We start from the raw sequence: 68,222 nt of genomic DNA, 5'->3' as shown, positions 1-68,222 counted from the left end.
TGTGTGTGAAAAAGCTTAACCTTGGATCAAACTTGACAAGCATTAGTTTTCTCTCAAGTATTGCATTACAACTCATTTCATATGCATGCTTGTTAGTTGACCGTTTCTTTTCGGTTACTTGTTGAGCATCCGCTGTGTTCGTCCATAGATAGGGGGAGCATTCAAAGCTCATATTGATTCAAACCCCTAGCTTTATGGCCATATGATGCTCCTTGGTGATTTTCTCGAACTATTTTCATAAAAATCTACTAAGCCTATGGCTAATTATTTGTGAAAACTTGAGGGTTTGAGAGATGTCACTCATACCAGTTCCATTTGGTATTTATTTGTGTGCTTTTGAAGATGGAACTTGGTTGGGTCAAAGACGGACGTAGTACTTAGTTGAAAAAAAAAGTGCTCAGAGGAGCACCGGACGATGCACCGGACGCTGCCTCTGAGCGTCCGGTGCGGTGAGTGTGCCAGACTGCACTCACCGGACGCTGAAACAGTGTTCCTTCAGCGTCCGGTGCTGTGCGTCCGGTGCTCACCTGGTGTGACCTGAAGCACCGGACGCTAAAGCCAGCGTCCGGTGCCCATCGTCCGGTGCAATGCCAAATTGTAAACCTCTCTGCGCATGAGTCCGGTGGTCACCGGACGCGTCCGGTGCCACATAAAGAGCGTCCGGTGACCCCGTGGCGGGCGCATAAAGCCCGCGCCCAGGGGCATCTCGCGGGCGTTTCTTTTTCTCTCCCGTCATCTGCTCGAGCCTGCGCCTTGCCCTAGATCACCAAGCCGCCGCCGCCGTCGCCGAAGTCCAAGAAATCGGTGCCCTTGGAATCATCCCGGCGTCCAGATCTGCGTGGGCGACCTCCTCTTCCCTCTCCTCGTGCTAAGCCCTCTCTCCTGTTAAGAGTTAGGGTTTGGGTGAGTTTCAAATCCCCTGCTCTCAAGGTGTTTGATCTTATGTGACAAAGGCAATTGGTTGAGGGTTTGTTTCCAATCTCGATTGTTTTCTCGCTGCAGCACCCTGAGGAGAAGTTTTGCGTACTCCGGTGGTTGTCGATCGAGAGATTTCATCCGGAACGCGTCTCGTCCGTGGATCGTAAGCCGTTCGCGTTCGTATCTTATCTATTCTTGCGATCCATAGGTTTACCTCATCTCTAGTCGATATAATTGCTTATAGAGACCCTATCTTGTCAATTCTCTGCAGTGCGTTGTTCTCCTTTGCCAGTCAGTTGTTTGTCGGACGTTTGATTTGCTATGGCTCGTTGCAAGAATGTTAGCGGTTCGACAGCCGGCACAGGAGGTGCCTCAGGTGGTGATGGTGGAGGTGATCCTCCCCGTCGCTTCTCAGCGGCAGAGAAAGGCAAAGGGAAGAAGCTGGCCACCAAGAAGCGGAAGGCCAGTGACAGAGATGCAGAGGTCGCAGAGGCAGTTGCAGCAGCGGCTGAGGCAGCCGAGAGGGGTGGTCGTTCTGGTTCTCTGAGGATCAGTGATGATCTTACGCCGCGTCAGAGGCGTGGAGTGCTTGAGGCAGAAGCATTCCATGGATCCCCTCCAGGCACCGTGACGATTGGAGGACAGAGAGTCAGGCTCGTGGTTAGGGATCCAGTTCAGGAGGACCCGGACACTGAGACAGAGACCCAGGCAGAGGGTCCAGCAGAGGGACAGGAGCAGGAGCAGCCACTGAGGAGGTCGACTCGTGCTCGTACTCAGGCCACTCCCCGGACTGGTACGCAGGGTCAGTCCACCGCTCGTGCCACTCCGGCTAGAGGCACTCCAGCTTCCCGCCAGAGGCCAGTCAGGATCCACCGGGATTTTACTCTTGTGTCAGCCAGAGAGATCCAGCCGCTGAGGTTCGTTCCGTTTCCGACTTGGTTTCCAGCTGCCAGGGATCTCAGAGCCGGTGCCCGTTTCTACACCGTCGTCCAGGAGGACATTCACGAGGCATTGGTTCGCTCTCAGTCTCAGTTCAGGGAGCACAGGGTGATTGATCTAGAGATTCTCGGGAACGTGGTTGGGGCAGATATTTGACAGTACTTCACTTATCTCCACGGACTCCCAGAGCTGCTAGCACTCCCTGGTACTTATTGTGAGCAGTGGGTCAGAGAGTTCTATGCGTCAGTGTGGATTTCTCCAGATCACAGCTATATCCACTACGCACTGGCGGGGACCGACTACAGAGTGACTGCACAGTTGGCCAGACAGGTGCTTGGACTACGAGCCTCTCCCACTAGGATTCACCAGTTGTGCTACGGGAACGTGGATCCCCCTCGTCGTCCTCACGGTGGTGAGATACCACCAGTCGACTTTGTGGCTCCATGCTTCTGTGCACCGTTTGGGGAGGGCTCTAGCAGGACAGTGGCAGATTTGACACGCCCAGCCAGGATCCTCGACTTTGTGTTGAGGAAGACTCTTCTCCCCAGGACAGGCTACAGAGACGGATTCACTCGTATGCAGCAGTGGCTCGTCGCTCACCTTATCTCCCAGACAGAGTTCGACTTGTGGGATCTGATTGTCTCAGAGATAGAGGACACCATCTCAGAGAGCTTCAGGGGCCGGCGTCAGTTGCCCTACGCACATTGGATTACCCTGCTTATACTTCGTGCTAGGCCACTGCCCCTGCCAGCTCACTTGTAGAGGGAGTTGACAGAGTCAGACACCGTCTTTCCCCACTACGACCCCCGACAGATGTTGAGAGCACACCATGACCTCAGAGGTGCTCCTCCTCCTCGTGCTCCACGTGGACCGGTGCCCCCACCTTCTCCTAGGGGCACCCGCAGTACAGCAGCAGTTGCAGAGACAGAGGAGCAGCAGGATATAGCTATTGGCGTGTTTGCAGATGCAGAGGCAGAGGGTGAGTTTGACTTCGCCTCCGACAGTTCAGACGACGACTATCAGCCGCCAGTGACTGACCTTCCTCCCAGAGCTCACGACCACGATGCAGGCGGTGCTTCGAGTGCTTCAGACCCCGCCCTGCTTGCTATCCTAGAGGGGATGAGGGCAGATCAGTGCCGTGCAGCTGAGGAGCAGGCGAGGCGCGACAGGGATCAGGCTGCCATCAATGCAGCCATGCAGGCCAGGCAGGATGAGCTCCAGCGTCAGCTACTCACCTTTCAGGAGCAGCAGCTTGCTTTCCAGGCCCAGCAGACAGCGATGATGGCCGCCCTCATGGCCGCCTCCGGGATTCAACAACCGCAGATACAGCTCCCAGGCACGTCATCAGTCAGGCCCCTACTCCTGCGCCCCAGACTCAGAGCCCGACACAGCAGCCGCTCCAGCTACCAGCTCAGAGTCAGCCGTTTTCGACGCCTCAGCACCAGGTCTCTCACGGTGCTATCTCTTCAGGCTTTGAGCAGGTACCGCAGTTTACCCCTCTCCGCTCAGGCTTCACCCCTCAGTCAGCTTCAGCGTCACAGCTTGTGTGGGACTCGCAGACAGATCCGCACCTCAGCTTCACCTACAGTGCTCTGACTGGTGACCCTATGCCTCCTCCTCTGCAGGCTCCTGCAGTCTTTACGGCGCCAGTTACCACCACAGAGCTTCTGTCGTCGTCCGTAGCGTCGTCCGAGCAGCTTGCCCCGTCTACTACCGTACCAGAGACGACAGCTACAGCGACCGAGTCCGTGCCAGCCTCGTCAGCCGGACTCGAGCAGCCAGCACAGCCTGTGACAGCGCCAGAGCAGACCCGGACCGCTTCTCCAGCACCTGCAGCTTCAGAAGGTCACTCCACCTCCTCCGCCTCGACGGCCGATACTTTAGATGATGCAGCTCGCTTCGTGGCCGCGCCGAGGGACTCTATTGCTTCGCCTCCTCCACCGTCTTCTTAGGTTTTTGGCGCTTGATGCCAAAGGGGGAGAGAGTGCGTTTGAGAGAGTTAGGGAGAGCTAGAGTTAGGGGGAGCTAGAGAGGGAGTTTATTCTTTTGAGATACCTTTATGTGTGCTACTCCATCATGCATCATGTTTACTTTCATGCATTGCACTTGTGTGAGATACTATGGTTATCAGACATGATCTGTGCTTAATGTGATATCTTAATGTCATGTGTTTTTGGCTCATACTACCTTTGCTTCCGCGTTGTACTCCGATATTCCTATGAGCCTTTTGTTTATATCCTGTTGTATACCACTCACATATTTGGATGCAGGGTATTGGACTTGGTTGATATAAGCATTACTAACCCCTTTATTCTTGGTGTATCATGCTTATTGAAACCAAGTCTCTTTAAAAACCTCAACTCTTTTCATACTCGAGGTTGTCATCAATCACCAAAAAGGGGGAGATTGAAAGAGCATCTAGGCCCTTAGTGATTTCGGTGATTAATGACATTGTTGATTACTATGACTAACGTGTGTTTTGCAGAGGCAAAGTCATAGGTAAGGTCATGGTAAATAGGTACTCGATGGACAGGGACGTACATGCCAACTTAATAGTGGAAATCGTTTCGGTTTTCAAAGGGTGGATGGACATCGTCGAGACTAGACTAGGTCTAAGTGCCATATGGTGAAGAAGGGCACTTAGAGTAGTTTAGGACTTTGTTTTCCTTTGACCGTACTATTAAGAGGGGCTTTGATCTAGTAGCTTGACTTAGGCAAGGCTTTAGGTTTAGGTGTGGTGCACACTTGGTAAACCTAGCACTAGGCAGCTCAGAGATAGTCCTTAGATCGAGAGAAACCAACTTCGTCTTGGAGCAATCGCGTTTCGACGGAGTTTGGATGCCCATAGGGGCACCGGACGCTGCACCGGACGCTCTGTGAGTGCGTCCGGTGAGGTCCTTAGCCGTTTAGAACAGTGCCGTGCTTAGGGTTAGGCACCGGACGCTAGCACCGGACGCACCGGGTAGCGTCCGGTCCCTTACCCAGGGAGCTTGCAATGTTCCCTTGAGCACCGGACGCACCGGGTAGCGTCCGGTCCCATGCGCAGGGAGCATGTAAAGTTTCCCCGAGCACCGGACGGTGCACCGGACGCTGAGTGTTAGCGTCCGGTGACCTGTCAGAGACTTGTGCAGGTAGCCGTTATGTCACACCGGACGCTCGGTGCAGTGTGTCCGGTGCAACATAATGTGCGTCCGGTGACCCCGTTTTCAGTGGAAAACGGTTGGCCGACCTTTGGACTTTGTGGATAGTATTTATACTCCTCCACCTCGTCCATGAGAGTTCTCTTGCCCATTTGAACATCAGAGAAACTTGTTGTGGAGCAAGAGAGTAGCAAAGAGCTTAGAGAGGATTGAGTTTTTGAGTGAATTCTTGAGAGAATCCTCCTCTAGTGAATTCCAAGAGTCAAGTGTGCATCCACCACTCTCTAGTGCCTTGTTTGGGTCAAGTGAGAGTTCTTTGCTTGTTACTCTTGGTGATCGCCATCACCTAGACGGTTCGGTGGTGATTGGAGGCACGAAGACCACCCGGAGTTCTTGTGGGTGGCTCGTGTCAAGTTTGTGAGCGGTTTTGGGCGATTCATCGCGACGGAGTGTCGAAGAATCAGCCCGTAGAGAGCACTTGGTCCTTGCGCGGACCAAGGGGGAGCAAGACCCTTGCGCGGGTGCTCCAACGAGGACTAGTGGAGAGTGGCGACTCTCCGATACCTCGGCAAAACATCGCCGAGCACTTTCTTCACTACTCCTTTACTTTCTAGCATTTACTTTGTGCTTTTACATTCTTAGAATTGCCATGCTAGAATAGGATTGGAACTAGGTTGCAAAACTTTTATCCGGTAGCTCTCTAAGTCACACTAGGCACAAAGGGTTGAATTGGAGCTTATAGGTTGCTTAAATTTTTAGAGAAGCCCAATTCACCCCCCCCTCTTGGGCATCTTGATCCTTTCAAGGATGTTGAGGCCACTGCCTCCATCCATTAGCACCTTAGTGAGACGGGTCTCGGCAATGATGGGGTCGACGATCAAAGGATAGCTCCCGGGATTGGGGATCCGATCCGGGTGATCCTGTCGGTCAAACGTGATCGCGCTCTCGGACCATTTGAGGTACGAGGGCGTGGCTGTGCTGACTGCGCAAACTTCTCGGAGTTCGCGCTTCCTCTGACTCGCAGTGAGGCGAGCCGCACGTCCCCCAAAGATCAGAAGGCAGTTCTTGACCTTGGGGAAAACATCCCCCTGGGGGTCGTCGTCCTTGGGAGTCTCTTCGGCACTCTCCTTGGTGATGATGTCGGCATAGTACCGACGGAGGACGGTGCACTCCTCAAGGGTGTGTTTGGTTGGCCCCCTGTGATAGGGGCACGGCTTCTTCAACATTTCGTCGAAGAGACCGGGGCCGGCAGGAGCCCGCTTGGGGTTCTTGCGATCAGCTGCGGCGACTAGGTTGTCGTCCGACTGACCCTGCTTCCCCTTGCGACCCTTCTTCTTCTTTTTTGGGTCGCGTGAGCCCGAGGCTTCGGTGGCTTCGGCCTTCTGTTTCCCCTTGACTGCGCCGTTGGAGAAAATGGCGCCAACCGCCTCTTCGCCTGAGGCGAAGTTGGTGGCGATGTCGAGCAGCTGGCTAGTGCTCGTGGGGGTCTTGTGTCCGAGCTCGTGTACCAACTCCTTGCAGGTGGTACCGGAAATGAATGCTCCGATCACGTCGGAGTCCGTGATGTTGGGGAGCTCGGTGCATTGTTTGGAGAATCGCCTGATGAAGTCTCGGAGGGACTCATCGGGCTTCTGCCGGCAGCTCCTGAGGTCCCAGGAGTTCCCAGGGCGCACGTATGTGCCCTGGAAGTTCCCAACAAAGATCCTAACCAGGTCAGCCCAGTCGTGGATCATGCGCTCAGGGAGGTGCTCGAGCCACGCCCTGGCCGTATCGGCCAGATGGAGTAGGAGGTTGCGGATGATGAGCAAGTCGTCGTCCGCGCCGCCTAGCTGGCACGCTAGGCGATAATCCGCCAGCCAGAGCTCAGGGTTGGTTTCTCCTGAGTACTTGGTGAGGTTGGCGGGCTGTCAGAATCGCGCCGGGAACTTGGCCCTCCGTATGGCCTCGCTGAAGACGCGGGGACCCGGAGGCTCTAGTGACATGCTGCGATCGTGATCGGGGTCGTACCTCCCGCCTCGGCGAGGTCGGTAGCGTCGGGACTCGGCCTCGTCCCTGTCACGTCGCCTGGCTTCGAGGGTGGCCCGCGCCTCCACGTCTGCTCCGACGCGCTCGTGTACCGACGGGGCCTTGTTGCCCCCTTGCGGGTCAGGGGGCGGTGGACCCTATACCGTTGGTGCCTTGTTAGGAGGTGGTCGGTCCCCACGACGTCTCGTGCTATGGGATTGTGAGGCAGAACTCTCCGCGTTCTGTACCACAGCCTGCTCCAGGAGGCCACGCAGCCCTTGGCGCACTCTCCTTCCCTCTGGAGTCGACGGCTCGGGCATCGCCCTGAGGAGGAGTGCAGCGGCCATCACATTCTGGCTGGCCATGCTGAAGACTGGGGCGTCTCCCCCTTGGTCCTCGACAATGCGACGGTTGACGTCACGGGGGCGACGTCTAGCTTCACCCCCGCCTCCGCGGCCTGACGGGTCTCGGACCAGGGCCTCGCGGAGTTGGCGGAGGCGTGTGCGTTCTTCTTCGAGCATGGCCTCCAGCTCATCGAGCTGCACGAGGTCAGGGCGGTGTCCTCCAACGGGGGCTGATGCTACCCCACGGGCTCCGAGATTGGTTCCGGGAGTTGGGTTGGGAGGTGGAGTTGCATTCTCTTGCCTAGAGGGCCCTGCGTCCCCCTGGGCGTTATGCGGTGTGCCTCCGACCTCCAGGTTGAAGCATTCTCGTGTAGGGTCGTAGCTCCCGTCGTCGGAGTCGGAGTAGCCAAGACACTAGTTGCTGGCTTCCAAGAAGCGCATGAAGGTCTCCGGGTCGCCGCACCCGGAAAAGTCAGCGTCGGCCCACTCGTCGTCGCCTGAGGTAGGATCCTCTGGGTATGACGAAACGGGCGGTGTGGAGATGAGGTCCAGTGTAGACCTCAAGTGGTGACCTAGAAGTTCCGCGTACGCACTTAACGAGGTGCTCACGGAAGAGGCATAGGTGGCGGCCGCGTTCCTGAGCCCAAGAGGTAACTCGGGAGGCGCCGCTGTTTCTCCCTCATCCACAGGTGGAGGGGGACGGGATGTTGAGGCCCCTTTGTCCCCCTTACGGGGGACCGGCGCGGGCCGTGCCTTCCCCTTCAAACGGGGTGGGACGGGTGGCCGCGATGATACTCTGTTGGTCCTGGGAGCGGAGCTTGATGGCCCGCGAGCCCTTCCTCTAGCGCCTGTTGGGCCGGAGGAGCGGGCGACCTGGTGAGGAATATGCGGGGGGAGGACCGGACGGATCCTGGCCTCAGTGGTAGGGTCGGAGATCCTAGATCTTTGACGCCCCCGCCGGACGCCCCCCGCACAGTGTCCCGAACGGTTCCCACGTAGCGGCTGTGGCGGGATCGGCTCGGGACTAGGCTCGACATCACCACATGGCGGGAGGAGGACCATGTCGTAGCCAGATCCGAGGGACATGAACTCCAAACTCCCGAACATCATGATGGTGCCGCAGCGGAGCGGGCGAAATCCGTCTGCCATCCAAATCTTCCCAGTAGGGACAGGTGAATGTCACGCAGAAGGCCCCTGCCTGGCGCGCCAACTGTCGGCGTCTAGACTCGTGGTCTAGACACTAACGAGTATAAGTCTGCGTGACTACCCAAACTTGGATGGTGATGCAAGTGAGACACAGAGGGTTTATACTGGTTCGGGCCAAGAATGCCCTACGTCCAGTGTGATCGGGGGTTCTGTATAACCTTGCACCCAAAGGTGCTTGTAGTAGGGGGTACAAGCAGGTTGCGAGAGAGGGCTAAGTCCCAGGTCTCGACTTAGTGGTGGACAGAGTGCGGGGTGCTGCTCTGTGAAAGAGTGTTGTGGGTGTGTGTCAGCTTGATCCTAGCTATGAGCCCTGGCTCCCCTTTTATAGCCTCAAGGGGAGACAGGGATTTACATGGGTAGATTTCCCTCAGTGGAAGAGTTACAGCCCCGACCCTGTTGAAGCCTGTCCGTCTTGTCCTTGAGGGATGGTCGCTCCTGTGGAGGTTTACCGAGCCCTGTAGGAGTCATGGGGGTCGGATCGCCGGTGCTGCTGCATATCGCGTCAACAGTGGGAAGAGACGTCAAATAGTGGTGCTGATTAACCTCCCTCATTCCCCTTTCCACTGTGAGGCGGTACGCCACAGTAAAAAAGGTAAGGTCGCATAGTGAAAGAGGTGGGGCTGCAGTGCTCAGGGTGGTTGGAACAGTCGTCGCCCTGCCCTGCTGCGGTATGGGAGTCATCGCGTCTGTCATGTCGTGGGTACGGGCGCCGTGCGGTGGAAGTCTTGCTGCCCAGGTGGAGTGGGGTCTGGCGCCCGAGCCTGGACGGGGTCGGGCAAGTCGGAACTCGCGTTCGAGGCCCTGAGGGGTCGGGCGAGTCGGAACTTGCGTCCGAGGCCCTGAGGGGTCGGGCGAGTCGGAACTTGCGTCCGAGGCCCTGAGGGGTCGGGCGAGTCGGAACTTGAGTCCGAGGCCCTGAAGGGTCGGGCGAGTCGGAACTTGCGTCCGAGGCCTTGGGGGTCGGGTAAGTTTGAATGAACTGGGGCCCGTACCCCGGTGATTGTAGTTAGTATGTTTTTTTGCGTTTTTTATTGCTCTGATTTGGGTATCCCCTTTTTATGGTACCCAACACATGCACATTTATTAGAGTGCCATGTCAGCAAAACTGTACTTTTTGCATAAAACGAAGAGGAGAGAGAAGGAAGTAGTTTCACCATGGTGAAACCCCATGGGCGTTGTTTTCCACGCGGTGAAACGGGATGAAATCCCCACTGAGGGCCAAATCGTTTCACCATCTTGCATGTGATCCAATCATTTTGCAGCAATTAAATGCTTTGCTTAGCCTTAGAAACAACAAAGTGAAATGCTCCATTGCTGGGGTTATTTCATAGATGGTTTCATTTCAATCTCGATGACGTGTTGGTATGTGAAACCGTGCAGTGACACTGTCCATTGAAACTGGCCTAAGAGTTTCATGGGAATGAAACTATCTCTACTCCCATAAAACTCTTATTATCTCTCTCTTCATTAATATAGCGCCACATCAGCATATTTAATGTGCATAAAACTCTAATGAAACTCTCATTGAGACTGGCCTAAGTCCTAACATTAAACATGAGTTTTGAGATTTATTTCATAATTAGAATAAATAGGTTCATAAACACAATTTAATCCAATAAACCCCACCAAATTCCAAGACACATGAGAAATGCTCTTGGTTCCATTGTTGTTTAATATACCAGTGTTTCTACAAAGATTGTTAAGTTGAACATTCACCTAAAACCGAGGTTATACTTATTCACAGACGAACAATTAGCGGATTGTGTCTAATTGAAATTTCTGTGTGAAGTAAGTTTTGCCTTAGTCCTTTATTGATATTAGGCTGTCAAAAACACCCCTCTAGTTGAAGCATGTAAGTCAAACTCTAGAGACTTTCATGGAATCATGGGTGTAGTCGTAAGTCAAACTCTAGGGACTTTCATGGAATCATGGGTGTCCAGCGACTACCTGAACTCATAGACTAACTAGTAATAATGGAACTCATCGTGTAGGTGTATTTCTTATAAGATATTACTCCATCCATCCAAAAAAAACATTGTTTTTTATTTTTAGACATATTGTTTGACCATCCATCTTACTCAAACTTTTTTATCTAAATATCATATATTTTTTATAACTTATTTTATCATTAAATATACTTTACTAATTGTTTATTTATTTTATAGTTTATAGATTTTTTTTTGTTTATTTATCATTAAGTATATTTTACTAATTGTTTTACTTTATGATATCTGAAAGTAAAAAACATCAATTTTTTGGATGGAGGGAGTATGTAAGTGCATCTTTACTTAAGCAAGCATCTCGATCGCATCAACATATAAATCAATCTGCCATTATATCATAGAGGAGAAGTTCATCTCAAATGACATAGACCTTGTTAATCTTTATTTCGCTATCCTATTTCACTACTTCACGGGATATTTAATCACATAGGCCACTACGGTATGTCCACCTCTTCTTGTGATAGTTCCTTTGTGAATTTGTCAGCTATGTATGAACTATATAACTCTGAGGTTTTGTTTAGTTCGTAAAAATTTTCAAGATTTCCTGTCACATCGAATCTTTGGTCGCATGTATGGAGCATTAAATATAGATAAAAATAAAACTAATTGTACAATTTACCTATAATTTGTGAGATGAATCTTTTGAGTCTAGTTTCTCCGTGATTGGACAATGTTTGTCAAATAAAAACGAATATGCTACAGTAGTCAAAAACTAAAATTTTTACAAACTAAACAAGGCCTGAGTTTGTCTGAAATAAATGTCGTGCCGTACAGAAACCTTTCTCAGATACTGACTTCTATACCCACCCTATCGGCCCATCCCCAAACGGAAGACTCATGGTCTGTACGTCCTGTACGTAGCACGCGGATGCCTCGATCAAAGTCAAAATATTTGCATCTGATTGCAGCGAATTTTCTATTTTATATTCGTTATTACTTTTTTTTTTTTGAATCATCTCGTTGCAGCAACCTGCACGCAGATCTCTAGACAGTGTCGGCGTTCTGGCGAGCATAAGATTGACGTAGCGTGCATTTTGAACTTTGAGAGAAGACGTACGGGCTCATGTGACAATATTCTACGCCTTGCCGATCCAAAACCCATTGTGCAGAGCCCCACCATTGTTGCCGGTGAATTAATACGGGCCTCTTGCAAATTGCAACGAGATAAGAGCAACTTCAGTATGAGCACCAAAATCAGGGCCCGATATCTGATTTGGGTGCACCTCTACTTTGTTGACTCTCTATTTTACAATCTTCTCCAGCAGAAGCCTCCAAACCTAATCCTTTGAATCCTTTTTTAACAACAATGACAATTGAGATCCACTTGTCATCCTCTGTTATGACAACTGAGCTATCTTAGGGAAGAAAGAGCGACGGAAGTGGTGCCTACGGGCGGAGCGCCGACGAGGGAAAGGAACCAACCTTGTGGCCATCTTTCGTAGCGCCAGCGAGGGGAGGGAGCCGACCCTGCAGCAGATCCGCTGCAGGCGAGGGGAAGGAGCGGTCATGTCTACATTAGATCCACGTGGGAGGGAGCGCCATCGCAGGTTGCAGGGAAGAGGAGGGAGTGCTATCGCGTGTCGTAGGGAGGGAAGGGGATGGGTCGCCACCGTGGAAAGGGAGTCAGCGCGTGGCGGAGCAATGACCAACGTGTCCTTGCAGCGGCCACGCGATGGATGGTGGAGCAGCACCCGCGCAGGGAGCGGAGGAGTAGCGCCCATGCGGATGGGGGGTGGCTTGTTGGGCCAACAAAAATTAGGTCCGAGGGGAGATATGGGTGCCCATCTTAAATTGGGGACTTTAGTAAAGGTCCTGCTGGAGCTGCGTTTCTTGTCAGGGCATCCATATATTAGCTATAGGAGCTCAAGTAGGAATCTGTTGGAGTTACTCTAGTACTAGAGCATGTTGAGCTCTGTTGAACGGATCGATCGGTTCTTCTTTTTATAACATGTTGGATTGGACAGATCGTTTATGAACTGTTGAACGATTTAACGGAGCCCAACCATATTAAAAGTATGACCTACAGTATTTTATATTAAAACTTTTTACGAAGGCAATGCTAAAAGTTGTGAAGCACCAAAAACAATTGTGGAGTGTGGATTATCCCAACCTGAGCTACTACAGTATTCTTTTCTATATTGCAGAGTACTCCCTCTGTCCTATTGAAACCGATGTTTTAAACTTGCCACTATTTTAACTGCTCATCTTATTCAAAAATTTTATAGAAATATCAATTACTTTGTTATGAATTATTTTATCATTACAGATTCTATAATAATATTCTTCTTATAATTTAAAAAAAAATTGAATAAGACCAATAGTCAAGTACACAAAAGTCAAAAACGACACTTTTAATAGGAAGGAGGCAGTATGAGCTAAAACCAAATCTCTTGTTTGATTGAGATTTGAGAAGTATAAACACTAACCTCCGTGTATTAGTACAACATTACTCTATATTTTTTTGTGAACAACATTACTCTATATTTAAGTTTCTAAATATGCGAACGGAACATATATTGTTCAAGCATCTAGGGTTTGTGAATGCAGACTACTTGCTCTCCATCTCTTGTTTGCATTGCCACCGTAGTTTGAACGGATTTTGTTGTTTTTAAGTACCCAAGAAATCTCTTTACAACTCACACTTGAAAACCAGTAGCTAGGGTCTATAGGGTCACTTGAAAAGCGAAAATAGGGCTCGTGGGCTGCTAACCCACATGGCAGTGGGATAAACAACTCTAACTACTAGTAGTACAACAGATCAGCTTCAGTTCATTGGTTTCAACTCTCAACTCCCACCTGCATGCACTGTTCTCAAATCCGTCCGTTCAGATCACCGCCAGTTTTATATTACAGATTCTTCTTCTAGCCAGAGCCAAGCCATGTTCACTAAACACTAGAAAAGATAGTTGCTGGCAGTACTCTAATTGTTTACAGCTACAAACCGGACTTACATGTGTTTGTTCATATCATTTCACACACAGCTCATCCCATCTCTGAACAACAATGCAAACCATGTTCAGAGAAAAGCTGCAGTATAAGAATCGCAAAACTGGCTCATCTTTAATCAGAGAATCAGAAGCTCCTCAAGCAGACAGTCTGTATCACATTTCCGGGACACAATATACATGATTATCTGTGCGTTACATTTTTCATATTTATACCCACCTGACAAATCAAGAAAATCAGGCCTTTGTGTAGCCTCCTATCCCACCTTTGTACCCCCAATGGCAAATGAATACAATCAAATGGAGATGTACATGTATGCAAACATTGGAACTGTACGGAAGAACTACTTTCCCCGCTCCATTTTCTTTCAGTGCGCTACTTTGACAAACTCTACAACAGGAGTGGTGTGATCATGAAGATTGGATGATTGGTTGGTCCGCGAAAGGCCCATATAACCAGCCTTTGGCAATATGGCGGTAAGCAGCCTCCGTCAGGTGAATGCCATCCCAGCTCCAATGGGTTGTCGGATCAGGACAGGCAGTTGCACCGGGCTCGCCACATTTGGCCGTGACATTGAAGTTGTAAGCTGCTCTCTCAGGAGTAGATGGAGCCCCACAACATGCCCTAGGCAGTTGTTTGGCAAAACCTGAATGAGAAAAACACAGTTGTTAGGTCCCTGCATAGACGTGCATTAGAATCAAAGGCCTAATGACTGAAGCAAAGGTGCCTTCTGTTTTAATCGACAACAATATCTGCCTACTTTTTCTCTAGCAGTTGAGACAGGAAAACTGTCTCCATCAGCAAATTCAAGCTAAATAAAGTACAGGTTGCTTGCTACTACAGAGCAACAACGTGATGGAAATTCTAGAAATCAGGTACATGTGATCTAGAGATGACAAGGACATGGCATCGTTCTAGATGCAGATGGTTGTTATGTGCCTTTTCCTGTTATTTTATTTTTCTATTAAAAAAATATTATGGTCAGCAAGGAAAGATAGTAGTAGGTAGAAACAAAAGTGATCGCCCAAAACGATGGTTCAGCTAACTGAGCAATTCCTAGGTGTTTGCACTTTGCGCAACAAGGACTTGTTGATTTTTTTTGATTCAGCAATGCTTAGAAACTGGAGCAGCAAAAGTAAGAAGGTCGGGTAGCAAAGCACTGATTATTTTATTTAATTGCAACAGTGCATATACACTTCTGAAATGTCCATCTTAACAACATGTTAAGTAATGGGCGATTGTTTCCCAAAAAAATAATGTGTCTACTGTTCATAGATTTTTAAATTAGCTATGCAGGTCATTGTAGTAGCTAGTTCAGCTCAAAATACAATACCATAGAAGGATTGGTGGTAAAACTATCATGGGAAAATAATTACTACAGCCCTGACCTTGAATTTTAACCTGTTAACAGAACCATTATTGTTTTAAGTCCTAATACATCCTTATATTATTTAGTGAAGGGAATCAAACCATTCTACTGTTAGCTCCAAGTGATCCATTCTAATGGAATCTCATTTTCAATGGAAAGGCCTCCTATCAAGTAGACAACTATTAATGGGAAGCACTCAAATGAACTGTGCTAATAGCAGTGATAGCTAAAAGACCCTTTACAGACTAGATAGCAGGTTCCAAATGAGCAAGGGTAAGCACCTTTGCTTTGAAGATACTCTGACCATTAAGCTAGCCCAACTGATTTTGAAATCATAAATTTTCTACTCGCCATTCAAAACATGATTTGTATATTCAGCAATGCGCTAGTAGAGAAGGTTAAGGCATCTCCACCGAGATCTAAACTATCTAATTAGAATATGTTGCGTTTTTCAAGAACAGTGTTGATTCCAAGTAGTAGTTGACTAAACATCTAAGCATATAAGCAAACCTTATCACATAAAAGAGATCAAGAATGCAAGAGCTCACCAAACTTTTCAGGCTGAAGCATGAACTGGATAACTGGAGTGTAGTAGTCGCCATATATGATCCTCACATTGGGGTGCTTAGCCCGGAGCTTCTTAAGCATGGCCTTGAGATGTGCATTGTGCACCCAGGAGAACGTGTTGTACTGGCGGACACACCCACTGCGGGAGCCCTTTCCCTCTTCGGGCACATCAAGCATGTTCAAGTACACTGGGAAGCAGCCTGTGGGCATGACACCAGGCACAATCATGTCCACAGCCCCCTCAGCAATCAGTGCCTGCACCATGCACAAACATTTGCAGTTGGAAACACATCCCATGACGACTACCCTTGTACAATACACAACAAAGGGGAGGGGGGGAAACCCCTACCTCGATACCGTCAGAGATGCCCTGGATGACATCCGGCATGAACTTGTAGGCCTCTGGGATGCCCATGCCGGCAAAGAGGGGCGCGTTGTAGTCGTTGCCGCCAAACTCACCGACCACAAACAGTGCCTTGGCAAAGAATTTCTTGCATGCTGCAAAAGGAAATGAAGTCAATTGTAATAAGTTTTACCGTTAATAGTCTCCCAATTTTCTAATATATATATATATATATATATATATATATATATATATATATATATATATATATATATATATATATATATATAATGCATCACTAGTGGTTGGTTCAGCTAAGCTAGAGAAGGTGGGATGGGAATCTCACCCTCCGTTGTGTTGCAGAAGAAAGGCTTGAGATCACGGAACCACTGGATTTGGGTCATGAGCGCTCCGGAGTTCCAGATGACGGCACCGAGCCCCTTGGCCTCGAAGTAGGGCGTGTCGAGCGCGGTGGCGCCGGTGATGGCGAAGTTGGCGCCGTGCGCGAAGCTGGCGTTCTTGGCCTTGGACGGCGGCAGCAGCGGCAGGCCAAACTCTTGCGCTGCAGGCAAGGCAAGGAAGCCCAGGAAACCCGTCAGTCAGGCACACACACCCAAATCTGGGGAGCGAGCAAACAAACGCAGCCGAAGCAAACCCCTCCCCGTCGTACGTACCGAGGTGGTCGATGACGAGGCGTCCGTCGGAGCAGCGGCCGGTGGGCTTGCCGAAGTAGGTCTGGCCGTAGGGCAGGCGCGCGGTGGCCAGGATCTCCGGGGTGCCGTTCTGGATGAGGTTGCCGGCATCGGCAAGCGAGTCCCCAAAGTTGAAGAGCGCGTGGTACATCCCCTTGGCCGACGCCTCACTCGATTCCGCCGCGGCGCCGCCGCCGGCCGCCGCAAGAAGCACCACCGCCAACACGGCGAGCATCGCGCCCCTTCCTCCCATCGCCCGCCCTCGTTCCTTCCCCCCCTGGCTGGCTTCCCCCACTAGGTTTCTTGGATCTCCGGCGAAGGGAGGGAAGAATGGAGAAGGTGGGGAGTCGAGGGGCGAGGCGAGCGGGGTGGGAGCTAGGTAGCTATCGGCGGTCGGGGTGGGGGTTCTTGTAGGAGAGGCGGAGGCGGGGGCGGGCGACGGAGAGGGAAAGGGAGGGGTTGGTGGTGGTGGTGGCTGCTGCGGCGTTTTCTTGGGCGCTTTGCCTTCCTCGCTCGCTCGATGCTGCAGCTAGCTAGGAGAGGGAAAGGGAGTGTGGTGGCGTGGCTCCCTCGGTGTTTGGCGGATTAATAAATTAGTTAGGCGTGGGGGGGAGGGAGTTATTGCGGAGGTGTGGGAAAATGGGGAATGGATGGGGGGAAGGAGGCGAGGACGAGGGCGAGGCGAAGCCTGGAGGAAGGTGACGGGCGGCTGCAAGCAGCTCTGGAATCAGCTTGATGGATGGATGGGCGAGGAAGATGGGTCGTCGGTCGAGTGAACAGCTAGAGAGTGAGGAAGATTGGGTGGGGGGTTCCGTAGGGGAAAAAAATGTGGGGGTTTGACTCGTAGAAGCGTTTTCCGGCGCGCGGTCCATTTCCCGGCCTAATGTGTTGGACTTGGAGCTCTTTCCGGCCTAACCCAGGGCCTTGTTTAGGGCACTCACAATGTAAGACTCTATCACAAAGTCCAAGACACTTAATTACATATTATTTATGGTATTTTGCTGATGTGGCAGCATATTTATTGAAGAAAAAGGTAGAAAAAATAAAACTCCAAGTCTTATTTAGACTCCAAGTCCACATTGTTCGAGGCAATAAATAACTTTAGACTCTATGATAGAGTCTGCATTGTGAGTGCCCTTAGTTTCCAAAAAATTCTGCAAAATTTTTCAGATTCCCCGTCACATCGAATCTTTAGATACATGCATGGAGTATTAAATATAGATGAAAATAAAAACTAATTACACAGTTTGGTCGAAATTGACGAGACGAATCTTTTGAGCCTAGTTAGTCCATAATTGGACAATTTTTGTCAAATACAAACGAAAATGCTACAGTATCGATTTTGCAAAATTTTTTGGAACTAAACAAGGCCAGACAAGGAAAAAAAAACCACCGCTACGCGCTAGGAGACGTGGCAATGCATCACATTCAGAGAAACAGATAGAAATCAGGGGAAAAAATAGCACAATAAAAATAGCAAAAAAAAAACACATTTATTAAAAAGCCTGTTTCACTCTGCAACTAATAGTTACCCGGTAAAATCTAATTCGAGATATCTTTAGCTAATGTATTAGCTACCGTCCAGGTAAAAAGCACCTGTTCATTGGCTTATTTCTAGATAATACAACTAATAGTTAGACCAGGTAATAGCTAATTGTTAGTTAAGTGGATCCAAACGGAGCCTACAGTATATGAGAAGTAAAAATTGAGATATGAGGTGACTCGACTCATCAAGGATCAAATGGTTTAGTAGATCATGTGTCGATGATCATTCATGAGTAGTTTGTCCTTTTTTTCCTAGTATCCCTCCGTATGTATGTTGTAATTCTTCTACCCTTTTTTTTAACATGTTTGTACCTTTGGTTGGTCCTGTCTCACCTAGCATGGAAACAAATCAAAATTATACGAGTATTTTGATCTTAGCTAGCCTGCCTCAAGTTCCGTATATTCGAGGTTTCTTTTTACAAACTCAAATCAAATCAGTTAAGATCTTGTTTAGAGGGGCTTTTGTGCTGCTTCGGCTCTATATGTGAACAATGCGCTAAAGCTTAGACGTAAAAGAGTGAAGCACGAGGAGCGATGCCAAACAAGTCCCGGCTCAAGTTTAGCATTTTTCCCAATAAAACAAGACTAAGAAATGTAGTTAAGATACCAAATCAAACATCGGCTTCCCATAGGTGAACTACGTTATATGCCATGTCTTGTGTTTTCCCATCTAGTGGTCGGTGGTTTTAGTTGTTCTTGTGTTTCCCCTCTAGTGATCGATGATTTTAGTTGTTCTTGTGTTTTCCCATTTAGTGGTCGATGGTTTTAGTTGTTCTTGTGTGTTTCCCCTCTAGTGGTTAGTGGTTTTAGTTATTTTCTAGTTTGTTGACTCCTATGTAGGTTACTTTACTTCTTTCTTTTAATTAACTTTTACAGCAAATCTCTTGGCACCATTTAAAAAATAATACATGAAAAATATAAGAAAATGGCATGGGAAGGCATCATCAAGAAAAAAAATATTAGTTAGGGTGTAGTTTGACTACGAGAAATTACACTTTGACCGATAATTAGTTCAGTACTACGTAACCTATATGCCGCAAAGTTAGTGCCATCGGCTTTGTATAAAAAACATTTTCTAATCAATATGATCCATAGCAGCTACAGATTTTGGACAATCATACAACCTCACTTGAGGTCGTTAATGGATTGTCCAACTAATTAGACACGCAGTCCGATTTTGCAAGCCTCTGCTAAGGCAATCCTAGTGTAGATTTATAAACGATATATACTTCTTAATATTTCTTTCTTATTTGCGTTATCCGTCAAATGTTAGGCAAATAGATTAGTGATTATAACCAAAAAAAAAGGATAACATGACCTTCGCATAAATTTTTGGCACAAACCGAACAACCTTAGGACCATTAGGCGATACCGGATTGATCGATAAACCAATCCGTTATCGAGTTTATTGTATCTGTCCAGCACGCTCGTTTTAGAGGTCAAGACGCTCTGGTAGCAATGCACTTGGTTGCCTTGTCAACACTGAATCCAACCAGTTAAACTATTACGGCCGGACACAAATTTGAGTTGCTAGTTTCGACTGCAAAGTAACAGTGGTCACAACAACAATAATTCGTCTTTATAATCATGTTCAGTACGAACCGAAAAAAAATAATAAGATACAATTACAACGTTCTACCAAACACGATCGAAACAGACTTTTTTTTTTAAACTCAGTTTGTTTCTTTCTGATGGAAAGAAAGACAACAAAGCTACGTCCAAAAAAAACAGCGACGTACAGTTCACGTAAATAAAAGATTTATAATATATAAAACACGATGAGTCAAGAGCAAGTTTTGTTAGTTGAAATTTTTAGGTGAGGCCATTCTCTCCCAGCTACCATCCACTCTCCCGTAACATGCATGGCCCATCAGTCCACCAATTCAGTCACATAATAATACACACACACACACACAAAAAAAAAAAAAAACCTAGTCCCCATGTGATGTGAGGGATTATGCATGTATAATCCGAGCATCCGATTCGTTCATTGCTGCGTGGTTTGGTGAGGGGTCAGCAGCCAGCACGGAAGCCGTCGGTCCAACCATAAAAAAAAGAACTCCGGACGTCGTGAGTGGAGTGGTTTTCCTCGCGCTCCCAAACCGTCGTTGTCAGGTCGTTGCCAAATGCACGTCGAGTTCTTGTTTTCGACCTCTCGCCTATCGGTGCTGCTGCCATGTGCGGCTAGTCGTTTTATTTTTTTTTCCCGGTGGATGTAAAATAAATAAGTTATAAATCAAATCAAATAAAGCGAGTACAGAAAAGCTAATATGATGATGCTAGTAAGATAGCAGCGGGCGATCGAGCGGCGTGGCTCAAATGATTGAGGCATGAAGCAGGCAGGCGGCGTGGAGAGGTGTTGCAGGCAGGCTATGGGAGCTGTGACTGTGAGAGATCATTCTTGGCAAAGGCAAGTAGGCAACGCAATCCCCCTCTCTTTTGGGAAGCTCTGTCTGCAGGTTGATGTATGGTCATGCGTTGCATGGTGATGGTGACCGGGGCCTTGTTAGATTAAAAAAATTTAGAACCGTAGCACTTTCGTTTTTATTTAACAAATATTATCCAATCATAGAGCAATTAGGTTTAAAAGATTCATCTTGTGATTTACAGACAAACTATACAATTAATTTTTATTTTCATCTATATCTAATGCTCCGTACATGTCACGCAAGATTCGATGTGACGCCAAAAACTTTTCAAGATTCTCCATCATATCGAATCTTGCTGCACATACATGAAGCATTAAATATAAACGAAAACAAAAAACTAATTATACAGTTGGCCTGTAAATCATGAGATGGATCTTTTAAACCTAGTTAATCTATGATTAAATAATATTTGTCAAATAAAAATAAAAATAATACAATACCGAAAATCAAAAAAAAATCGAAACTAAACAAAGCCTAAACAAGACCCGGGTTATATATATGCAGGCAGCACATGGATGATGGATGCTAGTTACCGTAGGCAGACTTTACCATAAGTGTAAGTAATTTGCCATGCTTGATGTTTTACAGTGAATTAGTGAGAACTGGGCAGGAGTTTTATTTTTGTTGGAGAATGTAGGAGTACTAGTGATCGGTATTCTGGGAATGCGCCGCATAGCTCCTGATAAGACGGAACAATTCGGATCAGAGCACATGTGCAGAGACACCTATCCACGATGATTCTGGACGCTTGTGCATTTCCTTGCACATTTTTCATTCAGGTAGATTCGTGTCATAATGACGCGACGCGAAGCCTCCTGTTTCCCCCGCATGATCCAACGCATGTGAGTGGTGCAGTGCGGGGGACGAATCGGGTCAGCCAGGAGACGGGACTGTGCCTATTACGGTGACCCTATACGGATGTACATATATGTCAGCGGATCAGGCCTAAACGCCTGCCCGAGTCTTCAGCCTGAACTGCCCGCGCGCGTCCAGCTCTCGCCGCGCATGTAGCTCCGCAGTGCGTACTCAGTCACCGCATGCACGCCCAGTCTTCACGGCGCTCACGCGTCCGCTTAGGCCGCTCGCCCACTCGCGCATGTGCTGCTATGGCCGTTGGCCATCTGTTGTACACTATATATGTACTCATACATGATCAATGAACGTTGTCCAGTTGACTCCAATCCCTTCGCTTCCTCTTCCGCACCCATGACTCCAACGATGGCTCTGACATCGTACCCGCTGTCGCGTCGCAGATCCAGACCCTCTCCATTCGCCACCATGTCCCGGTCATCCTCGATCTCGACGAGGGCAACTTCGGCCAGTGGCGCCACTTCTTCGACTCTACTCTCGGCAAATTCGGCCTCAAGGGCCATGTTCGCTCGATGACTCCCGACGACGAGCGCGACGGCGAGTGGCGCATGGTGGACTCCTGCGTCGTCAACTGGATCCTCGCCACCGTCTCCAAGGGCATCTTCGACATTGTCTGTCGCGATCGCCACGACGCCTTCACCCTCTGGCACGCCGTCGAAGGTCTCTTCCAGGACAATGAAATGCAGCGCGCCGTCTATCTCGAGGCCGAGCTGCGTTCAACGGTGCAGGGTGACCTGTCCATGAACGACTACTGCACCAAGCTCAAGCGGATCGCCGACCAGCTGCGCGACATCGGCCACCCCGTCTCCGAGCCGAGCCAAGTGCTCAACCTTCTTTGCGGACTCAACCCCAAGTTCCGCTACGTCAAGCCGGTGATCACATCAAAGTCGCCGCCGCACACCTTCCAGAGCGCTCGCTCCTTCCTCATTCTGGAGGAACTCAGCGTCGATCACGACGCCACCGTTGAGGCGGGTCAGGCCCTAACTGCGTCCCACGGTGCCACCAACGGTGGTTCCTCGTCCAACGCCTCTGGCCCCAAGGACACCTCCTCCGGCCATCCTGCCCCGCGCTCCAACAACAATCGATCCAGCAACGGCAACGGCTACAACAGCGGTGGGAACCGCAACAACCGCAACGATCGCCGTCGCGGGAACGGCGGCGGCCGGAACAACGGCGGTGGGGGCGCCCGGTCCAACAACAACGGCAATGCCTCCAACGCGAACGTCGTGCCATGGACCGCCGGCTACAACCCATGGCAAGGAATGGTGCAGGCATGGCCCATGCCTTTCCGTGCCCCCGGCGCTGGCGTTCTGGGTCCTCGGCCGCCGTTCCAGCCGCAGCAAGCTATGGCGGCCGTCTCCAACAACAATGTCTTCGACCCCAGCGCCCTCTACGCAGCACTCCAGTCATCCAACGCACCACAGCCACCGCCGAACACCTCCGATTGGTACTTCGACACCGGGGCAACGTCTCACATGTCTTCTTCACCTGATAATTTCCCCCCAACACCCTCCGTCCTTCTTCCTCTGTCATTACAGTCGGGAATGGTGCTCGCATGCCAGCCACTCGTAGAGCACGAACAATTATCCCCACTGCCACCTCACCTCTCCGTCTAAATGATGTCCTTGTCTCTCCTACCCTTATTAAGAACTTAATCTCAGTTAGGCGATTAACTCGTGACAATAACGTTTCTATCGAGTTTGACCCTTCTGGTTTTTCCATCAAGGATCTTCATACCAGGGCGGAGATGCTCCGATGTGATAGCAGCGGTGATCTCTATCCCCTCCGACTCCCACAACATCAAGCCCTCCACAGTTCATTAGCAACATCCCTGTGGCATCAGCGGCTTGGGCATCCAGGGCTTCCAACTACTGCTCAAGTTCTACAAAATTATTCTTTCAGTTGTAATAAAGCTGATGCTCACTCATGTTCTTCTTGCCGGCTGGGTAAACACTCTCGCCTGCCATTTCATGATTCCACTTCACAGACATATTTTCCCTTTCAGTTAGTTCATTCAGATGTGTGGACATCTCCTGTATACAGTTATTCAGGCTACAAATATTATGTTGTTTTTCTTGATGATTACACACATTACCTTTGGACTATTCCCCTGCGTCATAAATCTGATGTTCTACCCACCATTCGATCTTTTATCGCCTACGTTCGCACTCAGTTTCGCTTACCAATTCTAGCTCTTCAGACCGACAATGGTCGTGAGTACGATAACACTGCAATGCGTTTTCTACTCTCTTCACTCGGCACTCAGTTTCGTCTCTTGTGCCCCCACACGTCTCAGCAAAACGGGAAAGCTGAACGTGTTCTTCGCACCATTAACGATTGTGTTCGTACTCTACTAATCCATAGTGCAGCTCCCCTGGCATTCTGGGCTGAGGCGCTCGCCACGGCGACACACTTGATCAATCGGCGACCGTGTCGCGCCACGGGTTCCACAACACCGTTCCAGTTGCTCTTCGGCACGGTGCCATCCTACAGCGAGCTACGCGTCTTCGGTTACCGGTGCTTCCCCAACATGATCGCCACGGCAAGTCACAAACTCGCCGCGCGGTCGATCGCCTGCGTCTTCATCGGTTACCCGGCTGACCACCGTGGTTACCGTTGCTACGACCCCGAATCAAGACGCGTCATCACCTCCAGGCATGTCGTGTTCGATGAAGACGTGTTCCCCTTCCGCGACGCCACCAAACCTGCTACAGCGAACCACGACGTCGACAACGACCCACCGGCGCCACCAACTAGGGACGGACGCAACGTGCGTCGCGCCGCGCCACGCCGTTCACCGTCTCCACCCTCGCCGCCGAGATCAGTCGCGCCGCCTTCGTCACGACGCCTTCAACACGTCGTCCACGACACATCGCCATCGACTCCATCTACTACCAACCCTGTTGTCTCGGACAACTCAACGACCGCGTCCTCCGGTTCGTCATCTCCAGCAATGTCGCCATCGTCGCCTACCACTACATCAGCCGTTCATCCTCCACGACACCCGATGGTCACTCGTGCTCGTGATGGGATCTACAAGCCGAACCCCAAGTACGCCATGGCGGTCAATGAGGAGATCTCACCGATCCCACGGAGCGTCCGTTCCGCCGTCAAAGATCCCCATTGGTACGGCGCCATGAAAAAGGAATACGACGCGCTGCAGGCCAACAAGACGTGGACGCTCGTTCCGCGACCACCTGGTGCCCGAATCATCACCGGGAAATGGGTCTTCAAACACAAGATGAATCCCGATGGCACACTCGAGCGATACAAAGCTCGGTGGGTCGTCCGTGGCTTCAATCAACGACCCGGGATCGATTTTGGCGAGACGTTCTCACCGGTCGTCAAACCGGCCACGATCCGCACCGTTCTGACGCTTGTGGCGAATCACAATTGGTCGGCGCATCAACTTGATGTCTCGAACGCCTTTCTTCATGGCAATCTGCAGGAACAGGTGTATAGCCAACAGCCCACCGGATTCGTGGATGCTCGACGGCCCGATGATGTCTGTCTCCTCTCACGCTCCCTCTAGGGCTTCGGCAAGCACCGCGTGCGTGGTTTGATCGATTCGTCGGTCACGTCACCAGCCTCGGCTTCATTCAATCCAAGGCGGAAACATCCCTATTCGTCTACCGCAAGAACGGCGCCACGGCATACCTCCTCCTCTACGTCGACGACATGATCTTGTCGGCTTCCACTACTTCGCTACTTCAGCATGTCATCCAGCGTCTCCACGATGCCTTCGCCGTCAAGGACATGGGACCCGTGCGGCACTTCCTCGGGATCCACGTACACCGTACACGGGACGGCTTCTTCCTCTCGCAAGCCTCGTACGTCGAAGACCTGCTTGAACGTGCTGGCATGGAAAATTGCAAACCTGTCGACACGCCAGCAGATGCCAAGCCAAAAACATCAGCTAGCGACGGCAAGCCGATCGACGACATCACTGCCTACCGCAGCATCGCAGGAGCACTCCAGTACCTGACGATCACCCGCCCCGACATCGCCTACGCTGTCCAGCAAGTCTGCCTCCATATGCACGCGCCCTGTGACGTCCATCAGACGATGCTGAAACGCATCCTCAGGTACATCAAGGGCACGCCGACGCTCGGAGTCCAGCTCGGCACTGCAGCAACACCAACGATCACGGCGTACTCCGACGCCGACTGGGCGGGATGCCCGGACACACGGCGTTCAACGTCCGGGTTCTGCATCTTCTTCGGCAACTCGCTCGTTTCGTGGTCCTCGAAGCGACAAACTACAGTGTCACGCTCAAGTGCGGAAGCTGAGTACCGCGCCGTCGCTAACGCGGTCTCGGAGTGCTCTTGGCTACGACACCTGCTCGGTGAACTACGGTGTTCGGTCTCCTCGGCGACGGTGGCCTACTGCGACAACATCTCTTCCGTCTACATGTCGCACAACCCCGTCCATCACCGACGAACCAAGCATATCGAGCTCGACATACATTTTGTCCGAGAGAAGGTCGCCATTGGAGAGCTCCGCGTCACTCACATTCCAAGTGCGCGGCAGATCGCCGACGTTTTCAACAAGGGGCTACCGTCGGCACTGTTCTTCGACTTTCAGGACAGCCTCTCCATCATTCAAGCACCGAACGTCGAGACTGCGGGGGGTGTCAGCGGATCAGGCCTAAACGCCTGCCCGAGTCTTCAGCCTGAACTGCCCGCGCGCGTCCAGCTCTCGCCGCGCATGTAGCTCCGCAGTGCGTACTCAGTCACCGCATGCACGCCCAGTCTTCACGGCGCTCACGCGTCCGCTTAGGCCGCTCGCCCACTCGCGCATGCGCTGCTATGGCCGTTGGCCATCTGTTGTACACTATATATGTACTCATACATGATCAATGAACGTTGTCCAGTTGATCAATATTACTCTACAATATATACAAACTCACAGCCAACGTCACACACACACACGCGGTGCACAAGCTAGACACACGGCTGGTACGAAAACCAAACCTGGGTTCGAAGCAGGCTGCGGGCGGTCCACCCAACGTCCCGACCGCCGAGCCAAAGGCTCGTTCGCAACAGTACAGTTTTACCTTTAAATATCCAATACGAATACCCTACTACTACCTTTACTACAGTGCTCCTTTTAGACCAGACACCCGGCTTGAGGATACTCCATGGGCTCGTATAAAGCGTCCTCGAAGAAATTATAGGTGTGTTTGGTACGGGGGTGTTTGGGACTGCTCTGCTCTACATTTTTCAGCTCCGCTCTATGTTTTTTAGCCAAACAGTTTCAGCTCCACGCACTCAGTTCGAGAAAAAATGGTAGAGTTATGAGAGCATCTAAAGAGGTACTCCACGAACTCTAGTTTTTTGTGGAGCTGCTCTATGGTAGAGTTTGTGGAACAGAGTTCGTAGAGCAGTGCCAAACACCCCCTATATATAGCCATGGCTCGGGTGGGCCAAAAAATAAATGTTTGGTTGACTGAATAAAGCTTGGGGCTTGGCCAGAACGGGGCCAGCCGTACTGTATATGGCTTGGCCAACCTTGAAAGGCCAATTCGGCCTTCCCAACTCAGCCAGACTTTGACCAGCCAGTTTCTCGTCACCGCTTTCCTCCGACGGCGTCGGGAGGCCTCACCTCCCGACGCCGCTCTTCCTCCTCGAGCTCCTCACCTCTAGCCCCCGTGCCACCTTCCTCCTCAAGAACAGAATAAGGATCGAAGGGGTAGTTCAGATGAATCTCATAGCAGAGGAGTGCTTAACGATAATATTACAAGTTTCTGTTCTTTCATAACTCTTCCCCTTCCTCTCTTGGGTACTTAAGCCACTCACCCACGTCTCTCTCCAGCTGGGCTGGGTCGCAACCACTCTAGACCTTGGATACGCACATTGGGCTTCTTGACTCGTGTTCCACTGTCTTGGCTCCAAAGTGTCTTCCTCAGCCTGGGCGACGTCGTGCTCTCCTTCTAGGCCGGTGTCGCTTAATGGCCGACTTGCCATTGTACCCAGTAGCCGCTGTAGTAGAGCTGCTGACAAAGGGAAGGCACACCAACCAGGTAGAGCAGGCACACGTACAGTACACTTCAATTGCCTGCATGTTGGAGAGCCGTTGCAGCCCAGCCTTCACGTATATCCATCGCCCCAACATGGGAATTTGGAAGACGCCAGGCAACAAACAGCTCAAAAGACAAGGCGCAACAGCATATATATTATTTATACTCACATACTTGCCACATCTCCAACAAACCATCCTCACCACACTAGGGGAGGGGAGGCTACCTGCTACCCACCCCAAAGGTCTCTTGCCCAACACAGCCATCTTCCAAGCAAACATTCCTCACCCCAGAACATAAACATAAGAATGGACCATCAATAGTCGTGATGCTAAACATCAGGTGCATAAACAGATTTTACGCTAACCGAAGACCCGAATTTAGAACATCGTCAATAAAACAGACATTGGCACATGGTAATGAAGCCACAACAGTTAACTGGTACTCCACAGAAAGATGGCGGCAAACTAAAACACCAACGGGGGGTTATATGGCTTGTCAATGCTTTCATCAGTCAGTTAACAAAAGGAAGAAACAATGCATACAGCTAAACAGAATCGATGTTCAAGCTGCCGCTAATGTGTACTGAGCCAACCAGAGGGCTCCTAGCAACAGTGCGGTGTACGATGAACGGTGTCAGCAACAAGCCTAGTCTTATTAGGCGGGTACACCACAAACCTACAAGTTACTGCCTCCGGCGGGTGAATCCACATACAAAAGCTACTAAAAATACAGGAGGTTTCCTAAGCCAGACAAGGTAAGCATGTACAATCTTATGGTGCCATTGCCACGTCAAATAGACAGTTATTGTCTACTCGACAAAACTTCTGAACCTGCAAATCAAAACAAGGTATAAACCACGTTACACAATAGAAATGACCTTTGACCTCACGAAAATAGTAGAAACATGTTTCTTCAGAAAAAATAGTAGAAACATTGCAGAACAAGCTCAAGAAATCTACTAGGGGGAAATGTTCTATAGAACATCAGCAAGAGTAACAATCCACTCATTAAGATGTACAAAAGAAAACGACAGAAAACTTTGTTCCATTTGAGTTGGCTCTGACAAGATCTATATTTCTAGTCTACTTCTGGAATGGCTCAAGACTAAGGGGGTGTTTGGATCAGCAGGCTAAAGTTTAGGGGTGTCACATCGGGAACAAATTACAGTTATCCACGAGACGAAATAATTAAGCCTAATTAATCCATCATTAGCACATGTTTACTGTAGCACCACAATGTCAAATTACACATGCTTATTGTAGCACCACATTGTCAAATCATGGTCTAATTAGGCTCAAAAAATCTCTCTCGCAAATTAGTCCAATTTGTGCATTTAGTTTTGTAATTAGTCTATATTTAATACCCCATGCATGTGTCCAAACATCCGCGCTAAACTTTTGCCAGCTGGAAACAAACACAGCTTAACTGTGAAGATGTTGACAAGAAATGTTAAGATGTGTAAGCACTTGCTCATGTTTATGGTAGACAGCAATTGCCATACCCTCTACGGGCTCGCTCAGCTATTGAAGAAAGATTGAGGTCCTTGAATTGCCTATGATAATAATAACATTATGCACAGTTGCACCAAGTAAGAAATGAGGATACAAAAACATCTAAAACTTGTTTTGTTCATCAAAGCTATAGCTACTTATGCCATTTTCAAATGACAAAATGTTGACAGACCCAACATCGCTGGAAGGTCTGCAAATATCTTATTTGGCCTTAGGGGCAATATGCAATCTGTTATTAGGTCTGGAAGATCAGCCAGCTCAGTTAATCTGTGACATTAAGGGCAATATGCAACTGATGCGATGTGTTATGCTCTGGAATCTAATTTCTAACTACTTAGAGGAATATTTTTCAACTGCACTAGGATTGACATGGCTACCCAAAAAAGGCACTAGCAAATCCAAAGGTTGTGGAGAAGTCACTGTAATAGCTAACAGAACCTTAGTGGAACAACATGCTCACTAAATCGGCCATGGCATCATGATTTAGTTAATTTTTCACAAAAATAGAAAGGGTCTGAAAGGTCCTCAAAATGGAAATTATGTTCCTTCTTTCATGCAAACAGTAAGAACCTGTCCTACAGACACCTCAAAACCCCGAACAAAGAATGGGGATGACCATCCCTGTGCCCAGAAATTTCCTTACAAGTAAACCACAGGCTCTAGTTTTCACTTCTGAAAGATTTCGTTTAAAGACATACACAAACCAAGTCTTTTGTTAGTTTGTTACACAGCATAACTGGAACCGTCAGTTAACAGATTTTTGTTGCACAGCATAATTGGAACTGTCTTTTAACATATTATTGTCCCCTCTCCCCTCTTTAAAAGTAGCGTATTTGCCCATCCAGCAAGGTAGACTACAGGAAACCAATCGAAAAAATAGATCAATTACCATCGCATCATATAAAGGATCTCTAAAGTAATGCCAGCTCAGCAATACATCAGCTTATACAGGAATAAATAGAGCCCCTGCATGGTTCTCTAGAATGAAGGAATATTTAATGATGTAGCTCATTACTTGCATTTTTCGTACTTTCATCTGATATAGTAAGAGTTAGTTGGCACTACTACCAAGGTTATGGGAGGGTGGAGGAAATCATAGTTGTATTATTTTTTCCCATAACAGGATGAACTCAAATTTCATTACTAATGCAACAAAATTACAGCATGAACAAACATCGCAGGCATTACAGAGCATTTAACACCAGCCACACAACGTTTCATCGCCTACCAAACAAGAACAGTATCTAGCAGAAACGTTAACATCAGGGCCGACCAGAATGGAGGCACTAAGGGCCCCATGCCGCTGGCCTCAAAAGAAAAAGGCATGCATCTGTCACCATGACCACAACAAAAATAGCACAGCCAGGTTAGTAGTGCCAAGAGGGCAATCATGGTGCTTGCCCAAGTGCTACCACAAATTACTAACATAAGACATAAAGCTTGCCAAATGGAAAACAAACAGGTCAAGCATTGCCTTGAACTAGTGGAACCCACAATCTATGGGCAAAGGCCTTACAGCCAAACATATCATTCACAATTGATCACTCAGTCAAGTTCACCTTCATGATGTTTACAAGGCACTGAGGCCATGTCAACAAACAAGGGTATGCGTAAAAACAAGATGTCTAAAACAGATCCTATTTTCATTGCTTAGCCATGAAAATATGGATCACCTTCTAACATAGAGGTCCCCTTGCCAGCTGAGGAAACTATAAAAAAACCTAATAAAGATAAATTATTTTTATAGGAAATTTCCATAAATCAGGTGGAAACCTAATAAAAGGACTGAACTCATTCTGGGTAAAAGAAAGTTATCCTTATATTTATAAACCTCCCAGAGTCATGCATACAACCACCAAGGTCTCTGTGTGTGTTGGGGACAGGGGGTAATCTTATGTTTCTATAATTTCTAAAAGCAAATTTCATAATACCATCATCCGGTTTGACTTTGGTGGTAAACAGGTCAGACCTCTCATATCTTATATAACCGAATAATCAGGTAGACAACTGTACAAGTACTGGTAAAAAAGAACTATAAAATGATGGTTAACCATAAATACTGCAACTAGGAGTTCACACATAACAATGAGTAATACCGCTTTCAATATTCTTTGAAACTGGAGTATTGGTATTTGATGGAGTTATATATGTTCAATTCAACCATAAAAGCACAAAATGTTCATATTCAAACTTACCTATATCTCAAGATGAATTGCCAGCATCAGATCCATCTGAAGAGGAGCTATCACTGTCTGAGTCTGCCAAAAGAATGTTACATGATCAGGCTACTAAGCTCTTTAAGTAGCAGTTATGAGCTAAACAGCAGCAAGGGAAGTTGAGAGAAGTACTACCACTAGAAGATGATCCTGAGTCACTGCTGGAGCTGCTTGAATTGCTTGAACTACTTGCATTCTGTCTGTTCTCCTCATTTTGTTCTGGCGCAGACGTTGGCGGTTGCTTGCCTGCCAGCGAATCTATTTGTGACAAAAAATCATAAACTAATTACCTTACTTTGTAATGTGCTTTTAAGATAAAAGTAGAAAATAGGGCTAACCTTTCGCAGCTTGCTTTGGAGATTTTTCACCAACAGGTTCTTGGGTGGCTGAGATCTGCAAAGCATGAAACAGTAGTTTTAAGAATATATTGAATATAAATAGTTTTGCTTAAAACGATAATAGTAGAAATGATAGAAATGACAGAGCGCTCATACTGGTTGCGGTGGTTGTATAGGGTGCTGGTGCTGGTGCTGGTGCTGTGCACGCAACTCTGCATCTTGTCTGGCAAGCATCGCTCGCTCAGCCTTTCTCTTTTGCTTGCTCAGGTTCTTCTTGTAGTTGGCCACAAACCTGTCAAGCTCCCAAAGTGTCTCAGCATCCATGCTATCAATTTCAACCTCAATCTCATCATCATGCTGCATAACTGATAGGTTCTTGTTCTTAATGACTTGCACAACAGCATCAAGCTTCTCTGGCGGCAAATTCTGGAGGTTCTCACTAAGCTTACGCTTCTCATCTATTGTCATGTCCCTCTTATTTGGATCCTTTGCCCTTGGTTTCTTCATTGATGGAGTCCGGGTATAAGTGGGAGTATGACTGATCGGTCTTGAATTGGTGTCCAATGCCATGTGGTGTCTCATCGAATCTGACCTCTCTAGGAAGCGCAGGTCAATTGGTGGAGGTGGAAACTTCTTCGGCAATGGAGGACATGATGCGAGGTAGTTAACCTCAGCCTCAATCTCAGGCCACTGTGCCTCAAAGATTCCTGACAACTGCTCCGCCATGAAATGCACATCCTGACCCTTGGGGTTATATGTCATCGCATTATGGAAAGTGAGCCGGACATCCTCAGCGAACTCCTTCGGGTTCCTGTACTGCCCATGGCTGAGCCGTCCCCTTATCGTGCCAAGATCCATTGGGTGTTTGATAATAGTAAAATAATCATGCAAACCAAGTGCAACTGGATCAACAGGCTTGTTGAACACCCACCCAAACTTGTGCTTCATTAGGCGGCTCAGAAGTGATGAGGACTTCTTGAACGCATGAGAGTAGAGCCGCCGCTCAGCATCAAAGTCTGCGCCACGAGATTCTAGTGACCTATGCTTCTTCTTGTGGTGCTTGGATTTCTTGCGCCCATGTGAATCTGCGGGAGGAATCCTATCCTTGGCAAGCAAGAACTCCGAATTTTGGTACAATTGATTGGCCTTTGGCGTCCGTTTCTCCTTTTCAAAGGCTTCATTATGAATAACGGATACGGTTAGTGGTCTGCGCTGCAGCAGCGTGCGGCCAGGAGTAACGGCAGCTGCAACCTGAGCAGACATGGGCACTGCCATATCACCAGCTGAGAAATGTGGCTGCACATAACCAGCCTCCACCACCTGCTGTTGTGTTGGCAGCACCATCAAGGGCAAAGGCGCGGGCTCAGAAGCCTCCCGCTGCGCCAGGGCCTCGGCAGCCTCCTTCAGCCGCTTGGAGAGCACGCGGACCTGGTCCAGCTCCCCCGCCAGCCGGCGCCGCAGCTCACTCCTCACCCTGCGCTTCCGTGCTTTCTCAGCCTTCTCAGCTGCAGCGGCCGCCTGGTCGTCCCCGTGGCCGTTAGGAATACGGCCGCCGACCCGGTTCAGCCCGGATGAGGGGTCCCCCGAGGCGGCACCGCGTTCCCCAGACGGGGTCCGGGTGGGAGCCGAGGCCGGCGCTGCCGGATCGGGCCGCGCCGCAGCGCCTGCCGCCTCCGCGCGGCGGATGTTGCGGCGAATCGAGGATAAGGTTTCGGAAAGGGGATTCGGGGCCTGCGCAGGAACGGGGGCGGGGGCGGGGGCAGGAACAGGGGCGGAGGCAGGGGCAGGAGCAGGGGCGGGGGCGGGGGCGGGAGCGGGAGCAGGAGCAGGAGCAGGAGCGGGGGCGGGGGCGGGGGCGGAGGCGGGGGAGGGGCCGGGAGCTGGTTCTGGAGGAGGAGGTTTAGGGTTTTTGCGGGGGTGCTTACGGGTGTAGACCTTGATCTCCTCGGCCCAGCGCGACCTGGGCGGAACGGCGGGAGCAGGCGGCGCCTCCACGGCGGGGGCAGGTTCCGGCGTCGGCTCCTCCCCGCCGGCGCCGTCGCCGGGAGGGTCGGAAGCCATGCATATAAACCCTAAATCCGGGGCCCAGGAGGCGGGGGGACGGCGCGGAATTGGGGGAATTTCAGGAGGGTTTTTGCGTGGAAACCCTAGGGGAATTTTTTTTTTCTCTGTGGTGCTTCGCGGCTCCGATTTGATATTTTGCTGCGGCTATGGCGGTGGAGCGAGCGTGGATGTGGGGGAAGGGAAGGGGTTGGTGGCGGCGTCGGACGCGTCTCTGCTTTTGTGGGGGGAAGAAGGACGCTGAGCCGACGAGCGTCGCAAAGCGGGGGTGGGGGAGTGGGCAGGCGAGGGCGCTCGTGTAATCCTGGCCGTCCGAATCGGCTTTGACTCTGGTCTGGACGTCAAATCATTTCTTCTGCTGCGCGCTGCCCGCTGCAGATGCTAGATCCTGTTGATTTCTCCATGAGGCCGTCAGTAATCTTGTCGGTGTTTTCTAAGGGGTCACACCAACGAATAAATTTGTATACGTGCTCCCTTTCCCAGATGGTGATGCAAGAAGACACAGAGATTTATTCTGGTTTGGGCAAGAGAAGGCCCTACGTCCAGCGGGGGGAGAGAGTTTGTATTATCTTGCACCTAAGTGCTTGTACAGGGGCGGATACAAGCGTGGTATGGAGTGTGTGTGCTACTGCGTAAGGGCGTGGTGTTGTGTTGTCGTCGTGGTTCTATTCCTGAGTCTCTCCTTTTATAGCTCCAAGGAGAGACCTAGGGTACATGCGTAGATGTTAGAGTAGGGGTCGATAGCCGCATGGAGCGCTGACCTACTCGAGGCTTCCGTACGGCGTGGCCTCGAGCCGTCCCATCTTGATAGCCCGGTGATGATTACGCGTGCTCCTGCGTTCTGCCCTGCACGCCGCCTCGCGCCGGTTCTGAGGTCGCACGCTTGTACGGTATGGCGGCAGATCCGGTGGGGTAGTTGTGGTGTTGTGAGTCGACGCCCAACTTGTCCCTAGGAAGGGACCCTGTTCGGTCGAGGGTCGGACGCCGTGTAATGTGCTGATATCTGGAGTGCTGACCTTGGAGGTCTCGAGGGGGTCCCGATTAGACGTTTCATCCTTGCTTCTGGCGTCCTGACACGCCCCGGGTCGTTCGGTGGGGAAGGCTGCAAAAAGAACGATGGGACGAGTGCCTGTTTTCTACCACGCTTCCCGTGACCAGTGAGTTAGGTGGGAAAACGGCAGGCGCATTAAATGCCCTGGCTCTCGTGCGTGCGTCAGGCGGCGGACAGTGTCCTTGCGCTCAACGCTTCCCGACTCGCTCGAGCCTGTTTCCGTACTCGACGGCGGCCAGTACTCGACCCTTGATCGATTCGCTCGACGTTATTTCCGTCTTCGAGGCTAAGCATCGAGACGAGGGCCTCGTCCTGCGTACGGATAGTCTCGTTTCGTGCGTCAGTGAGGGTACCCCTTATTGATACCCTCGACAGTAGCCCCTGAGTCTCCATTTGAGCGCTGGCGCTCGAGTGGAGGCTTTTACTCTTGGGTCGAGTTTCGTGGGGGCGCGCGAGTGACCCCGCGGGGGTAGCCCCCGAGCCTTTGAAGGAGTTTTTGACTCCTTCGAGGGTTATATTGCTTATTTTGCAGAAACACTATCGACACCAGTGGTGGAAGGTTCTGTTTGGCTTTGCCTTGCGTGAGGTTTCGACGTACTCTCGATAGAGTGAGCGTCTTCCACCCCAGATTGAGTTCCTAGCGGGTAGTCCAAGTGAGAACCTGTGCCCCTTTCGAGGGGGTCAGCTGTAGCCCGGAGGCGTCCTCATAAAGCAGGGTCGGCGTAGTCGGGGATACCGGTCTCATTCGATAGAGTCCAGCGGCTCGATGCCTCCCTTCGGGGGGATTCCTCTCGACTGTCTCGACCCTACCTTGGACATCGCCAGCGAGTCCTCGAGGCGGGCCTCGATTTTCGACCGCTCGCTGGGGATCCCTGACTCTTGATGCTCGAGATCGGCTGTCGAACCCTTTCGACGGGCCAGCCATCGACCTCTCGAGACTATCGTGGGCGCATACCTTGGCTTACGAAATAAGGAAGCTGCCGTGCCGGTTTGTCTTTCTGCCCGTTGGGCGCACCTTTTGAGGTAAGTGACGCTGCGACACCATATCGGCGTGGAATTCGGAGCGCCCGGCCTGTGAAGTGGGAAAGACTGTTAGGTAGCGCATTTATGGGGGGACGTTACCTTATTTCTCGGATCTGTCCGTTGGCGGATCTTGGCTTATAAATACGCCGCGGCACCGCCGCCGTTCTTTCTTCCGCCTCCCATCTTCGCTCTCGCCTTAGCCTTCTTGCCGCCCTAGCTCTCTCGCCATTTCACGCGCACACGCGCCCTCGAGCAGTAGCGGATCCACCGTCCCATCGGCCGAGATGCTTGTAAGACTCGTCGCCGCCGACGACTGGCGCCCGTCGTCGATGACGGAACGCCGGTTGTTAGAGCTTGAGAAAGAGGGACTGCTGCGCCGCCGTACCTCGCTATCGTCGCCAGAGTGGATCGCGCCGCCGGCGAGTCACAGGGAGCCCCAGCCGCCCGAGGGCTACTTGGTGTCGTTCGCTAAGTTCCACCGCCACGGCCTGGGCGCGCCCCCGAGCCGCTTCATGCGGGCCCTCTGCTTCCACTATGGGGTGGAGCTCCAGCACTTCTCCCCGAACGCCATCACCGTCGCGGCGATCTTCGCCGCGGTATGTGAGGGCTATCTGGGGATGATGCCCCACTGGGATCTGCGGATCCACCTCTACAGGGGCGAGCTTTTCAACGCCCCCACCGGAACCACCGGCGTGAGGAAGCATGTGTGGGCCGGGTGCCTCAACCTGGTGTTGAAGACGAAGAAGACAGAAAGGCCGCGCGAGTACATCCCTGTGGGGCTGTCGTCGAACCACGCCGGGTGGGACTCCCAGTGGTTCTACCTGCGGAACGACGACGGTCTCTTCCCCGCCTACACGGGCCGTCTGATCACGGAGCGCCCGGACAACTGGACGTACGGCGTCGTCCAGGAGCACCAGTCGCGGCTCGACCCCCTCCTGGATGCCATGAAGAAGCTGCGTCTGGAAGGTCTGTCCGCCGCTCTCGTCCTCTTGGCCGTCCATCGTCGAAGGGTCCTTCCCTTGATGTCCCGACTGTTGAGGATGGACGAGATGGGGCCGGGCGTTTCGTCCCGGGATCTCGAGACTTGCCGGATGTCTAACGTGGCTCTGGCGGACGACGAGATCGCTGCCCGGGTCAGGGCGGCCATTGCTGGCGACTTTAAGTCAGAGCATGTCAACGGCTTCCCTATGAGGCGACGGCTCGGTCGATCTGGTATGTTTCTTCCTCGCGGGTAGCCTTGACTCTGGGTTCCTCTTCCACCGCCTTTTTCTAAGTCTACTTTTTATGGTGGCAGGGGCGGATCGACGTTCGATCCTCGAGGCCCCCGGTGAGGGAGGACGAAGTCGACCGCGACGCGCGGCGCCGGTCCGCCGAGAAGTCGAAGTCCGTCAAGGACTCTAAGAAGAAGGGGGAGAAGAAGAAAAACCTCGATCGGCAAGCCTTAGAGGCGCGCCGGTCCAAATCCAGGCAGAGGGGAGAGCCTGAGGAAGAGTCCCCCAGCGAGGAAGATGACGACGATGACGAGGACAGTGAGGACTCCGAGGGGATGGCGTCTCGTCTTGACCGGATCCTCGGGGGTCCGTCTCAAGGCGACGTCGACGCTCCTCGGGCGGAAGCTCCGACGGGGGGCCCAGGCGGATCCCACCGTCCTCGCGCCGATACCCCTCCCGCGCCCAAGGTCAGTCAAGTCGCACCGCGCCCTCCCCCGGCGCTCAGGGAGAGCGGTCATGCCAGGCCCCAAGCGACGGGGCCACTGACCCGCGGTCGCGCAGCGGCCTCCGAGAAAGGAGAGGTCGGCCGCAGGAGTGCCAGTCCCGGCGTCCGCCAGGCGGGAACTGACGCTCCTAGGCCCGCGCCTACCCTCGAGGGGCCTGGAGCCCTGACGCGGGGAGGCTCGTGGCCCTCCGGTCGGGGCGGAGGGAGGCGAGCTGTTCTCCCTGTGGGGTAAGCCTTCTCCATGCTGTGGCTTTTGTCTTTCTACTCCCCTGCGTTTCCTCATATGCCATTCTTTTCTCAGGCTAAAGCGGGCCCTCGAGCAGGCCCAGCCGTCCATGGCGAAGAGGCTCAAAACGGGAGCCGTCTCCAAGGAACCAGGTTTGTAGTTTATTTCTGGGCTTCGCGATGTTCTTGTGTCGGTTATTATAACGTCTGACCCTTACCCTTTGTTTTGCAGGCTCCTCCAGTTCCCAACCTCCAGCCGGCGTCGAGAGGGCTCCGTCTCGTCCCGCGCCTATTCCGTCGCCGCCGACTTGTGATGAGGCGCCCCGGACGCAAGCGTCAGAGGGAGCCCCGAGTCCCCTCGATTGGGGGTCGAGGGGGAACCCATCACCATGAGCGATACGTCTGATGGTAACGAAGCGTATGGGGGTGTCCGCCCTATGGAGGAGGAAACGTCGACCCCTCTCGTCGCAGGATCGACTCCCTGGCCCGCCGGCCTCCGTACCCTCGAGGAGCAGAAGAAGAAGAGGGAGGAGGATGAACAGCGGGAGCGCGAGGCGGCGCGGCAGCCGCAGGAGCATGAGGCGCAACAACAGCAGCAGCAGGAGCAGCAGCAGCAGCAGGAGGAGGAGCAACAGCAGCAGCAGCAGCAGCCGGGGGGCCAAGAGGAGGGACCGCTCGAGCCCCCGCCCCAAGGTCCGCCCCAGCCAGCACCGCCGGAGCCGCAAGGGCCCGGCGAGCAGGAAGAGGATCTGCCAGTGTACGGCCTCCCAACCCCAGCGTGGCTCCTCCCGGGGGCACCTGCCGCGATCCGGGCAGAACCGGGGCGAGCGGATGGAGTGGTGGCGCTCGCCTGCATGATGCGCACCCCCACCGACCCCGAGTTCGAGATTAAGAGGACGATCTACGGCATGGACGGGATCGCCCCAGGGTTCCTCCGGGAGCGTCGGGCATGGGAGGAACGCTTTCCCTCCGAGGAGGATGAAATCGGGACGTCGGGGACCAAGGACGGTACCTGGAAGACGGTGGACGACGACGGGCGGTTCCCATGCCTCGTCGACCTGTTCCTGCGCCATGGGGGCTCCCTCGAGACCGCCGAGGACCTCATCCACGGCGTCAAGGCACGGGCCGACCGAGAGATGGAGCACTGGTGCCCTGATCGGATCCGCATCCGGGCCTCCCACGACCCGTCCGAGCCGAACATCTTCCTGGACGACCGGAAAGAGGCGGAAAAGTGGGAACATGTCGAGGAGCTCCGCCTTTGGATGAAGCATGTGGTGGGGCTCCTGGCAGACGTCATTAACAATGGGCTCGGGCCGGCTTATTTCGTGAGTGCTTTTTCGATCTTCAATCCTTATGAAACCTTCCAGTTTTGTGGTCTAACCGTTCGATCCTTGGTTCGCAGGATATGAAAGAGACCTCCCACATCAAGTGTAGTTTCATACATGCCACGAGAGGCGGCTGGGAGCAGCTCCCCCTCCTCAAGGATCAACTCCTCGAGTCGCAGGAAAAGCTCCTTCAAGCTTATAAGGATCTCATAGCGCTCGGGGAGGAGAAGAAGGCGAGGGAGGCTGCTTTGGCCGAGGCTCGAGAGGCCTCAAAGAGGGTGGAGGAGGAGACGATGCTGCTGCGGGAGCGGGCTCTTACGGTCGAGGAGGCCGCGTCCAAAGCCCGGGAGGAGGCCCTGTCCTACAAGAGCGTTATCGAAGATCTGGACAAGAAGAAGAGCCTTCTCAAGACCGACCTGGACTCCCTCCGCGACTCCTTCCAGAGGATGAAGGTGGAGCACGTGAACGGCGAGATCGCCAGGAGCGCCGCGGAGGAATCCAAGAAGAAGGCCCTCGAAGATCTCGAGGCGGAGCGGGCTCAATCCCGCAGGCTCTCTGACGACGTTGAACGTCTGAAGGGTGAGCTGCTGGAGAAGAGCGGGGCCATTGTTCAGGCTGGCAAGGTGATCGAGGATCTCCGCGTTGCCAACACCGAGCTGGCACGCTCCAACAAAGAGATCGAGAGGGCCAACACTAGGCTGGTCGGCGAAAACACGGCTCTAGAGGAGACCGTACGCGGTACGTTTCCTCTATCAGATTTCTTTTTTCGAGGTGTGCTTGGTTTTTCCTAAGGTCTCTTGTATTGGCCTTTACAGGGCTCAAGGACGAACTCCTGGCCGCCCAAGCCGAGGCTCGCAACGCCAAGGCTCAGCTCGAGGTGGAGGTCGCTTTGAACCGTCGAGTGCGGACGACAATAAGCGACCTCTCAACCTCCTGGGAGGTCGAGCCTATGGATGAGTCGAGGGAGGGTGCTCGAGGCGACGCGCTGGTCGACCAGCTGTGCTACATAGGCGCGACGCTGCGAGATCGGGTGCGGGATGCCCTCCACATCGGGGTGAAGCGGGCGATGGCAGTTGTCTGCTCGGGCTTCTCCTACGACATGGAGGTGGTGTCTCATGGTTTCGTCACCGACATCTCCAAGACCGACGCGGAGAACGAGGAGAGGCTCCATGCCTTGATCGACGACGCGGAGGCTCCTGGGGAAAGGTTGGCTAAGCTTTTTGAGCCTGAGGTGCTCCCTCCTGAGGCTAGCTCGGGCGGAGGCGAGGGCGGTGAGGATCGTGCCGCGGACTGAGGCCTGCGAGCCTGCTCAGGGCGCCTGGGGCCCCTTGTATGATACTTTGTTAATTCTATTGCTAAGCGACACAGTATCTTTTTGTAATCGTTGAATGTTTATATGTCTTTCCGCTCGAGGTTCTTTTGTTCCTCCTTGTTCCTACGTTTGTATTCCTTGTTCGATCTTTCGTCAAAAACAACCTCGATCATCTCAAGGGTGAGGAAGTGAGTAGAGTTTCCGTAGCCCGGGGGCGTAGGAGTTCTCAGGCTCGTTGTCCCTCGGCCTTTGGGGGGCTCGAGGTGCCTTGGCTACTCGCATCGTGCAAGGTTTACTAAGTAAGAAAAAAGAAAATTTCTTGGCTTTTTTGACGCACAGGGTGGGGGTCGTCCCCCTGGTAGCCCCTGAGGGGGTGTTGACTATGATGGGTCATAGTCGGCACCCCCTTCTAACGTCGAGATTATGATTTGTAAATCTTTTGGCGCAAAAAGAAGTTGCTCGAGGGAAAGACTTTATTTATTCATTCATTCGTTTTCAAAGTCTTGGTACAAAATGTACGCAGGAACATAAGTTTAGAACTTCTAGGGGTAGAATCGACGTAGCTGCTCGATGTTCCATGCGTTGGTGAAGACTGCCCCTTTCTCGTCCGCCAACTTGTACGTTTCCGGCTTCAGGACCTCGGCCACCACATACGGGCCCTCCCAAGGTGGAGTCAGCTTGTGGCGTCCTTGATTGCTTTGCCGGCGTCGTAGGACTAGGTCGCCCACGTTGAGGTCGCTCTTGCGCACGTGCTTGTCGTGGTAGCGTCGAAGTTTCTGCTGATATCTGGTAGAGTTGAGGAGGGCCATGTCTCGAGCCTCCTCGAGTTGGTCGACCGCGTTTTCTTGAGCCTCTTTGTTTGATTGCTCGTTGTAGGCCTTGAGTCGGGGTGACCCATACTCGAGGTCTGTGGGGAGGACAGCCTCAGAGCCGTAGAGCATGAAGAACGGGGTGTACTTTGTGGCCTTGCTTGGCGTTGTCCTCAAACTCCATAGGACCGAGGAAAGCTCCTCGACCCACTTCTTGCCGAATTTCTTCAGGCGATCGTAGATTCTTGGTTTGAGCCCTTGCAAAATCATGCAGTTGGCACGCTCGACCTGGCCGTTAGTTCGAGGGTGGGCTACTGCAGACCAGTTCACACGGATGTGATACTGATTGCAGAAGTCCAAGAACTTTTTGCCGGTGAACTGAGTGCCGTTGTCGGTGATGATGACGTTGGGAATCCCAAACCGATGAATGATGTCGGTGAAGAAAAGGACGGCCTGCTCGGAGCGGATGTTGGTGATGGGTCGACACACATCCTCATTTTCCCATTCTTTTTCTTAACTAATACAGGGTTTGCTAACCAGTCGGGATGATGAACCTCCTTGATGAATCCGGCCGTCAAAAGCTTGTGGATTTCCTCGCCAATGATCTTGCGCTTCTCCTCGTCGAATCGGCGCAACCTCTGCTTTACTGGCTTGGAACCGGCTCGAATCTCCAAGGAGTGCTCGGCGACTTCCCTCGGTATGCCTGGCATGTCCGAGGGACACCATGCAAACATGTCGGCGTTTGCACGGAGAAAGTCGACGAGCACAGCTTCCTATTTGGGGTCGAGATCGGCGCTGATCGTCAGCACCTTGCCGTCGGAGTTGTTGGGGTCGAGTGGGATCTTCTTGGTTCCTTCTGCCGCCTCGAAGCTGCCCGCGTGGCGCTTGGGCTCCGGAGCCTCGGCGGCCAGGGCCTCGAGCTTTGCGACGAGCTCGGTGGAGTTTTCGACCGCCTCCCCATACTCGACGCATTCGACGTCGCACTCGTACGCATGCTCGAAGGAGGAGCTGATGGTGATGACGCCTTTGGGACCTGGCATCTTCAGCTTCAAGTAGGTGTAGTTGGGTATAGCCATGAACTTGGCGTAGCCCGGGCGTCCGATGATGGCGTGGTATGTGCCTCGGAATCCAACTACTTCAAAGGTGAGGGTCTCCTTCCTGAAGTTGGCCGCTATGCCAAAGCAGACCGGTAAGTCGATTCGACCTATTGGCAGCGCTTTTTTTCCTGGTACGACGCTATGAAAACCGCCGGCGCTTGCTTGGAGCTTCCCTCTATCTATGCCGAGGAGGTCGAGGGTCTCCAGGTAAATGATGTTGAGGCTGCTGCCACCGTCCATCAGCACCTTTGAGAGCCGGGTGTTGACAATAATAGGGTCAACGACGAGCGGGTAGACGCCTGGGGTGACTACCTTATCGGGGTGGTCTCCTCGATCGAAAGTGATGGGAGTGCTCGACCAGCTAAGGTACTGGGGCACTGCCATTCTTGCCGCGAAGACCTCCCGACGCTCCCTTTTGCGCTGCCTCGTGGTTAACTGAGTCGAGGGCCCGCCATAGATCATGTAATAGTCGTGGACGGCGGGGAAGCCGTCGTCGTTCTTGTCACCCTCTTTGTCACTGCCCTTGTCCTTCTTCGAGTCGTCACGCTCATCCCTTTTGAGCCCTAGACTGTCGAAATGCCTTTTCAGCATTCGACAGTCCTTGAGCTTGTGGTTGGCGCCTCCCTTTTGGTATGGGCACGGTTCTTCGAGCATCTTGTCGAAAATACCTCCGTCTGGGGGGCCTCTAGGCTTCTTCCGCTCCATGGCGGCGACGAGATCGTCGTAGAAGTTCTCCTGCTTGTACTGCCGCACTTTCTGCTTCTTCTTGTTCTTCTTGAGCCCTCGACTGGGGGTTCCATCTTCATCGACAGGCCGCTTGCCTTTCCCCCCTTCGCAGCTGAAGAAGGCGCCGACTGCCTCCTCTCCTGCCGCGTAGTTCGCTACTAAGTCCATCAGCTCATCGACGGTCTGAGGGCGATTTCGGCCCAGTTCCCGCACTAAGTCTCGACTGGTGGTACCAGAGACAAAAGCCAGGATGACGTCATGGTCAGGGATGTGCGGAAGCTCAGTGCGCTGCTTCGAGAAGCGTCGAGCGTACTCTCGAAGTGTTTCTCCTGACTTCTGCTTGCATTTGCTAAGGTCCCACGAGTTCACGGGCCGTATGTAGGTCCCTTTGAAATTACCCTCGAAAACTTTTACCAAGTCGACCCAGTCGTGAATCTGATTTGCTGGAAGTTCTTCGAGCCATCGACGGGCGGTGTCGGAGAGGAAGAGCGGTAGCTGTCTGATGATGGCTCGATCATCCCCTCGAGCGCCACCTAGCTGGCAGGCCAACCTAAAATCAGCCAACCATAATTCTGGTTTGGTCTCTCCATTATATTTCGCGATGCTGGTCGGGGGTCGGAATGGGCTGGGCAGGGGCGTGCTGCGGATCGCCCTGCTGAACGCCCGTGGGCCCGGTGGCTCGGGGGCCATCCGGTCCTCGTCGCTGTCGTACCTCCCACCGCGATGCGCGCTGTAACCGCGCTCTTCCGCATCTCCGTGCCGGCGGCGTCGATTTTCTTCGATGTCATGCCGTGCGTCGTGTCGACGCTGATTGTCGACGGGGAGAACAAGAGTGGCCTTTCTGCCTCGAGGTGGCGGCTGTTGATGGACCGATACCTCTTTTTCATTTCGAGGCTGCTCGTCGTGCTTTTCAGTGGCAACTCCTCGCCGTCGAGAAGCTGAGCTTTCGGCCTGTTGAACTGCTGCCACCTGGAGCAGTGTCTGTACCTCGTCTCGAATGCGTCGAGCCTGGGAGTTCGACGGCTCTGGCATGTTGCGCAACAGCATCGTCGCCGCCACTACGTTCTGGCCTGCTCGAGGGAAACAGCTGACAGGTTGCTCTGGCTCTGCGTCACCGACGATCTGTCGATGTACCTCTCGAGCGCGTCTGCGGATGCTTCCGCCCGGCGGGTAGGGCAGGTCTTGCTCAAGGATTTGCTCGAGCAGGACGAGGCGCTCGCGGTCTTCGTCGAGCTTCATCTTGAGCTCCCGCAGCTGCGCGAGCTGCGCGGTTCTGTCTTCCTGTGGAGGGGGGTCGACCTGTCCGTCGTTCCCAGGTGTCCTGGGGTCTTCTCGGGCCGCGGGGGCTCGACCGCCCGCAGCAGCATCCTGTGTATCGTCAGTAGTTTCTACCGCCCCGTCGATGTGACAGCATTCCCTCGTAGGGTCGTAGCTATCAGTCTCGGAGTCGGAGTCTGGTTTGGCGGCGTAGAAACACCCACGTCCCTCCTCGAGCAATCGCTGTCTGAGGGAGGTGATCGTGTATCGTCCTGGGCCTAGACGACGGAGGCCCCGTACCCGGGAAGGGTCCGGCTGCTCGGACGCCGGCCGCCGCGCGTCAGAGCCGCGCGGGAGGACCATTGGTCTTTCTACGTTCGTCTGGGCGTTTGGGCATATCGCCCTGGCGAGCGACGCCGCGGCGTTGTCCAATCCGAATGGCAGTGCCATTCTTGGAGCGAACAACCCGTGGGAAAGTAGCCTAGTAGCGGTGGGGGAGAACGCGCGAGACGCGTCCCCTCTCGTCGTTGTACGGTGCTGAGCCGTCGCGCTTGATGCCCCGTCACACGGTGCTGCCGACCTGTGGCCCGCTTCCTGCCTTGGACGAGTTGTCGGTCGTGATGAGGCAGAGGGGCCGAGGTGATGCTGTCCGCGCCTTTTCTTAGGTGGGGAGGCGTGGTGGTGAGGACGTCTCGGGCCCCCGATCGCGCTGGCGCAACGCGGGCTCCTCCTGGCCCTCTGACTGAGAGCAAAATCATGTCGTAGCCGGAGCCCGTAGACATCAACTCGAGACTCCCAAACCAAATAACCGTGGAGCGCGGAATCGGCGAGGCGAGAGTTGCCATCTGGAAAGGAGTGGGAAATCGATGAAAAACAGGCAGGACCCCTACCTGGCGCGCCAACTGTCGGTGTTTTCCCCACGGGGGGTCACACCAACGAGTAAATTTGTATGCGTGCTCCCTTTCCCAGATGGTGATGCAAGAAGACACAGAGATTTATCCTGGTTCGGGCAAGAGAAGGCCCTACGTCCAGCGGGGGGAGAGAGTTTGTATTATCTTGCACCTAAGTGCTTGTACAGGGGCGGATACAAGCGTGGTATGGAGTGTGTGTGTGCTACTGCGTAAGGGCGTGGTGTTGTGTTGTCGTCGTGGTTCTATTTCTGAGTCTCTCCTTTTATAGCTCCAAGGAGAGACCTAGGGTACATGCGTAGATGTTAGAGTAGGGGTCGATAGCCGCATGGAGCGCTGACCTACTCGAGGCTTCCGTACGGCGTGGCCTCGAGCCGTCCCATCTTGATAGCCCGGTGATGATTACGCGTGCTCCTGCGTTCTGCCCTGCACGCCGCCTCGCGCCGGTTCTGAGGTCGCACGCTTGTACGGTATGGCGGCAGATCCGGTGGGGTAGTTGTGGTGTTGTGAGTCGACGCCCAACTTGTCCCTAGGAAGGGACCCTGTTCGGTCGAGGGTCGGACGCCGTGTAATGTGCTGATATCTGGAGTGCTGACCTTGGAGGTCTCGAGGGGGTCCCGATTAGACGTTTCATCCTTGCTTCTGGCGTCCTGACACGCCCTGGGTCGTTCGGTGGGGAAGGCTGCAAAAAGAACGATGGGACGGGTGCCTGTTTTCTACCACGCTTCCCGTGACCAGTGAGTTAGGTGGGAAAACGGCAGGCGCATTAAATGCCCTGGCTCTCGTGCGCGCGTCAGGCGGCGGACAGTGTCCTTGCGCTCGACGCTTCCCGACTCGCTCGAGCCTGTTTCCGTACTCGACGGCGGCCAGTACTCGACCCTTGATCGATTCGCTCGACGTTATTTCCATCTTCGAGGCTAAGCATCGAGACGAGGGCCTCGTCCTGCGTACGGATAGTCTCGTTTCGTGCGTCAGTGAGGTTACCCCTTATTGATACCCTCGACAAATCTATACGTAATTTGGCAAAAATTTAGGCTTTTTTTTTGTCTATCCATCTATTTCGTCCGTCTCTCTTTAACTATTCGAAAATGGAGAGTTTGTTCTATTCAGACTTACAACACTTTGGATGGGCAGGGGAGCTTTGTCCAGCCTTGCTTAGGTCTTGTTTAAATCGGTTTTTTTTTACAAATTTTGATAGTATAGTACTTTCGTTTGTATTTGATAATTACTAGCAAATATGTCCGTGCGTTGCAACGGGAGAAAAACATCAAACAGCCATAGAAAGTGATGGCATAATGTTACATATCTATTTATATTTATTCTTTTTATAAAATTTAAATTCCATAATTTATTTTATTGATAACCATGACATCTATGGTATTAGATAGTTAATATTTACAATAATATATAGCTTGGAGACATATTTATTTAATAATAAAAATAGAAAGCTTGGAGACATATTTATTCAATAAATAGAAAGTTAATATATACAAAGTGATGGCATATTTAAAACATGAGAAGTTTGTTGCTAGCTTTAGTTTTTTATTTATATTATGATTCCTATAAAATATGATATATTAGTTAAATGTATGTATATTATGAACACTTAGGCTTATGAAGTGTTCATATGACGTAACAACACATCGTGCAAAGATAGTGGAAACATCTTTTTTTATATTTTTACATACTTAAATTGATTGTAAACTATTTAGCAAGCATAAATTTAGGTAAATTAGTAAATCAGTGAGATATGTAGGAATGGTGCTAAAATTTTTACCACAAATCAAGCATCACATTAAATAGACTACCATAAAATTTTTATAATAATTGGAGCAAGATAACTACAATTTCAATTTTACACTAAAAAGCATAGGTAAGCATCTCCAACAAAAAATTATACTAAAATTTGTGATATTTTTTGTTTACTATATGGACCTACATATGAGGAGCTGAACAAAATTTGTTTTGTAATTTTTAGATTTTTCTATGAATTTTTACGCATTACCAATTTTCAACTGAATTAAAGAATAAAAGAAAAACAAATTAATAGGACAGATATTTTGCATCTATTTTTGTTTACTACATGGATCTATATATGTGGAGCTGAACAAATTTGTTTTGTAATTTTTAGATTTTTCTATGAATTATTATATATTTATTAATTTTCAACTGAATTAAACTAATAGGATATAGGAGATTTTGTATTGGGAACCTTGAAAAATATTCTATTTTCTTTTTCTTTTCTATAAGCGGACGGCAGAGGCTAGCCATTCCTTTCGGGGACGTAGCCATCCTTCAGGCGACAGTAATAAAAGATTTTGTATTGAAAACCTTAGAAAACATTTTATTTTCCTTTTCTCTCTCATCTGCGTTAAACGGACGTAAGTTTTCGCGCAACGGAACCCGGACAGGGCATAGACGGAGGTTTGGGCAAGGGAAGAAAGATATTGGCAGACTGAAATTTTTTCTCTTTATAGATAGGTATAGATTTGGCTAAATTTCCGGGTTTTTTTTCGTTTATCCATCTATTTCGTCCGTCTGTCTCTCTTCAACACTTTGGATGGGCAGGGGAGCTTTGTCCAGCCTTGTTTAGGTTTTGTTTAAATCCGATTTTTTTTACAATTTTTGATAGTTTAGCACTTTTGTTTGTATTTGATAATTATTATCTATAGACTAACTAGACTCAAAAGATTCGTCTTGCAAATTACAGATAAATTGTGCAACTAATTATTTTTTATCTATATTAAATACACCATGCATATGCCGTAAAATTTGATGTGATGAAAAATCTTGACAAATTTTTGAATTTCATGTGAAACTAAACAAGGCCTAACTTATCTATCCTATTGACCCAATTTAGCAAGAAAAACTCATTTGCACATAAATCATGACACCAGAGTATAGGGGGCGCTTGGTTTCTTTGCACTGTGCTTTTAACCTCATCGAGCGAGAAGAATTTCGTCCCAAAAAGAGTGACGTTTTTTTACTTTTAAACATCATGTTTGACCGTTCGTTATGTTCAATTTTTTGCAAATTTTAAAATAAATAAATTATTAGTAAAGTATCTCTAATGATAAAATAAGTATTAATAAAATATATAATATTTATGCAAAAAAATGAATAAGATAAATGATCATATAAGATTTCTGAAATTCTAAAACGATACTTTTTTAGGACGGAGGGAGTAGTGCATTTAAAACTTGAGTGAGGTTTTCTCAAATATTGTGTGGGCGAGATTCCTACCTTGCTAGGGCGAGAGAGCCGGGCAAGCTTCTTATAGTTCGCACTTATGAAGCAAGGTGAACCAGCTCGGCAACCAAATGCGCCCATGGTTATTTAAATTCTTAGACAAAAACATATTAGTGACAAAAAATTGCAACTAAATCATTTAGCTAATTTACTTCACGCGTTCGGCATACATAATCAGTTTCGAGGATCACATCGAAAATTCAAGCATGAGCTCATCAGAAAGGCACAAGCAGAAAACAAATGCAAAATACACGTCTAGATCCTAATGCATTAGAAAATCCTAACACGAACAACCTAAAAAAAGAGTGGCCACATCACGGCCATCGTGTCTTGTGTCACGGGCCTTTGGAGACAGGCTTTATCTCCATTTTGCTATGCTCTTTGCAAAGGCCATTTGAGGTCAAGTGCTATCTTGGAAAAATATAAATGTGTCGTTGCCAAAGAAGGAAGACGTGGATTTTTCACATCCCTATGTGCCCGCACGGCTTATCGGGGCCCTACATACACACGGGCTGCCACCATGGGCTTGGGGGCCGTGGCACACTGCCGTCGGGGCCAGAGCGGGGAGGTCGCCGCCGAGCGCACTTGGGGTCGCGGCTGCATGCTGTCGTCGAGGGCAGGGCACGGGGTTGGTGTGAGGCGCCGGCCAGAGATGCATGTGACGAGGTGGGTGGCTGTGGCAGAACCTCCTAAGTGTTTAGACCCACCGACACCGGTCATTGTCCCAAAGACCTCTGACGGTGATGCCGGGGATCCTTCCACTCTAGAAGTCCGATGAGCATCTGGGTGACACGGAGAAGTAGAAACATCCGCTAGTATGGCGTGCTACCTTCTAGAACGGCTTGGCCACGGGGAGGATTCACGGCGGCGGTTCCGGCCGGAGTTGGAGAAGAACCGAGTGTCCGAGCGTTTGGGAGAGGCAGGAAGTGTTCCTGGGCGTGCGTCGGGTTCGCAAGAGGGTGGCGGAGATGGTGGTGCGCTCGGGTGGCTTGGAAAGGGATCAAGGGGGACGAATTTCACGGTGGCGCGGGTGTCGCTCGTCGGCGTTCGTGGGAGCAAACGGAGGCGCGTCGGCCAGAGGAGCGGCTTTATACCTGAGTGGAGCACGCACGGGGGTTCCACGTCGCCTGACGGCGCAGGCAGGCAAGCAGGCTGCGTGCCTGCACGCGCGCACGCGGCGCTGCGCGCACGGCGGCCGCGTTGGACAGGGGGCCGGTGATCCTCATCAGATCACTGTAGCAACCCCTATCCTCCCCTTTCTATCTTTTTGTGAAACTCGGACAAAACTTGAACTAAAGCCAAAGTACCACCAAAATGAAAGTTGTGCAAAATTTTATAAGCTACAAATCATCTTTAAGGATCCAAAGCTGATTTTAAATGGAGAGGGACGAATTTGAGCCAAACAGTTTAAAATTCAAATTCCAATTTGGGGGAAAATTCCAATTTGAATTGGGGCACAATAGAAATTCCAAAATTACTTTTGATTTTTCTCAATAACTTGAAACTTTTCCAAACTAAATGTTGTTCATTTTGATGAGCCCTACAACTTTCATTTGGATCACTTTTCAAGATTCCAAATAGATTTTGAATTAGGGATTAAAATTGGAAAAGGGGACAATTTCTGGAAATCTGTATTTTCAAAATTACTTTCAATTTTGTATTGAAACTTCAAAAACTAAAAACACCAAAGTTGTACATCTTAACAAGATCTACAACTTTGCTTTTGAACTCAACCTCAAATTTTGCTTAGTTTTTGAATTGCACAAAAGGGGGCAGTTCTATGGTTCAAAAATCAGGGTTTCCCCCCCTAATCTTTCGGAAATCTTTCACCCTAGGGTTTAGCAACCAACACAAGCATCAATACACAATAGAAACACACTTTAATTCCCTAAGCACATTCCACCAAATTAAACTTGTTTTAAGTTGATGCATAATAAGGTGCTTAACAGATATGCTGTGCAATGATGATGATGATGACATGATCCAAATTTTAGTAACCGTAACATCGAGGATGTTACAGCCCTTCCCCCTTAAAGAAATCTCGTCCCCGAGATTTAAAGCCTTAGGGTACTTAATGGAAAAGGAAATTTGTCAAAATTCTTTCATCTTCAACTCTCTCATAAAGCAAGAAGTTGGGGAAGATTACTCAATTATAAACATATATGTACACTGAGTACATGGCTTTGGCTACTCTTTTCCTTCACTAGAGTACACTCCCTATTTATGAGATGTTGTCCTGAAGAGAAGCGTGGAACTCAGGAAAATTCTCCAGCAGATAATCTTCAGATTCCCAAGTGGCTTCCTCTTCAGAGTACTGGCTCCACTGTATCTTATACCACTTGGTTGTTGTTCTTCGAGTAATTCTATCTCTTTGGTCCAACACTCGGATAGGATACTCCGAATAAGTTAAATCCGGTTCAAGTTCCACACCTTGAATATCTTGGATTTGGTCCGGTACTCGAAGACACTTTTTCAATTGAGACACATGAAATACATTGTGTATCCCGGATAATCGTTCGGGCAGTTTAAGGCGGTAAGCTACCTGTCCTCATCGGTCAATGATTGGAAATGGACCAATGTAACGGGGCGCTAACTTGCCTTTAACACCAAAACGATTTACTCCTTTCATCGGGGATACTTTCAAATACACATGATCACCCTTGGCGAATCTTAAGGGTCGACGTCTTTTATCGGCATAACTTTTCTGTCGGGACTGAGCAACTTTCAAGTTATTTTGAATTTGTCTAACTTTGTTCTCAGTCTCTTTCACTAAGTCAACCCCAAAGAACCATCTCTCTCCGGGTTCCGACCAGTGTAACGGAGTTCGACATCGACGGCCATATAGTGCTTCAAAGGAAGCCATCTTGATACTCTCTTGGTAACTATTGTTGTAAGAAAATTCTGCTAGGGGCAAGCAGTCATCCCACTTATCTGGAAAGTTTAGGGCACAAGATCTTAATAGATCTTCTAGGGTTTGATTTACCCTCTCTGTTTGCCCACCTGTTTGAGGGTGGTAGGCTGTACTGTATAGAAGCTTGGTGCCCAAGGATTCATGTAAGCATTTCCAGAACTGGGAGACGAAATGTGTGCCTCTATCTGATACTATTGTCTTCGGCACCCCATGCAGACTTAGTATACGGTCAAAATAAATCTTAGCATAGGTGGAGGCAGGATATAGTAGTTTTACAGGCAAGAAGTGTGTTGTTTTGGTGAGACGATCCACTATGACCCAAATGGAATCAAAGCCTTTAGCTGTCTTTGGCAATCCTACTATGAAATCCATACTAATATCATCCCATTTCCATGCTGGAATAGGCAAAGGTTGCAACTCCCCAGCGGATTTGAGGTGAATAGCTTTGACTTTTCGGCATGTATCACATTGGGCCACATAGCGAGCTATTTCTATCTTCATTTTTGTCCATCAAAACCTTTGCTTTAGGTCCTGATACGTCTTATTGCTTCCCGGATGAATAGAATACCTCGTGGTATGAGCTTCATCCAGGATTTGCTGACGTAGCTCAGGTACCTTTGGAACCACTAATCGGTTCTTGAACCAGATTACTCCTGCATCATCCACCTTAAAGTCTGTGGGTGCTCTATTAGAAATTTTCTCTTTAAGGTATTTCATACCTTTGTCTTCCTTTTGTGCTTCTATGATTTGAGCTTCGAGATTAAAATCAACCTTTAGATTGGCAAGGCTTCCGTGGGAAATCATTTCTATCCCCAAGTTCTCTAGCTCTTGGCACAAAGTTATATCTCTAGGCGTCACTGTTAAGCAATTACAGTGAGCCTTACGACTGAGGGCATCAGCTACTACATTCGCCTTGCTAGGATGATAATGCACCTCAAGGTCATAATCTTTGATTAGTTCTAGCCACCTTCGTATGGAAAACTTGTCCCACTTTCTTCGCTGGTTTTCCCTTTTGCACATTTTGTCCTTTCTGAACGCCAGTCCTGAATTGGCTCTGCTGGGGTTGGCCCATAGGTGGCCTTTGGAAGGTGGGGTTGGTTTGGCGGGGGTAGGGGCACTCCTTGGAAAAATGCCCAGGCTTACCACAATTGAAACAAGGGTAATTGTGGTTGGGCGGAGCAGTGGGGCGAACACCTGGGGCGTTCGGCTGGCATGGTGCAGCGACGACGGCAGTAGGTCGAGGGTATACCTGCTGCCCTGGTCTATATTGTGGTGGGGAAAAAGGACCACGATAAGGTGTCGGCACTGGAAAGCGTCCGTGTCCTTGCGGATGATAAATGATTCTCTGGCGCTTTTGACCGCGACCAGAGAAGGACGAAGAAGCAGCCTTCTTCTTAGCTTCTTTGTGCTTTCTATTTTTTTCTTCTGAGGCGATGGCAATATTTACTGCCTCATAGAAGGTGGCATTTTGACAGGTAGTCATCATGGTCTGAAGTTTGGTATTTAGACCACGCATGAAACAAGCTTTCTTCTTTCTGTCCGTGTTCACATGGTCCGTGGCGTACTGAGAGAGGTGATTAAATTTTGCCACGTATTCCATGACACTTTTATCGCCTTGCTGCATTGCGAGAAACTCTTCGGCCTTCATGGCCATGAGCCCTTCAGGGATGTAATGGGCGCGGAACGCGTCCTTAAACTCGGTCCAGATGACCTGGTGTCCCGGAGTTTGGATGGCTAGGAAGTTCTCCCACGAGGCACCTGCAGCTCCCCGAAGCTGCTGAGCTGCGAACAGGGGCTTCTGAGTTTCTGAACACTGAATCAGACTGAACTTGTGCTCCATGGTCCGGAGCCAGTCATCTGCTTCTAATGGCTCATCAGCCTTAGTGAATACCGGAGGCCTTGGCTCGGTAAAGTCCACGTACGGAGCTTCTCCGTCCCCATTGTGCAGTGCCCTGAAGTTTGGGGCGGGGTGTGGTTGACGTTGTGCTAGCTCGCGCAACAAGCGAGCGTTGTCGGTAGTGGCACTCAAGAGAACAGGAATGGCATCAGCCAAAGAAGGTGGAGTAGGTGGAGGGTTGGGGATATCATCCCCTCCCTGAGATGTCCCGGCTCCATCAGATCCTCGCGTACGCATCGGCATCTGCTACAAGAGTTATGTGTATTTGTTACCACATGGAATTCATAACTTAGAACATATCTTACATACTTCCATTTATTTATTACACATCAGTTCAACACACTGGAAAACATACGAGTACAACTTCTTAAACTGAAAGAAACCTTTACACTACAAGCCCGATCCCACTACGGTCTACTAGAAATCCTACAACGACGATGCCCGCGGCTTCACCGAACTAGTCGGTGTGGCCAGAGCTGTAGCCCGGGTCATCATTGCCATCATCATGATCACCCCCCAGGTTGTCATCACCGGAGTCAGATTCCTCCCCGCCACTGAGGTCTTGGTCGGGTTCCCCATCGTCCGCCAACTCTCCATCCGTGTCCACCTCTCCTTCACCTGGAGGTGGATGGAGCTGATGATATAGATCAAATGCAATATCATGGTATTGCATTGCCAAATCGTTGACGGTGTCTAAATGGTGTGCCAGCTCCAGCCTCTCCAACTGGAGCTGGTCCTCCCGCTGCCACGCGACATCCCGCTGCGCGGTGACCGTGGCCGCCATCTTCACGTACAGATCTTTAAGGTACTTGGTCTTGTCTAGCTTTGCCTTCATCCTGGTCAGCTCGTGCCTGTGTGACTCCTGGCCTCTTCTTCTCGGGCAATAGCAGCATTCCTCTCCTCCACCATACGGGACAGCATGGCCTCACAGTTCTCTGTGGCTTGTTTTCCTTTGGCTAGCTGAGCTTTAAGTTCGCCGATCTCCATGACGTTGTACATCCTTTCTCTCATTACTTCAGTCAACTCGGCGGACAACCTGTCCACCTCCTGCTGAGGCGGTGAACGGCTACTGCTTGCTTGATCGCTTCGTGGGGCCAACTGATGTCTAGGGACCCCTTTTGGACCTATCCTCTTGCGCGGGGTCTGCTTCCAACGAGGCATCCTGTAGAGGGTAAGTTTATATTAGTAAAGGAGACCTTAAAGGTTAGCAAGAATGGGACTGGTTCTATACAACCCAACCCAAACAAGGAGGAAGGAAATTTTAACCATGTAATATATCATGATGCATGCACGAACTTACGATTCCTACTAACAAATCGTAACAGTAATACTTAAAAACCTTTACAACATAGGGCAATACTTTATGTTGCTCCACCACACCACTTCAAAATTTCTAAGAGGGCCTACGGACAGGGGTAAGGTAGGACTGAAACACTTGGACTCAAAATAGGCAAGTTTACAATGTTGGATCCAAATGAGTTTTGCAGTTTTTCAAAGGATACAACAATCGTCTTAACAACGAATGCTCTGATACCAGCTGTGGCAGAACCTCCTAAGTGTTTGGGCCCACCGACACCGGTCATTGTCCCAAGGACCTCTGACGGTGATGCCGGGGATCCTTCCACTCTAGAAGTCCGATGAGCATCTAGGTGACACGGAGAAGTAGAAACATCCACTAGTATGGCGTGCTACCTTCTAGAACGGCTTGGCCACGGGGAGGATTCACGGCGGCGGTTCCGGCCGGAGTTGGAGAAGAACCGAGTGTCCGAGCGTTTGGGAGAGGCAGGAAGTGTTCCGGGGCGTGCGTCGGGTTCGCAAGAGGGTGGCGGAGACGGTGGTGCGCTCGGGTGGCTTGGAAAGGGATCAAGGGGGACAAATTTCACGGTGGCGCGGGTGTCGCTCGTCGGCGTTCGTGGGAGCAAACGGAGGCGCGTCGGCTGGAGGAGCGGCTTTATACCTGAGTGGAGCACGCACGGGGGTTCCACGTCGCCTAACGGCGCAGGCAGGCAAGCAGGCTGCGTGCCTGCACGCGCGCACGCGGCGCTGCGCGCGCGGTGGCCGCGTTGGACAGGGGGCCGGTGATCCTCATCGGATCACTGTAGCAACCCCTATCCTCCCCTTTCTATCTTTTTGTGAAACTCGGACAAAACTTGAACTAAAGCCAAAGTACCACCAAAATGAAAGTTGTGCAAAATTTTATAAGCTACAAATCATCTTTAAGCATCCAAAACTGATTTTAAATGGAGAGGGACGAATTTGAGCCAAACAGTTTAAAATTCAAATTCCAATTTGGGGGAAAATTCCAATTTGAATTGGGGCAGAATAGAAATTCCATAATTACTTTTGATTTTTCTCAATAACTTGAAAAATTTCCAAACTAAATGTTGTTCATTTTGATGAGCCCTACAACTTTCATTTGGATCACTTTTCAAGATTCCAAATAGATTTTGAATTAGGGATTAAAATTGGAAAAGGGGACAATTTCTGGAAATCTGTATTTTCAAAATTACTTTCAATTTTGTATTGAAACTTTAAAAACTCAAAACACCAAAGTTGTACATCTTGACAAGATCTACAACTTTGCTTTTGAACTCAACCTCAAATTTTGCTTGGTTTTTGAATTGCACAAAAGGGGGCAGTTCTATGGTTCAAAAATCAGGGTTCCCCCCCCCCTAATCTTTCGGAAATCTTTCACCCTAGGGTTTAGCAACCAACACAAGCATCAATACACAATAGAAACACACTTTAATTCCCTAAGCACATTCCACCAAATTAAACTTGTTTTAAGTTGATGCATAATAAGGTGCTTAACAGATATGTTGTGCAATGATGATGATGACATGATCCAAATTTTAGTTACCGTAACATCGAGGATGTTACAGCGGCAGTGCCAGCCGGAGCTGGAGGGTCGAGTAGGCGGTGGCGACGGTTGAAGCTAAAGGTGCCGAGTGGGTGGCGATGATGGCTAGAGCTGGAGGTGCCGAGTGGGCGGCGGATGGCCGAAGCTGGAGGCGATGAGGTGTGAGACGATGACGGCCAGGGCTGCAGGTATTGGGGTAGAGGAGGCTGCCGACGGGAGCTTGCAAGTGACGGGGTAGAGACAATGCTCGCCGGAGCTGAAGGTGACAGGGTGGGGACCGTCAACGTCGAACGGGGATGGGCGGCGGCGATGGCTTCATATTGGCACAGGAGAGATCGAGGAATATAAAAAGATGCATCAAGATTGACGCGCAAGAGGAGGTGAATGGCTTAGATAGCCTATGCGGCCACACATGGATGTGGGTGTGCTTTTCCCCACAGGAGGATCCCCATGCATTGCCGATTGGCGGGATGATGCTGCAAACAAAGGGGACCGCGGGTGTTCAATGGAATATTAATTTACATAATGTGAAACTCGTTGAAGGAGAGAAATAGGAGGATCTTAAAAAATATGTACAAGATAACATAACAGCTTGCGTTCTCAACCAAAAAGAACATAGTGCAAAGACGCGGCCGAGTGAGCCCACATTCGGTTGGAAAGGGCTTGTATTTCGGTCTTAGGACAGGTGTGATTGGCATTAAGGATGCCATGTGTACGTAAAACTTTGGCCTTGTTTAGTTGCGAAATTTTTTTGGTTTTCGGAACTGTAGCACTTTCGTTTTTATTTGACAAATATTCCAATTATGGAGTAACTAGGCTTAAAAGATTTATCTCATGATTTACAGGTAAACTGTGCAATTAGTTTTTATTTTCATCTATATTTAGTTCTCCATGCATATGCCACAAGATTCGATGTGACAGGAATCTTGAAAATTTTTTGGTTTTAGGGTGAACTAAACAAGGCCTTTCTATTCTTTGCTTAATTGAATAACAAAGTTCCTGTCATTTCCTTATAAAAATATTTAGCTGAATTTAACACATATGAAAACAAAAGTGCTTATAAATTTACTTATAAGAAAAGGTCATGTCAAATATTCATGACCTTGAAACAACAAAGCCAATGATAATTGAAAATTTCTGTTCCAAATTTGCACGTGAAACGTATTGATAGATATGGTAATATGGTATGGCTCAGCGTCTGGCCGAGGTATATAGAAATCAAGGAATGACATCCATTAGGCTGGAATGCAAAAGAACCGAGAAACAATTAGAAATCTTCCGGTCGACCAGGACCAGGTGGCCGGTAGTCACGCACCGAACCACCTGTGTACATTGTTGCGGTTGGGCTGACCACCACGCAGATTCCACGCGAGTCACGAGGATAGCTTGCGGCCCACACGACGCGATACGGCCCTTCAGAAACGAACGAGCACATCCAGTCTTGTGTTTTTGCTACATTTCATTTTCCTCCCGGTTTTGTCTTTTTTTATTTTCTTTATCTTTCTTTTCTTTGTTATTATTCTTTTTATTTTATTTTATTTATGTTTCTTTTTCTTCTTGTGGTTTCTATTCTTCTTTTGTTTTATCTTGCCTTCATTTCTTTTTACTGAAACTAATCACTTTCTTTTTCTTTATTTTTCATGTTTTGTTTTCTTTTACTTTCTTCTATTTCTTTTCTTTTCTCTGTTTTTATCTTGTATTTATTTTTCATCATCTTTTTTGCGGTTTTATCTTCTTTGAATTTTATTTATCTTCATTTTTTTGCATGTTCATTATGATTTTACTAAATTTTATTTATTTTGTGTTTTTATTTTCTTTTTATTTTATTCTATCTTTTATTTAGAATTTTAACTGAAACTATTAATCTAGTTAAAGTTGAGAAAGTTTATCATATTTTATTAAAGTCTTTCTTTCTTACCACGTCGGAAATTTGCAGTTCTGTGCTTTATCAGTTGATAGAATGGGAGAAGCTTAAGAACATGTCCCTCTATGTAAAGTCAAACCATCAACTCAAATGGAAACCACCACCAACTAACTTTTACAAGCTTAATTTTGATGCGTGTTTCCATCTTAACTCAGACACGAGTGGTTTGGAATGGTTGTGAGAAATGCAAAGGGAGAGGTTGTCGAAGTGGGATTAGGACGCCTGCACCATCTATCTTCTCCTCTAGACGCCGAAGCTTTGGTGGCAATGCGGTGTTTGGAATGTGCTATACATTGGAGAATGTCTCATGTACTGTTGGAGACAGATTCTATAACTCTCAGCGAATTCTATAACTCTCGGTGGAGTCTATCTTCTCCAAATTGGGATAGAAGTCCCTAGGAGTATTATTCAAGCAAATTCAAGATTTAGTGTGTTCTAAGTTCACTAGTAGAATCAGGCTCATAGCTGGCGCCCCCTTTTTATACCACAGGCGGTTCCAGTTACGACGCGCCTGTGGTATAAATAGGGCGGTGTCAGAGATTTTCGGCCGCATGTGGAAACGTTTATCATAGACGGTTGACTTAAGCCAATCGCCAGTGTAAATGCTCCATTTACACTGGCGGTTGGCTTAAGTCAACCGCCGTGATAAAATGTTTCCACAGGCGGTTGACTTAAGCCAACCGCCAGTGTAAATGGAGGGAAACAATTTACCACAGGCGGTTGACTTAAGCAACCGCGTGTGTTATCTGTGTATAAATACCCTTCTTCCTCCCCGACCAGAATAGTATCTCGCACCCACCTTCCATTGGGGGCGATTTTGGAATTCCAGATTTCTCAAAATACAAGGGGGAGGTTTTGATCTTCATTTCTAGGAATGAGGTTGCTAAAAGAGGTTAGTTTATGTCCCTATTGCCTCAATTTGCTCATTCTAGCTCAATTTGAGCCACTTTTTGGATCTAGGGTTTCACCATGAGTGAGAGAGAAGAATAGCTAGCTTTTTGTCTTGATTTGTTGATATGGTTAGATGGGGTTGTTTAATATGGTTGGATAATGTCTCTCAACATGTTTGCTTCTCAATTTAGCTAGTTTTTACAAGATTAAACCAATGGTGTGTTCTTGTATATTTATGTAGAGAGATAATTGTTGATTTTTTAATTATATGATAGTTAGGTTTTTTATTGTCACCTTCCACATCATCTATCTATTTATAATGAATGTTATATTTATATAATTATGCTATACTTAGGTTTTCTAATTTATGTCCCTCTCTCTTTATAAATTTTTCAATTTATTTATCCACATGTATGTATGTTTTATGAGTGAGAGAGAAGAATAGCTAGCTTCTTGTCTTTATTTGTTGATATGGTTAGATGAGGTTGCTTAATATGGTTGGATAATGCCTCTCAACATGTTTGCTTCTCAATTTAGCTAGTTTTTACAAGATTAAACCAATGGTGTGTTCTTTGTATATTTATGTAGAGAGATAATTGTTGATTTTTTTTAATTATATGGTAGTTAGGTTTTTTATTATCACCTTCCACATCATCTATCTATTTATAATGAATGATGTATTTATATAGTTATGCTATACTTAGATTATTTTTTAATTATGTAACTTAGGTTTTTTCCTTTAATCTCAAGCTTAACCATAAACCCTAGATAAATCCTTTGTAAACCCTTAGATCATTTGAATGGTGTTTTACAGGTAGTGATGGAGAGGTCATTTTGGATGTATAATTTATCAAGACTAGATCCATCATACATAACTGAGGTCCAGAGGTTTATTGATGCTGCTCAAAACCATGCTTCAAGAACAAGAAAGACACACATACATTGTCCATGCATGGATTGTAGAAATCTTGTTGTATCTGATGACATTCAACAAATCCTTACTCATCTGGTCCGTTGAGGATTTATGAAAGATTACTTGATTTGGACAAAGCATGGAGAGGGTAGCTCTGCGCCTTATATAACTAGAATTGTTGACGGGTTTGAGTTCGTACACGAGACACAACAACCTAATACCGATGGTCTAGCCACTGAACATGTTGTGCCAAATGTTCCTGATCATGGTTTTATTGGAGAAAATGAAGATGGCACCGAAACTAACATGGCTGCGGAAGATGCAGAATTTCTAGAGGCAATGTTGCGTCGTCATGCGGAAGATCCATCAGTGTTCTTCATAAAAGGTATGGAGGCCCTAATGAAGGCAGCAGAAGAGCCTTTTTATGATGAGTCCTAGGGTTGCACCAAAGAGTTCACGACGCTGCGGTCTGTGCTAAAGTTGTTGGTGTGCAAAGCTAGATATGGTCTTTTTTATGCTGGCTTTGATGCGTTCTTAAGCATTATCGCAGACATGCTTCCTAAGGATAACAAAGTTCCTGCTAACACATATTATGCAAAGAAGCTAATCAGCCCACTCACAATGGGTGTTGAGAAGATCCACGCTTGTAGAAATCACTGTATCCTATATCGAGGCGATGATTATAGAGACTTGGACAACTGTCCCAAGTGTGGTGCAAGTAGGTACAAGACAAATAAAGACTACATAGAGGAAGAGTGTGTTGCCTCTGTGCCTAAGGGAAAAAAACGAAAGAAGGCCCAACAAAAGACCTAGAAGAGTAGTTCAAAACCCACCGGCAAAGAAAAGGAAGAAGTAGACTATTATGCGCAGAAAAAGATTCCTGCTTTGGTGATGTGGTACCTTCCTGTGATCGATCGATTGAGGTGCTTGTTTGCTAACCCAGAGGATGCCCAACTTATGAGCTGACATGCTTCTGATGAGCACAAAGACGATGGGAAGCTTCGGCACCCAGCCGATGGCCAGCAGTGGAAAGATTTCAATGAAAACCACAAGGACTTTGCTAATGAACCAAGGAATGTTAGGTTCACACTGAGTACTGATGGAATGAATCCATTTATTGAGAGGAGCAGCAAGCACAGCACATGGCCAGTGATCCTCACCATCTACAACCTCCCTCCATGGTTGATGCAGAAGCGAAAGTACCTTTTACTAACCATCCTTATCTCTGGACCTACACAACCTGGAGTTGATATGGATGTTTTCTTGGAGCCCTTAATGCAGGACATGAAGATACTGTGGGAAACAGATGTTCGAATATTCGACGAGTACCGCAGAGAATCATTCACACTGAGAGCTATTATCTTTGTTATGATCAATGACTACCCAGCTCTCTTTACATTATCAGGGCAGTTCAAGGGAAAGTTTGGTTGTGTGGTATGCATAGATGACACCGCTTACGTGTCCCTAACTGCATCTAAGAAGATAGTGTACATGAGGCACAGACGCTTATTATCAAAAGGACACAGGTACCGGCTGAAAAAGATGGATAAGTACTTTGACAATAATAGTGAACTACAGACTACTGCTCCATCAGGTAACAATAAAGGCCAAAGAGTTTTCAGCATAGTGAGCAAACTCAAATTTGTTTTTGGGAAGAAGACAAAAGATGGAAAACCAAGAAAGAATGTCAAGCCAACTCCAGGGGCTACATTCAAGAAGAAGTCAATTTTCTTCGAGTATTTGGAATACTGGCCAGAGTTAGATGTCCGCCACGCGATCGATGGTATGCACGTTGAGAAGAACGTGTTTGAAAGCGTAATTGACACCTTGTTGGACATGAAGGGCAAGACAAATGAAGGATTAAATTCACGCTTGGACATGGTACAGTTAGGCATAAAAAAAAGAACTTCACCCTGTTAGGCTAGAAAATGGGAAGTACCACCTCCCGGCAGCAAGCTACAACGTCAACAATGAAGAGAAACATGAGATGTGTGTGTGGTTGAAGAAATTGAAAGTCCCATCTGGATTCTGCTCTAGCATATGGAGTATTGTGTCAATGAAAGACCTTACACTCACCAACTACAACTCACATGATTGTCATTTCATATTGACTACTTTTCTCCCTATTGCCATTAGGGTTATAAACCCAGTGTGGATAAAGGTTGTAGTTACACGGTTGTACTACTTCTTCAACAGGATCTCACAGAAGGTGATTGAACGTGATGAGTTGGCGTCTCTTAAGGAATTCGCAGTGGAGACAGTTTCACAGTTTGAGATGTGTTTCCCCCCAGCATTCTTCGATGTGATGGTTCACCTTGGGTGCACTTGGTTTCACAAATAGAGGCTTTGGGTCCCATGTATTTGCATGAGATGTGGACGTATGAACGTTTCATGTCAATACTAAATGGCTATGTATCAACTTGTGCTCGTCCAGAGGCGTCTATGGTAGAGGGGTACTTAACCGAAGAGGCCATTGAGTCTGGAGGTCCATTCTGCAATAGGGTCCTAAAAGACCAGGTTGCAATAGGTTTGCCTCCGTCATGACACGAGGGTAGGCTGAATGGAAGAGGTAGGATGGGAAAGAAATCATACGTCCCAAAAGATTACAATTCAGTCCTCGAAGCACATCACAGCGTCCTTCATCAGCTCTCGATAATGGAGCCTTTGATCATCTACACATTGAAGAGCTTCAAAAACATAATCATGGGCACACAGATGAATGGATAATGAAGGAACATAAGAATCAGTTCACCTCATGGCTAAGGGAGCAGGACATTCCAGATGGGGAAACACTCGTGGATCGCACCATCAAGGTCTTGGCATCTGGGCCATCACGCCAGGTCACGACTTGGCAAACCTATGACATTAGTGGCTTCACGTTCTGTACCAAGTCCAAGGACCAAAAGAGCATGGCACAAAATAGTGGTGTTCGATGCGACGCCTTAGACTCTGGAACTGGTGAGGAAACAACTTACTTTAACTTCGTTGAGGACATATGGGAACTAGACTATGGTATATTTCAGATTCCTGTATTTCGGTGTCAATGGGTTGAAGACAAACATGTCACAGTGGACAACTATGGGATTAGAGTTCTAGATCTAAGCAAGGTAGGCTACAAAGGTGGTCCATGGATAATGGCTAACCGCGCTACATAGGTCTTCTATGCTGAGCAGGTCCTCTCTCCTAATGATAAGAAGAAAATTACGGACCATCCAAAGCATATAGTTTTCCCTAGAAAGCAACAACAAGCCATCGGAGTTGATGGTGTATCATGAATTTAACCAGTTCGGTGACATGTCTCTCTTTGTAGACGACCATCCAGTAAAGATAAGGAATGTTGAGCGAAGCATTACACAGAGCTCGTAGCCCTAGGTGCGTCACGATGGACAAAGAAGAACAGTAGCTGCCTAGATTTTATTTGTCATTTGCCATGTAATCTATTTATGATAAATGTGTACCTTATGCTATGTTTGTACTTTATTTCTTAAACTTTTTCTGAGTCTTATTAGTGTCATGGGTGTTCAATCCACCAAGTTTGGGATTTTTCTGACGTGGTTTGGTACTTTATCTCGTTTAATTGAATTTCCGCGTAACGTCTCTAAGTAATTAGCGATTGAACTGAGTCTACCCCCGAAACGACTCCGAATGGTGCCAAACTTCTCCACAGGGTCTCATCTACCCTAGGAATCAAAATTTTGTTGAAGTTTATGAAAACCCTATGAACACAAGGTTGAGAAGTACCCTTGTGGTTCGTTTTGTGATGAGTGGTTGTCAACGTGATCCACGAATAGGTTGAGTTGGTGACTAACATTACCATGACAAAAGCTATGTGTGCGACATGTCTCTTGGCTCGTGGTGTTCAGCTGTGGAGCTCGGAGGCGGTGGTCGACGGCGAGGTGAAGGTCAAGTAGAGACGTGTCGTGCTGATGTACCTAGAGCGGTGAAGGACAGACGTGAGGCTTGGACTGACGGACCAGGAGGCCGGGTGACCAGCTGACGTCTGGGACATCGACAAGTGCAAGTGTACATGGGAGTGACCGTGTTAATCAAGTCAAGACACCGGACGCGAGTCGAGCGAGGCTCAGGAGGACTTAGCGGGCCGGCCAGTCGAGGACGGCGGTGACATGTGTCGAGTGGCGGGGAAGCGTATGGAGTACGCTACTCGCGGCGGGTTTCGCGGGTTTGGGCCTCAAAACCCGGGCGGAGGTCCCGATGCGGACGGATGGCACGTGGCAGCATCGGTGAGATCGCTTCGGAGCGAGGCTATCGGTGAGGAGGCGCGGTGGCCGTCGGATTTAGGTCATGTCGAGTTGGACTAGAATGCCCTGGGGCTAGCTAGTTCGTTCAAAAATATCTAGGGACATATTTGGAGAATATGTAATATACCTGATAAATAAACTGGAGGAGTTCCCTATCTCCCTAACTCTCTCTACCATCTCTCCACCTCTCTTCCTCTAGTCCCCTCGTAGGTCGTAGTTTTTCTCCTTTCCTTCTCGAGAGAGTTCTCATGAACTAAAATTTGTGGTATATTATGTGCGATTTTGTTTGGGAATGGAGGCCTTAACCTCCGGTTGTCCTCTGGACGCGATCTAAGCTGAGCCTGTGCTATTTTTATTTTCACGAGTTACTGTTCATCATATTTTCCCCTTCTTGATTCGTGCTTGTTTTGAGTTTTTCTGTGAAGTTTGTTTGGTCAGATTGATGCTTTACCAAGTGATAAACAAGATCACCAAGTGATTTGGGCTAATTTCATTCATGCATCAAGATCCAAGCAGATTTCATTTTTGGGGGGTTTTTCTGGAGTTCTTGGACGTGATCTGATTTTCTCAGATTCTGAGTTGATTCTGAGCGATGATCTCATAGAGTATGCTCATTAGTTTCATGGAGATTACCTGTGCATAGTTTGGTAGCGAATCATCTTGATTTGGTCTTGTTTACTCGATCTGCTTTTTCTGTTCGTTGTGTCCAGCTTCCTGTTCGTGGCGCTTTTTGAGCTCTAGTTGAGCGTACTGGTGAGGGGACTGCTGGTCACCGGTGCGGACAGGCTCGGCGTCAATTAGTTCTGGGTCGTTTCTGTTTCCTCTGATTCGTTGTACCGATTGATTTTGGTCCTGACCTGTTGCCGTGTTGTTCATCGTGGGAGAGCCAGGTTGCTTGTTCGTCGTGAAGGCCGAGCAGCAGGAGCAGTGCTCGTGCTTTCAGGCACCCTCGCCTGTTCTTGCTGTGTGGCAGAGCACTCCAGCACTGAAGCAGCAGCGGCTTGTCTGTGATCCCAAGTGCCGGTTGCTTTCATCATTCTCTATGTTGCAGCATACAGGAAATGGATAGGCAGTAAATTCAGCGACAGCTGCAAATGTTGTTTGTGCTTTGATTTTGTCTTCTGTGTTGCCTCTTTCTTCTACAGGAAACAACCATTGCATGCTAATTTATTTAGTTTAAGTCATGTACAAGAGATTGTCCGTATTTCCTACGTGTGTGCTTGTAGGTATTAAGTGCAGCAGCTAGTTCTTGTTTTTGTGCCTTCTCTGATTGGTCTGTTGCTGCAGCTCAAATCGTTGCTTGGTTGGAGTGTTGTTTAGGATTTTCAGAAAGCAGAGCACCTTCTCTCAGTTTGGTCAAGGAGAACAAAGACACTCAAGTCCAGTTAACTGTTCAATATCTGTGTAGTCTGAAATTTTTGGCCAGCCCCCCTCTTATTTTCCGTTTAGCACGTATTTTGGTCGTTCGAGCTTTGTTTTGTGTTCCGTTTGTTGCGTTAGCTTTCTACCGTTCCGAATAATTTCTCTAGATACTCTCGTCACTAGTTGGCTTGAGTATTTTAGTTTTGGAACGTGCTTGTGTGTGGCAGTGATTTTGGGACAGCGGCTAAATATTTCGAAAGAAATTTGAGGCTCCCATTCACCCCCCTCTGGTCGCCGTTTTCGGTCCTTCAATTGGTACCGGAGCCGGTTAAGGATCATTCCACCTTAATCGGTCCATGATCCACGAAGGCGACATGGAGCGTGGTTCCGGTAAACCACCGTTCTTCGATGGAACAAATTATCCCTATTGGAAAATACGCATGGTTGCCCATCTCCAGGGGATTGATTGGCTAGTTTGGGAAATTTGCAAGGATGCTACTTTCGTTGTGCTTGAACCCCGTGCTCGAACCACGCAAGATCAAAAAGATCGTCACAACGCAAATAGCAGAGCAAGATATGTTCTTTTCTCGAGTCTTTCACTTCCTGAGTTCGAGCGTGTCTCTGATTGTGCTACTGCTCGAGAGATCTGGGTGAGGCTTCAGAGCTATCACGAGGGTACAGCCCATGTCAAAACCAGACTCTATGAGACGTACACGAGAGAGTACGAGAACTTCACTCAGCTTGATGGCGAGTCCGTCGATGCCATGTTTTCTCGTTTTCAGACGATCATTAACAAGATGCGAGCAAACAAGGCACAGCTACCTTATGATGATCATGAGAGGGCTCTCAAGCTTCTATATGCCCTAGATCGGAAGGTATGGGATGTGAAGGTGTCTGCCATCATCGAGTCTTCAAACTACGACACCATCACTGTGGACGAGCTGTTCAGCAAGCTCAAGTCCACCGAGATCGACTACCAGACTCAAGCCAAGCTCAAGAATCCCTCTGCACCGACTATGGCTTTAGTCTCAGGTAACAGTTCAAGTTCTTTAGCTAACCCTTCACAGATGTTGTTTGCCTTGTCTTCTTTGGTGTCTATTTCAGAGGAGCAGTTGGAGACCCTTGGGGATGACGAGCTGGCGTTGATCATCAGCCGGTTCTCGCGGTTCCACAGCAACCGCTTGAACCGCCGCCGGGGCGGTGATCAAAAGGTGGGCTGCTACAACTGTGGAGATCTCGACCACTTCGTCGCCCACTGCCCCAAGAAGAACAAGCACTCCTCCGACAAGTACGACTCCGGCAAGCGCAAGGACAAGAACGGCTACACCTCTAAGAAGCACATGTCAAAGAAGGGCTTCGACAAGGAGGCGCACAAGAAGATGTACCGCAAGAAAGCCAAGGCGCAAGAGCGTGCCTTCCTTGCTTCCCTCAGTGACCTCGACAACGACTCTAGCAATGACTGCTCCTCTTCTCCCTCGAGTGACGATGAGTCCGAGAGGAAGATGGAGGAGAAGCTGACCGGTCTTTGCTTTGTCGCCGACTCCACTCATGGAGGCTTCTGCACCATGGCGATTGATGAAGAGGTGAAGGCTAGCAAGGATGAGGTCTCCTTCGACGACGACACCTCCGAGGTACTTCCTTCTGTCGATGACCTTGTTGCTGAGCTTGATAGCATGAATGTCACCCTGATTAGTCAAGATAAATTGCTTAAGCGTGCTGCCCGTGAGAGGAAAGAGTTTAAGGACAAGCTAGAGTTAGCGCTTAAGGAGCTTGAGGTTGCTAAGAAGTGTGTTGTGATTGTGTCAGATGAAGTAGAGTGCGATGAGGGTGCTGTTCATATGTCTAACTTCTCTGAATTGCAATCTAAGTATGCTACTTTGCTTGATGAGTATGGTGAGCTGAAGGCTAGGCCTGTCTTGTTGGGTGCGTGCAAGTCCTGCTCGGGCTTGCAATATGAGCTGGCAGAGAAGAATGCCAAGATCTCTATTCTTGAGAAGGCCAGTTCAGATAACACTATTGATAAGTGTGCACGTTGTGAGAGTTTGGTGCTAGAGCTTGAGTCTTGCAGGCACGATAAGATGAGATCTGAGGAAGACAACACATACCTTCGGTCCATCTTAAGCTGGGTGTCTAGCAGTGAGCCACAGTTGGGTATGATGATGAGCCAGTTTAGGCGGGGAACTTGCACATCGGGTGTAGGCTTTGCTATAGGTGGGAAGGGTGAAAATCTTTATGGCAAGGTTGGTGAGTTTAGTGGTTTGAGCCTGAGTGAGAAACCATCCACTACTCCCAAGTTGATCAAATTCACTCCACCTGAGCCTTCCAAACCCACTGTCAAAGATGGAGTGTTTGAAGAACCTCCAAAAGTTCCACCTCAAAAACAAGTATGGATTCCAAAACCTAACCATCTTAGTAACCCACTTGACACTCTATCAAACATCTCTGAGGATCCCCTTCCTAAAGCCAAAAAGCCACCAAGAGTGAATCATACCCACAAGAGAGTGAACCAACAACCACCCAAGAGAGAGGTAAGGTATCACTGTGAGTATTGCCATAGGGATGGTCACCTTGCTGAGTTTTGCTTTAGGAGGAAGAGAGATGAGCGGCGAGAGTACGAGTTGAACAACCAGAACATGTACTGCCCACCCCATGGCGTACATGTGCCGCCTGTTCAGAGGCGCAGTGCTAGGCCCAGAGGTGCAATGCCTCAAGGTGCTAGGCCTCAGGTTGCGAGACCACGTGGTGGTCGTGCCCGACGTGGTTCAGGTCATGATCAATATGACTTTGAACCTCATGGCGGTGGCTTTGCTTCTCAGTCCCACAGCTCTAGCGGACCACGTTTTCCCTTTTGTGGTGATCGCTTTCCTCAAATGGGACATGGCATGCTTGGTGTTTTTCCTAACACTTTTCCAGGGCAAATGACCCAACACTGGTATCCTTCACAGTTTACTAACCCCAGTGTTGTGCCATTTGCTCACCCCATGTCTTTCTATTGATGCAGCTCGGAGGCTTGGAGAACACATGGCTTGTTGAATCTGGTTGTT

The 68,222-nt window shown here is 49.3% G+C and overlaps 5 protein-coding genes across 7 annotated transcripts in view; 3 read left to right on the top strand and 2 right to left on the bottom strand.

Moving 5' to 3' along the window:
• Nucleotides 13,592-17,111, bottom strand: LOC8059037 (GDSL esterase/lipase At5g45910). The gene is made up of 5 exons (XM_002451830.2): nt 16,454-17,111; nt 16,126-16,341; nt 15,786-15,934; nt 15,418-15,691; nt 13,592-14,146 (listed from the first exon to the last, which is right to left on the bottom strand). The coding sequence occupies exons 1-5, from the start codon at nt 16,722-16,724 to the stop codon at nt 13,911-13,913; spliced, it is 1,146 nt and encodes a 381-aa protein (XP_002451875.1). The 5' UTR covers nt 16,725-17,111; the 3' UTR covers nt 13,592-13,910.
• LOC110434601 (putative uncharacterized protein DDB_G0272516) lies at nt 21,384-26,196 on the top strand. Its single transcript, XM_021458949.1, has 2 exons — nt 21,384-22,806; nt 23,042-26,196. The coding sequence occupies exons 1-2, from the start codon at nt 21,828-21,830 to the stop codon at nt 23,074-23,076; spliced, it is 1,014 nt and encodes a 337-aa protein (XP_021314624.1). The 5' UTR covers nt 21,384-21,827; the 3' UTR covers nt 23,077-26,196.
• On the top strand, nt 24,994-26,028 carry LOC110434738 (uncharacterized mitochondrial protein AtMg00810-like). Its single transcript, XM_021459451.1, has one exon. The coding sequence runs from the start codon at nt 24,994-24,996 to the stop codon at nt 26,026-26,028; it is 1,035 nt and encodes a 344-aa protein (XP_021315126.1).
• On the bottom strand, nt 27,752-33,641 carry LOC8078332 (transcription factor GTE4). 3 transcript variants are annotated; one of them, XM_021458948.1, is made up of 5 exons: nt 31,559-33,640; nt 31,403-31,457; nt 31,200-31,310; nt 31,044-31,106; nt 27,752-28,167 (listed from the first exon to the last, which is right to left on the bottom strand). In XM_021458948.1, the coding sequence occupies exons 1-4, from the start codon at nt 33,461-33,463 to the stop codon at nt 31,051-31,053; spliced, it is 2,127 nt and encodes a 708-aa protein (XP_021314623.1). In that variant the 5' UTR covers nt 33,464-33,640; the 3' UTR covers nt 27,752-28,167; nt 31,044-31,050. The 3 variants fall into 3 exon arrangements, 2 of the variants coding, with proteins under 2 accessions (XP_021314623.1, XP_021314622.1); XM_021458947.1 differs by having other exon boundaries at nt 31,200-31,322; nt 31,559-33,638; XR_002452148.1 differs by having other exon boundaries at nt 31,044-31,322; nt 31,559-33,641.
• Nucleotides 63,974-68,222, top strand: part of LOC110434335 — a 5,125-nt gene continuing 876 nt past the window's right edge. The window contains exons 1-2 of the mRNA XM_021458196.1: nt 63,974-66,809; nt 68,180-68,222. The exon at nt 68,180-68,222 is cut by the window's right edge and continues 876 nt beyond it. Coding sequence (XP_021313871.1) covers nt 65,535-66,809; nt 68,180-68,222 — 1,318 coding nt within the window. The 5' untranslated portion in view covers nt 63,974-65,534. The remainder of the gene's footprint in view (nt 66,810-68,179) is intronic.

Source organism: Sorghum bicolor, chromosome 4, assembly GCF_000003195.3.
Source record: "Sorghum bicolor cultivar BTx623 chromosome 4, Sorghum_bicolor_NCBIv3, whole genome shotgun sequence".
In the NCBI taxonomy this organism is placed as follows: Eukaryota; Viridiplantae; Streptophyta; class Magnoliopsida; order Poales; family Poaceae; genus Sorghum; species Sorghum bicolor.
This window is presented reverse-complemented; position numbering and strand designations above follow the sequence as displayed.

Coding starts and splice junctions, on each gene's coding strand:
- LOC8078332 (XM_021458947.1), bottom strand. CDS start 33,463: ATGGCTTCCGACCCTCCCGGCGACGGCGCCGGCGGGGAGGAGCCGACG. Junction 31,458..31,558: donor CTATACAACCACCGCAACCA/GTATGAGCGCTC, acceptor CATGCTTTGCAG/ATCTCAGCCACCCAAGAACC. Junction 31,107..31,199: donor CTCAGGATCATCTTCTAGTG/GTAGTACTTCTC, acceptor TTCTTTTGGCAG/ACTCAGACAGTGATAGCTCC.
- LOC8059037 (XM_002451830.2), bottom strand. CDS start 16,724: ATGGGAGGAAGGGGCGCGATGCTCGCCGTGTTGGCGGTGGTGCTTCTT. Junction 16,342..16,453: donor CCTCGTCATCGACCACCTCG/GTACGTACGACG, acceptor CCTTGCCTGCAG/CGCAAGAGTTTGGCCTGCCG. Junction 15,935..16,125: donor CTTCTGCAACACAACGGAGG/GTGAGATTCCCA, acceptor TTCCTTTTGCAG/CATGCAAGAAATTCTTTGCC.
- LOC110434601 (XM_021458949.1), top strand. CDS start 21,828: ATGACTCCCGACGACGAGCGCGACGGCGAGTGGCGCATGGTGGACTCC. Junction 22,807..23,041: donor TCACATGTCTTCTTCACCTG/ATAATTTCCCCC, acceptor TTTTCCATCAAG/GATCTTCATACCAGGGCGGA.
- LOC110434738 (XM_021459451.1), top strand. CDS start 24,994: ATGATCTTGTCGGCTTCCACTACTTCGCTACTTCAGCATGTCATCCAG.